General features: G+C 44.3%; 1 gene segment (V, D, J or C); it reads left to right on the forward strand.

The window, feature by feature from the left end:
* Positions 1–20,531: 20,531 nt before the first annotated feature.
* On the forward strand, positions 20,532–36,739 carry LOC122940086. The segment is given in 5 exon segments: positions 20,532–21,340; positions 32,350–32,676; positions 33,814–33,831; positions 34,459–34,564; positions 36,509–36,739. Coding segments are annotated over 5 exon segments (528 nt in total).
* Positions 36,740–72,089: the final 35,350 nt, after the last annotated feature.

Below are 72,089 nucleotides of genomic sequence, written 5' to 3' on the forward strand. Positions count from 1 at the left end.
GGTTTTCAGGCGCCATCTGTGCGCTTTCTGCAGAAGACTGGGTGGGAGATAATGTGAACGTGCTGGATCCACTGTCGGCCACCCAATTGACTAATGCCTGTACCTGCTCAGGCCTTACCATCCTTAGAATAGCATTGGGCCCCACCAAATATCGCTGTAAATTCTGGCGTCTACTGGGACCTGAGGTAGTTGGTACACTAGGATGTGTGGCTGTGGCAAAACGGCCATGTCCTCTCCCAGAACCAGAGGGTCCACTAACACCACCACGACCATGTCCGCGTCCCTTACTAGATGTTTTCCTCATTGTTACCGTTCACAACAATAAGAAAAAAATTATTTGGCCCAATGTATTGAATTCAAATTCAGGCCTTTTTTTACAGGCACCTAACACTATCTGACTATCTATTTAGGTACCGTATTACACTAATACAGGCACAGCAGTAACCACAGATTTAGCTGAATATAAATTGTAGGCCTAGTATTTAGGCTCTTGGAGATGCACGGTAGCGTGTGAAGTTATTGAGGATGACCCTATCTGCACCTTCAATCTAATATACCCTTTTATAAATAGATTTAAACTTGGCCTGATACAGCAGAAACCACTGATTTAGGGAATTGCTAAGTTGGGAATTGTATTTCAACCCAGAACAAAAACTGTGCTTTGGCGGACACTAAATAAATTGACCAGCCACAGCAGTAACCACAGATTTAGCTGAATATAAATTTTAGGCCTATTATTTAGGCGCTGGATGACAGGTATACGTTTACAGACAGAATTAGACTTGGAAATGCACGGTATCGTGTGAAGTTATTGAGGATGACACTATCCGCACCTTCAATCTAATATACACTTATATGGATAGATTTAAACTTGGCCTGATACAGCAGAAAACAATGATTTAGGGAATTGCTAAATTGGGAATTGTATTTCAACCCAGAAAAAAATATATCCTTTGCCAGACAGCAGACAGTATTACAATTGGCTGGCCACAGCTGAAACACCAGATTTAGGGTACTGCTATTTTGGCAATTGTATTTCACCCCTCAATAAAATAGTAAGCACAGCCAAGACCCTGATATAGGATATAGCAAAAAAAAAAACCACTATTGGTTAAATGGACTTGGTGGCAGCTTTTGCTGGCGCACCACAAGACACAAAATGGCCACCGATCACCCCAGAAAAAAGTGACAGAAAAACGCTCTGGGCAGCCTAAAAACAGTGAGCATTTAAATAGCAGAGGTTGAATGATTCACAGCTGTAGATCGATCACTTCATTAAGTGTTTTGGAAGAGCAAATCCCTGCCTAATCTCGCCCTAACAGTTGCAGCTGCAACCTCTCCCTACACTGATCAGAGCAGAGTGACGGGCGGCGCTATGTGACTCCAGCTTAAATAGAGGCTGGGTCACATGCTGCACTGGCCAATCACTGCCATGCCAATAGTAGGCATGACTTTGATGGCCTCTTGGGGCAAGTAGTATGACGCTTGTTGATTGGCTGCTTTGCAGCCTTTCAAAAAGCGCCAAGAAAGCGCCGAACACCGAACCCGAACCCGGACTTTTACGAAAATGTTCGGGTTCGGGTCCGTGTCACGAACACCCCAAAATTCTGTACGAACCCGAACTATACAGTTCGGGTTCGCTCATCCCTAGTATAAGGTTGTGTGAAGAGGCCAAAAATAGAATTGGGGGGGGGGGGAGTTTCTACTAATAGTGATGAGTTGCAGGGGCAAAATTAGAATTTGCGATATTTCGCAAATATTTTGTAGAATATTTGTCATATATTCGAGAATTCGAGATTATATTCTTTATTGCGAAAATCGTCAATGTATTATTTGCGTAATGAACATGAAATACAAGGCGTGGGTCACTGTTGCTACATTTTTCAAGCTGGAATAAGTTTCCTGAGACTGGAGAAAATGGTTGGCGCGGCAGAACAGTAGAATAGCTTTATATGCAGTAGTGATGAGCGGCAGGGGTCATATTCGAATTTGCAATATTTCGCGAATATTTTTAGAATATTCGGCGAATATTCGCAAATTCGAATATTCACGATTTTTTTCTCAAAAAGTCGGCAAAGTAATGATTGTTTCATATGCAAATTTTCGTAATTCGAATTTTTGGATTCGAATTTTTTATTGCAAATTTTTCAACTTACAACTATTAGACAAAGTAGATTATAGCACTATATTAGCTAAATTGCTCTATATTCGATTTTTTTCGAATATTCACTATATTGCTATAGCTTTGTTTTTTCGAATATTCGTAATATTCTAAAACAAGGATATATAGCAATACAGTGAATATTCAAAAAATAACGAATATAGAGCAATTTAGCTAATATAGTGCTATAATCTACTTTGTCTAATAGTTGTAATTTTTTTCTCATCTGAAGTTCAGATTGGAAAAAAATTACAACTATAAAAAAAAAGATTATAGCACTATATTAGCTAAATTGCTCTATATTAGTTTTTTTTTTTCGAATATTCGCTATGTTGCTATAACTTCGTTTTTTCGAATATTCGTAATATTCTAAAACAAGAATATATAGCAATATAGCGAATATTCGAAAAAAACGAATATAGAGCAAAATTCGCAAACACTACTACTCCTAAAGTTAAGTATATTGCAGCCTTCTTATTGGCCCACAAGCTAGAAGCAGGGAGGGATCATGTGTAGGGATGAGCGAACTCGAACTGTATAGTTCGGGTTCGTACCGAATTTTGGGGTGTCCGTGACACGGACCCGAACCCGGACATTTTCGTAAAAGTCCGGGTTCGGGTTCGGTGTTCGTCGCTTTCTTCGCGCTTTTGTGACGCTTTCTTGGCGCTTTTTGAAAGGCTGCAAAGCAGCCAATCAACAAGCGTCATACTACTTGCCCCAAGAGGCCATCACAGCCATGCCTACTATTGGCATGGCTGTGATTGGCCAGAGCACCATGTGACCCAGCCTCTATTTAAGCTGGAGTCACATAGCGCCGCCCGTCACTCTGCTCTGATTAGCGTAGGGAGAGGTTGCGGCTGCGACAGTAGGGCGAGATTAGGCAGATTAACTCCTCCAAAGGACTTGATTAACTGATCGATCTGCAGCTGTGGATCATTGAGCTGCTGATCCTCAATTGCTCACTGTTTTTAGGCTGCCCAGACCGTTTGTCAGTCACATTTTTCTGGGGTGATCGGCGGCCATTTTGTGTCTTGTGGTGCGCCAGCACAAGCTGCGACCAAGTGCATTTAACCCTCAATGGTGTGGTTGTTTTTTGGCTAAAGCCTACATCAGGGTGAAGCTGTCACACCAAGTGCATTTAACCAGCAATAGTCTGTTCATTTTTTGGCCATATACAAAATCAGGGGCAAGCTGCGCCTGTCACCAAGTGCATTTAACCCTCAATGGTGTGGTTGTTTTTTGGCTAAAGCCTACATCAGGGTGAAGCTGTCACACCAAGTGCATTTAACCAGCAATAGTCTGTTCATTTTTTGGCCATATACTAAATCAGGGGCAAGCTGCGCCTGTCACCAAGTGCATTTAACCCTCAATGGTGTGGTTGTTTTTTGGCTAAAGCCTACATCAGGGTGAAGCTGTCACACCAAGTGCATTTAACCAGCAATAGTCTGTTTATTTTTTGGCCATATCCCAGTCTAATTCTGTCACTAAATCCATACCGGTCACCCAGCGCCTAAATACTAGGCCTCAAATTTATATCCCGCTAAATCTGTCCTTAGTGCTGTAGCTGGGCGAGTTATTTAGTGTCCGTTCAAGCACATTTCTTGTTCTGGGTTGAAATACAATTCCCAATTTAGCAATTTCATAATTTAGTGGTTTCTGCTATATCAGAGCTATTTGAAATCTATCCCTAAAAGGGTATATAATATTCAAGGTGCACATTGGGTCATTCAGAATAACTTCACACACACCCGCTACTGTGTATTTCCAAGTCTAATTCTGGCACTAAACCCATACCTGTCACCCAGCGCCTAAATACTAGGCCTCAAATTTATATCCAGCTAAATCTGTCCCTAGTGCTGTAGCTGGGCGAATTATTTAGTGTCCGTTCAAGCACATTTCTTGTTCTGGGTTGAAATACAATTCCCAATTTAGCAATTTCATAATTTAGTGGTTTCTGCTATATCAGAGCTATTTGAAATCTATCCCTAAAAGGGTATATAATATTCAAGGTGCACATTGGGTCATTCAGAATAACTTCACACACACCCGCTACTGTGTATTTCCAAGTCTAATTCTGGCACTAAACCCATACCTGTCACCCAGCGCCTAAATACTAGGCCTCAAATTTATATCCCGCTAAATCTGTCCCTAGTGCTGTAGCTGGGCGAGTTATTTAGTGTCCGTTCAAGCACATTTCTTGTTCTGGGTTGAAATACAATTCCCAATTTAGCAATTTCATAATTTAGTGGTTTCTGCTATATCAGAGCTATTTGAAATCTATCCCTAAAAGGGTATATAATATTCAAGGTGCACATTGGGTCATTCAGAATAACTTCACACACACCCGCTACTGTGTATTTCCAAGTCTAATTCTGGCACTAAACCCATACCTGTCACCCAGCGCCTAAATACTAGGCCTCAAATTTATATCCCGCTAAATCTGTCCTTAGTGCTGTAGCTGGGTGAGTTATTTAGTGTCCGTTCAAGCACATTTCTTGTTCTGGGTTGAAATACAATTCCCAATTTAGCAATTTCATAATTTAGTGGTTTCTGCTATATCAGAGCTATTTGAAATCTATCCCTAAAAGGGTATATAATATTCAAGGTGCACATTGGGTCATTCAGAATAACTTCACACACACCCGCTACTGTGTATTTCCAAGTCTAATTCTGGCACTAAACCCATACCTGTCACCCAGCGCCTAAATACTAGGCCTCAAATTTATATCCCGCTAAATCTGTCCTTAGTGCTGTAGCTGGGCGAGTTATTTAGTGTCCGTTCAAGCACATTTCTTGTTCTGGGTTGAAATACAATTCCCAATTTAGCAATTTCATAATTTAGTGGTTTCTGCTATATCAGAGCTATTTGAAATCTATCCCTAAAAGGGTATATAATATTCAAGGTGCACATTGGGTCATTCAGAATAACTTCACACACACCCGCTACTGTGTATTTCCAAGTCTAATTCTGGCACTAAACCCATACCTGTCACCCAGCGCCTAAATACTAGGCCTCAAATTTATATCCCGCTAAATCTGTCCCTAGTGCTGTAGCTGGGCGAGTTATTTAGTGTCCGTTCAAGCACATTTCTTGTTCTGGGTTGAAATACAATTCCCAATTTAGCAATTTCATAATTTAGTGGTTTCTGCTATATCAGAGCTATTTGAAATCTATCCCTAAAAGGGTATATAATATTCAAGGTGCACATTGGGTCATTCAGAATAACTTCACACACACCCGCTACTGTGTATTTCCAAGTCTAATTCTGGCACTAAACCCATACCTGTCACCCAGCGCCTAAATACTAGGCCTCAAATTTATATCCCGCTAAATCTGTCCTTAGTGCTGTAGCTGGGCGAGTTATTTAGTGTCCGTTCAAGCACATTTCTTGTTCTGGGTTGAAATACAATTCCCAATTTAGCAATTTCATAATTTAGTGGTTTCTGCTATATCAGAGCTATTTGAAATCTATCCCTAAAAGGGTATATAATATTCAAGGTGCACATTGGGTCATTCAGAATAACTTCACACACACCCGCTACTGTGTATTTCCAAGTCTAATTCTGGCACTAAACCCATACCTGTCACCCAGCGCCTAAATACTAGGCCTCAAATTTATATCCCGCTAAATCTGTCCCTAGTGCTGTAGCTGGGCGAGTTATTTAGTGTCCGTTCAAGCACATTTCTTGTTCTGGGTTGAAATACAATTCCCAATTTAGCAATTTCATAATTTAGTGGTTTCTGCTATATCAGAGCTATTTGAAATCTATCCCTAAAAGGGTATATAATATTCAAGGTGCACATTGGGTCATTCAGAATAACTTCACACACACCCGCTACTGTGTATTTCCAAGTCTAATTCTGGCACTAAACCCATACCTGTCACCCAGCGCCTAAATACTAGGCCTCAAATTTATATCCCGCTAAATCTGTCCTTAGTGCTGTAGCTGGGCGAGTTATTTAGTGTCCGTTCAAGCACATTTCTTGTTCTGGGTTGAAATACAATTCCCAATTTAGCAATTTCATAATTTAGTGGTTTCTGCTATATCAGAGCTATTTGAAATCTATCCCTAAAAGGGTATATAATATTCAAGGTGCACATTGGGTCATTCAGAATAACTTCACACACACCCGCTACTGTGTATTTCCAAGTCTAATTCTGGCACTAAACCCATACCTGTCACCCAGCGCCTAAATACTAGGCCTCAAATTTATATCCCGCTAAATCTGTCCCTAGTGCTGTAGCTGGGCGAGTTATTTAGTGTCCGTTCAAGCACATTTCTTGTTCTGGGTTGAAATACAATTCCCAATTTAGCAATTTCATAATTTAGTGGTTTCTGCTATATCAGAGCTATTTGAAATCTATCCCTAAAAGGGTATATAATATTCAAGGTGCACATAGGGTCATTCAGAATAACTTCACACACCCGCTACTGTGCATTTCCAAATCTAATTCTGTCACTAAACCCATACCTGTCACCCAGCGCCTAAATACTAGGCCTCAAATTTATATCCCGCTAAATCTCTCGTTACCGCTGTCCTGTTGTGGCTGGGAAAGTTATTTAGTGTCCGTCAAAGCACATTTTTTGTTCTGGGTTGAAATACAATTCCCAATTTAGCAATTTCATAATTTAGTCGTTTCTGCTATATCAGAGCTATTTGAAATCTATCCCTAAAAGGGTAGATCATATTGAAGGTGCACATAGGGTCATTCAGAATAACTTCACACACACGCTTCTGTGCATTTCCAAGTCTAATTCTGTCACTAAATCCATACCGGTCACCCAGCGCCTAAATACTAGGCCTCAAATTTATATCCCGCTGAATTTGAATACAATACATTGGGCCAAATAATATATTTGTTGTTGTGGTGAACCATAACAATGAGAAAAACATCTAGTAAGGGACGCGGACGTGGACATGGTCGTGGTGGTGTTAGTGGACCCTCTGGTGCTGGGAGAGGACGTGGCCGTTCTGCCACATCCACACGTCCTAGTGTACCAACTACCTCAGGTCCCAGTAGCCGCCAGAATTTACAGCGATATATGGTGGGGCCCAATGCCGTTCTAAGGATGGTAAGGCCTGAGCAGGTACAGGCATTAGTCAATTGGGTGGCCGACAGTGGATCCAGCACGTTCACATTATCTCCCACCCAGTCTTCTGCAGAAAGCGCACAGATGGCGCCTGAAAACCAACCCCATCAGTCTGTCACATCACCCCCATGCATACCAGGGAAACTGTCTCAGCCTCAAGTTATGCAGCAGTCTCTTATGCTGTTTGAAGACTCCGCTGGCAGGGTTTCCCAAGGGCATCCACCTAGCCCTTCCCCAGCGGTGAAAGACATAGAATGCACTGACGCACAACCACTTATGTTTCCTGATGATGAGGACATGGGAATACCACCTCAGCATGTCTCTGATGATGACGAAACACAGGTGCCAACTGCTGCGTCTTTCTGCAGTGTGCAGACTGAACAGGAGGTCAGGGATCAAGACTGGGTGGAAGACGATGCAGGGGACGATGAGGTCCTAGACCCCACATGGAATGAAGGTCGTGCCACTGACTTTCACAGTTCGGAGGAAGAGGCAGTGGTGAGACCGAGCCAACAGCGTAGCAAAAGAGGGAGCAGTGGGCAAAAGCAGAACACCCGCCGCCAAGAGACTCCGCCTGCTACTGACCGCCGCCATCTGGGACCGAGCACCCCAAAGGCAGCTTCAAGGAGTTCCCTGGCATGGCACTTCTTCAAACAATGTGCTGACGACAAGACCCGAGTGGTTTGCACGCTGTGCCATCAGAGCCTGAAGCGAGGCATTAACGTTCTGAACCTGAGCACAACCTGCATGACCAGGCACCTGCATGCAAAGCATGAACTGCAGTGGAGTAAACACCTTAAAACCAAGGAAGTCACTCAGGCTCCCCCTGCTACCTCTTCTGCTGCTGCCGCCTCGGCCTATTCTGCTGCTGCCGCCTCGGCCTCTTCCTCCGCCTCTGGAGGAACGTTGGCACCTGCCGCCCAGCAAACAGGGGATGTACCACCAACACCACCACCACCACCTCCGTCACCAAGCGTCTCAACCATGTCACACGCCAGCGTTCAGCTCTCCATCTCACAAACATTTGATAGAAAGCGTAAATTCCCACCTAGCCACCCTCGATCCCTGGCCCTGAATGCCAGCATTTCTAAACTACTGGCCTATGAAATGCTGTCATTTAGGCTGGTGGACACAGACAGCTTCAAACAGCTCATGTCGCTTGCTGTCCCACAGTATGTTGTTCCCAGCCGCCACTACTTCTCCAAGAGAGCCGTGCCTTCCCTGCACAACCAAGTATCCCATAAAATCAAGTGTGCACTGCGCAACGCCATCTGTGGCAAGGTCCACCTAACCACAGATACGTGGACCAGTAAGCACGGCCAGGGACGCTATATCTCCCTAACTGCACACTGGGTAAATGTAGTGGCAGCTGGGCCCCAGGCGGAGAGCTGTTTGGCGCACGTCCTTCCGCCGCCAAGGATCGCAGGGCAACATTCTTTGCCTCCTGTTGCCACCTCCTCCTTCTCGGCTTCCTCCTCCTCTTCTTCCACCTGCTCATCCAGTCAGCCACACACCTTCACCACCAACTTCAGCACAGCCCGGGGTAAACGTCAGCAGGCCATTCTGAAACTCATATGTTTGGGGGACAGGCCCCACACCGCACAGGAGTTGTGGCGGGGTATAGAACAACAGACCGACGAGTGGTTGCTGCCGGTGAGCCTCAAGCCCGGCCTGGTGGTGTGTGATAATGGGCGAAATCTCGTTGCAGCTCTGGGACTAGCCAATTTGACGCACATCCCTTGCTTGGCGCATGTGCTGAATTTGGTGGTGCAGAAGTTCATTCACAACTACCCCGACATGTCAGAGCTGCTGCATAAAGTGCGGGCCGTCTGTTCGCGCTTCCGGCGTTCACATCCTGCTGCTGCTCGCCTGTCTGCGCTACAGCGTAACTTCGGCCTTCCCGCTCACCGCCTCATATGCGACGTGCCCACCAGGTGGAACTCCACCTTGCACATGCTGGACAGACTGTGCGAGCAGCAGCAGGCCATAGTGGAGTTTCAGCTGCAGCACGCACGGGTCAGTCGCACTACAGAACAGCACCACTTCACCACCAATGACTGGGCCTCCATGCGAGACCTGTGTGCCCTGTTGCGCTGTTTCGAGTACTCCACCAACATGGCCAGTGGCGATGACACCGTTATCAGCGTTACAATACCACTTCTATGTCTCCTTGAGAAAACACTTAGGGCGATGATGGAAGAGGAGGTGGCCCAGGAGGAGGAGGAGGAGGAGGAGGAAGAGGGGTCATTTTTAGCACTTTCAGGCCAGTCTCTTCGAAGTGACTCAGAGGGAGGTTTTTGGCAACAGCAGAGGCCAGGTACAAATGTGGCCAGCCAGGGCCCACTACTGGAGGACGAGGAGGACGAGGATGAGGAGGAGGTGGAGGAGGATGAGGATGAAGCATGGTCACAGCGGGGTGGCACCCAACGCAGCTCGGGTCCATCACTGGTGCGTGGCTGGGGGGAAAGGCAGGACGATGACGATACGCCTCCCACAGAGGACAGCTTGTCCTTACCCCTGGGCAGCCTGGCACACATGAGCGACTACATGCTGCAGTGCCTGCGCAACGACAGCAGAGTTGCCCACATTTTAACCTGTGCGGACTACTGGGTTGCCACCCTGCTGGATCCACGCTACAAAGACAATGTGCCCACCTTACTTCCTGCACTGGAGCGTGATAGGAAGATGCGCGAGTACAAGCGCACGTTGGTAGACGCGCTACTGAGAGCATTCCCAAATGTCACAGGGGAACAAGTGGAAGCCCAAGGCCAAGGCAGAGGAGGAGCAAGAGGTCGCCAAGGCAGCTGTGTCACGGCCAGCTCCTCTGAGGGCAGGGTTAGCATGGCAGAGATGTGGAAAACTTTTGTCAACACGCCACAGCTAACTGCACCACCACCTGATACGCAACGTGTTAGCAGGAGGCAACATTTCACTAACATGGTGGAACAGTACGTGTGCACACCCCTCCACGTACTGACTGATGGTTCGGCCCCATTCAACTTCTGGGTCTCTAAATTGTCCACGTGGCCAGAGCTAGCCTTTTATGCCTTGGAGGTGCTGGCCTGCCCGGCAGCCAGCGTTTTGTCTGAACGTGTATTCAGCACGGCAGGGGGCGTCATTACAGACAAACGCAGCCGCCTGTCTACAGCCAATGTGGACAAGCTGACGTTCATAAAAATGAACCAGGCATGGATCCCACAGGACCTGTCCGTCCCTTGTCCAGATTAGACATTAACTACCTCCCCATAACCATATATTATTGGACTCCAGGGCACTTCCTCATTCAATCCTATTTTTATTTTCATTTTACCATTATATTGCGAGGCTACCCAAAGTTGAATGAACCTCTCCTCTGCCTGTGTGCTAGGCCTAAATATATGCCAATGGACTGTTGCAGTGGTGGCTGACATGAAGCCTGATTCTCTGCTATGACATGCAGACTAATTCTCTGCTGACATGAAGCCAGATTGTCTGTTACGGGACCTCTCTCCTCTGCCTGGGTGCTGGGCCTAAATTTATGACAATGGACTGTTGCAGTGGTGGCTGACGTGAAGCCTGATTCTCTGCTATGACATGCAGACTGATTCTCTGCTGACATGAAGCCAGATTGTCTGTTACGGGACCTCTCTGCTCTGCCTGTGTGCTAGGCCTAAATATATGCCAATGGACTGTTGCAGTGGTGGGTGACGTGAAGCCTCATTCTCTGCTATGACATGCAGACTGATTCTCTGCTGACATGAAGCCAGATTGTCTGTTACGGGACCTCTCTCCTCTGCCTGTGTGCTAGGCCTAAATATATGCCAATGGACTGTTGCAGTGGTGGGTGACGTGAAGCCTCATTCTCTGCTATGACATGCAGACTGATTCTCTGCTGTCATGAAGCCAGATTGTCTGTTACGGGACCTCTCTGCTCTGCCTGTGTGCTAGGCCTAAATATATGCCAATGGACTGTTGCAGTGGTGGGTGACGTGAAGCCTCATTCTCTGCTATGACATGCAGACTGATTCTCTGCTGACATGAAGCCAGATTGTCTGTTACGGGACCTCTCTGCTCTGCCTGTGTGCTAGGCCTAAATATATGGCAATGGACTGTTGCAGTGGTGGGTGACGTGAAGCCTCATTCTCTGCTATGACATGCAGACTGATTCTCTGCTGTCATGAAGCCAGATTGTCTGTTACGGGACCTCTCTGCTCTGCCTGTGTGCTAGGCCTAAATATATGCCAATGGACTGTTGCAGTGGTGGGTGACGTGAAGCCTCATTCTCTGCTATGACATGCAGACTAATTCTCTGCTGACATGAAGACAGATTCTCTGTTACGGGACCTCTCTCCTCTGCCTGTGTGTGTGCTGGGCCTAAATATATGCCAATGGACTGTTGCAGTGGTGGGTGACGTGAAGCCTCATTCTCTGCTATGACATGCAGTCTGATTCTCTGCTGTCATGAAGCCAGATTCTCTGTTACGGGACCTCTCTGCTCTGCCTGTGTGCTAGGCCTAAATATATGCCAATGGACTGTTGCAGTGGTGGCTGACGTGAAGCCTCATTCTCTGCTATGACATGCAGACTGATTCTCTGCTGTCATGAAGCCAGATTGTCTGTTACGGGACCTCTCTGCTCTGCCTGTGTGCTAGGCCTAAATATATGCCAATGGACTGTTGCAGTGGTGGGTGACGTGAAGCCTCATTCTCTGCTATGACATGCAGACTAATTCTCTGCTGACATGAAGACAGATTCTCTGTTACGGGACCTCTCTCCTCTGCCTGTGTGTGTGCTGGGCCTAAATATATGCCAATGGACTGTTGCAGTGGTGGCTGACGTAAAGCCTCATTCTCTGCTATGACATGCAGACTGATTCTCTGCTGACATGAAGCCAGATTCTCTGTTACGGGACCTCTCTCCTCTGCCTGTGTGTGTGCTGGGCCTAAATATATGCCAATGGACTGTTGCAGTGGTGGGTGACGTGAAGCCTCATTCTCTGCTATGACATGCAGTCTGATTCTCTGCTGTCATGAAGCCAGATTCTCTGTTACGGGACCTCTCTGCTCTGCCTGTGTGCTAGGCCTAAATATATGCCAATGGACTGTTGCAGTGGTGGCTGACGTGAAGCCTCATTCTCTGCTATGACATGCAGACTGATTCTCTGCTGTCATGAAGCCAGATTGTCTGTTACGGGACCTCTCTGCTCTGCCTGTGTGCTAGGCCTAAATATATGCCAATGGACTGTTGCAGTGGTGGGTGACGTGAAGCCTCATTCTCTGCTATGACATGCAGACTAATTCTCTGCTGACATGAAGACAGATTCTCTGTTACGGGACCTCTCTCCTCTGCCTGTGTGTGTGCTGGGCCTAAATATATGCCAATGGACTGTTGCAGTGGTGGCTGACGTAAAGCCTCATTCTCTGCTATGACATGCAGACTGATTCTCTGCTGACATGAAGCCAGATTCTCTGTTACGGGACCTCTCTCCTCTGCCTGTGTGTGTGCTGGGCCTAAATATATGCCAATGGACTGTTGCAGTGGTGGGTGACGTGAAGCCTCATTCTCTGCTATGACATGCAGACTAATTCTCTGCTGACATGAAGACAGATTCTCTGTTACGGGACCTCTCTCCTCTGCCTGTGTGTGTGCTGGGCCTAAATATATGCCAATGGACTGTTGCAGTGGTGGGTGACGTGAAGCCTCATTCTCTGCTATGACATGCAGTCTGATTCTCTGCTGTCATGAAGCCAGATTGTCTGTTACGGGACCTCTCTGCTCTGCCTGTGTGCTAGGCCTAAATATATGCCAATGGACTGTTGCAGTGGTGGGTGACGTGAAGCCTCATTCTCTGCTATGACATGCAGACTAATTCTCTGCTGACATGAAGACAGATTCTCTGTTACGGGACCTCTCTCCTCTGCCTGTGTGTGTGCTGGGCCTAAATATATGCCAATGGACTGTTGCAGTGGTGGGTGACGTGAAGCCTCATTCTCTGCTATGACATGCAGACTGATTCTCTGCTGTCATGAAGCCAGATTGTCTGTTACGGGACCTCTCTGCTCTGCCTGTGTGCTAGGCCTAAATATATGCCAATGGACTGTTGCAGTGGTGGGTGACGTGAAGCCTCATTCTCTGCTATGACATGCAGACTAATTCTCTGCTGACATGAAGCCAGATTCTCTGTTACGGGACCTCTCTCCTCTGCCTGTGTGTGTGCTGGGCCTAAATATATGCCAATGGACTGTTGCAGTGGTGGCTGACGTGAAGCCTCATTCTCTGCTATGACATGCAGACTGATTCTCTGCTGTCATGAAGCCAGATTGTCTGTTACGGGACCTCTCTGCTCTGCCTGTGTGCTAGGCCTAAATATATGCCAATGGACTGTTGCAGTGGTGGGTGACGTGAAGCCTCATTCTCTGCTATGACATGCAGACTAATTCTCTGCTGACATGAAGACAGATTCTCTGTTACGGGACCTCTCTCCTCTGCCTGTGTGTGTGCTGGGCCTAAATATATGCCAATGGACTGTTGCAGTGGTGGGTGACGTGAAGCCTCATTCTCTGCTATGACATGCAGACTGATTCTCTGCTGACATGAAGCCAGATTGTCTGTTACGGGACCTCTCTCCTCTGCCTGTGTGCTAGGCCTAAATATATGCCAATGGACTGTTGCAGTGGTGGGTGACGTGAAGCCTCATTCTCTGCTATGACATGCAGACTGATTCTCTGCTGTCATGAAGCCAGATTGTCTGTTACGGGACCTCTCTGCTCTGCCTGTGTGCTAGGCCTAAATATATGCCAATGGACTGTTGCAGTGGTGGGTGACGTGAAGCCTCATTCTCTGCTATGACATGCAGACTGATTCTCTGCTGACATGAAGCCAGATTGTCTGTTACGGGACCTCTCTGCTCTGCCTGTGTGCTAGGCCTAAATATATGGCAATGGACTGTTGCAGTGGTGGGTGACGTGAAGCCTCATTCTCTGCTATGACATGCAGACTGATTCTCTGCTGTCATGAAGCCAGATTGTCTGTTACGGGACCTCTCTGCTCTGCCTGTGTGCTAGGCCTAAATATATGCCAATGGACTGTTGCAGTGGTGGGTGACGTGAAGCCTCATTCTCTGCTATGACATGCAGACTAATTCTCTGCTGACATGAAGACAGATTCTCTGTTACGGGACCTCTCTCCTCTGCCTGTGTGTGTGCTGGGCCTAAATATATGCCAATGGACTGTTGCAGTGGTGGGTGACGTGAAGCCTCATTCTCTGCTATGACATGCAGACTGATTCTCTGCTGTCATGAAGCCAGATTGTCTGTTACGGGACCTCTCTGCTCTGCCTGTGTGCTAGGCCTAAATATATGCCAATGGACTGTTGCAGTGGTGGGTGACGTGAAGCCTCATTCTCTGCTATGACATGCAGACTAATTCTCTGCTGACATGAAGACAGATTCTCTGTTACGGGACCTCTCTCCTCTGCCTGTGTGTGTGCTGGGCCTAAATATATGCCAATGGACTGTTGCAGTGGTGGCTGACGTGAAGCCTCATTCTCTGCTATGACATGCAGACTGATTCTCTGCTGACATGAAGCCAGATTCTCTGTTACGGGACCTCTCTCCTCTGCCTGTGTGTGTGCTGGGCCTAAATATATGCCAATGGACTGTTGCAGTGGTGGCTGACGTGAAGCCTCATTCTCTGCTATGACATGCAGACTGATTCTCTGCTGTCATGAAGCCAGATTGTCTGTTACGGGACCTCTCTGCTCTGCCTGTGTGCTAGGCCTAAATATATGCCAATGGACTGTTGCAGTGGTGGGTGACGTGAAGCCTCATTCTCTGCTATGACATGCAGACTAATTCTCTGCTGACATGAAGACAGATTCTCTGTTACGGGACCTCTCTCCTCTGCCTGTGTGTGTGCTGGGCCTAAATATATGCCAATGGACTGTTGCAGTGGTGGGTGACGTGAAGCCTCATTCTCTGCTATGACATGCAGACTGATTCTCTGCTGTCATGAAGCCAGATTGTCTGTTACGGGACCTCTCTGCTCTGCCTGTGTGCTAGGCCTAAATATATGCCAATGGACTGTTGCAGTGGTGGGTGACGTGAAGCCTCATTCTCTGCTATGACATGCAGACTAATTCTCTGCTGACATGAAGCCAGATTCTCTGTTACGGGACCTCTCTCCTCTGCCTGTGTGTGTGCTGGGCCTAAATATATGCCAATGGACTGTTGCAGTGGTGGCTGACGTGAAGCCTCATTCTCTGCTATGACATGCAGACTGATTCTCTGCTGTCATGAAGCCAGATTGTCTGTTACGGGACCTCTCTGCTCTGCCTGTGTGCTAGGCCTAAATATATGCCAATGGACTGTTGCAGTGGTGGGTGACGTGAAGCCTCATTCTCTGCTATGACATGCAGACTAATTCTCTGCTGACATGAAGACAGATTCTCTGTTACGGGACCTCTCTCCTCTGCCTGTGTGTGTGCTGGGCCTAAATATATGCCAATGGACTGTTGCAGTGGTGGGTGACGTGAAGCCTCATTCTCTGCTATGACATGCAGACTGATTCTCTGCTGTCATGAAGCCAGATTGTCTGTTACGGGACCTCTCTGCTCTGCCTGTGTGCTAGGCCTAAATATATGCCAATGGACTGTTGCAGTGGTGGGTGACGTGAAGCCTCATTCTCTGCTATGACATGCAGACTAATTCTCTGCTGACATGAAGACAGATTCTCTGTTACGGGACCTCTCTCCTCTGCCTGTGTGTGTGCTGGGCCTAAATATATGCCAATGGACTGTTGCAGTGGTGGCTGACGTGAAGCCTCATTCTCTGCTATGACATGCAGACTGATTCTCTGCTGACATGAAGCCAGATTCTCTGTTACGGGACCTCTCTCCTCTGCCTGTGTGTGTGCTGGGCCTAAATATATGCCAATGGACTGTTGCAGTGGTGGCTGACGTGAAGCCTCATTCTCTGCTATGACATGCAGACTGATTCTCTGCTGACATGAAGCCAGATTCTCTGTTACGGGACCTCTCTCCTCTGCCTGTGTGTGTGCTGGGCCTAAATATATGCCAATGGACTGTTGCAGTGGTGGCTGACGTGAAGCCTCATTCTCTGCTATGACATGCAGACTGATTCTCTGCTGACATGAAGCCAGATTCTCTGTTACGGGACCTCTCTCCTCTGCCTGTGTGTGTGCTGGGCCTAAATATATGCCAATGGACTGTTGCAGTGGTGGCTGACGTGAAGCCTCATTCTCTGCTATGACATGCAGACTGATTCTCTGCTGACATGAAGCCAGATTCTCTGTTACGGGACCTCTCTCCTCTGCCTGTGTGTGTGCTGGGCCTAAATATATGCCAATGGACTGTTGCAGTGGTGGCTGACGTGAAGCCTCATTCTCTGCTATGACATGCAGACTGATTCTCTGCTGACATGAAGACAGATTCTCTGTTACGGGACCTCTCTCCTCTGCCTGTGTGTGTGCTGGGCCTAAATATATGCCAATGGACTGTTGCAGTGGTGGCTGACGTGAAGCCTCATTCTCTGCTATGACATGCAGACTGATTCTCTGCTGACATGAAGACAGATTCTCTGTTACGGGACCTCCCTCCTCTGCCTGGGTGCTGGGCCTAAATATATGCCAATGGACTGTTGCAGTGGTGGCTGACGTGAAGCCTCATTCTCTGCTATGACATGCAGACTAATTCTCTGCTGACATGAAGACAGATTCTCTGTTACGGGACCTCTCTCCTCTGCCTGGGTGTCGGGGCCTAAATATCTGAGAATGGACTGTTCCAGTGGTGGGTGACGGGAAGCCAGATTCTCTGCTATGGAACCTCTCTCCAATTGATTTTGGTTAATTTTTATTTATTTAATTTTTATTTTAATTCATTTCCCTATCCACATTTGTTTGCAGGGGATTTACCTACATGTTGCTGCCTTTTGCAGCCCTCTAGCTCTTTCCTGGGCTGTTTTACAGCCTTTTTAGTGCCGAAAAGTTCGGGTCCCCATTGACTTCAATGGGGTTCGGGTTCGGGACGAAGTTCGGATCGGGTTCGGATCCCGAACCCGAACATTTCCGGGATGTTCGGCCGAACTTCTCGAACCCGAACATCCAGGTGTTCGCTCAACTCTAATCATGTGTACTGATAAAAAAAATAAAAATCGAATAAAAAAAAAGGAAAAAAAAATTTGAATATTAAAAATTTCGAATATATATAACTGGATTCGAAATATTAGCGAATTTTCAAAGTACCTATATTCGCGAGAAAAATTCGAAATTCGAATATTCGTGATCAACACTAATATGCAGGTAGAGTGCTCCAATATATTTGCACTTGCGAGTTTTCAACAATTAATGATGCACATATTTTTTCTCAATACGTACAACTTGTATAGTAAGGGGTAGGCAACTTTTCTATTGGTTGCTAGGGATGTTGCTAAGCTCAGACAAAGCCTTCTTATTGTCCCACAAGCTAGAAGAAGGGAGGGATGATCACCTCATGTGTACTGTGTTAAAAAAAAATATATATATAAAAATGAATATTTGTCATTACGAATATATAGCACTATATTCTAAATATTTGCAAATTCTCAAAGTGCCGATATTCACGATAAAAATTAGCTTTTCGAATATTCGCGCTCAACACTAGTTACTAACCGTGTCTAATACTTAGTGTAAATTTATCAACGTGGCTCATGGTGGATGATAACTTTGGTGCATGTTTTCTACTTTTTTTTATAACTTATTAAAATGTTTGGTGCCAATATGGTGCGTCTTAAGTCCTGCCTCTTCCTCACTAAGCCATGCCTATTTATCACTAAGCCACAACCCCTTGTCAAGCAAATGCAAAAAGTATCTAAAATATATAATAAATGTGGCACAACACATGTAAGGTTTTTCATGCAAATTAATTTGGCTTAGTGAGTCTCCTCCAATACATCTTCATAGAGGAGAAGACATGAGTAACATCAGATGAAAATTATTAGAGACAAGAAAACAATGAAAATCCTGAGCATACAAGAAATAACAAAGAGATAATAAAGTGTGCGAACACTGGTAAGATATATGAAGAAGCCTGAAGGTGCAGGAAGTGAAAAAGTCAGATACAGTAGAATAAGGGAGGCAGAAAGATGTCTAAGATCAAAGGAGATGTTCAGAGGCAATGAGAGATAGAGAAGGAGGTGCTATACCGAGAGCAGAAGTGGAAGGAAACACCTGAAATGTGCAACCTCAAGGATTAAAAGAGCATATTTCTTTGAATTTATCTTTTACATTATCAGACAACACATTCAGATGGAGTTCCATGGTACAAATGGTTCCTTATATGAGTAGATAGACATTGGATTAACAAACATTCTACTTAGTGATGCTTTTGCTCATGGAAATGTCTTTGTGGTCTCATATGGAGCTGCTTTTCTTTTTGGAAAAGGGACATCACTCATTGTCTTGGGTAAGTCTCACCCCAACTTGAATTTTATGGACTATTTGTACAACTATATTGTAAAGTTTAGGCTTCATTTCGATGGTTAAAACTTGTTAGTGCATATGGAAGTCAGAGGGGATAACTTCTATGCCCTGTTGACTATTGAGTTCTTGAATTAGCCATAAATCCTGTGTAACTATCAAGCGTATTTCGGAGAAGGGACGGTCCTCTCAGTTTTAGGTCAGTATTTTTGTGTTTTGCATTATACTCCCAAATGTACACTATTTTAAATCATGAAATGAAAATTTGTTGGTTGTGAATCTTTGTGATATTTAAGAGACATTGGTCGACCTTCATCTAGCAGAATATACTGTTGTATATGTTTATGGAGATGGTAACATAGATACAGCAGTTTTGATATTCCTATGGAACCTAGTGATTCATATTTTGGAAGGCCAAGGAGAATGGAACTTTCTCTAAAGATTATCAATATTTATTATGAGATATCAGGGAAATTTTAAAAGACATAAAAATAGAGGATTTCCACAATGTCCTGATTTATTATTTTTTGAGATACTGACCATCTAACTTGTGGCTGGTGCCCCAAATAGGCATTCTCATAATATATTCAGAAAAAGATAACCCTTCAGACCAGTCATTAGAATACTTCCCCAACTGTCCATTGTGTTTTCAAGCCAACAACTACATCAATGGCATAAATACTTTTCTATGTTGAAGATTGATATCCTTAAAGATCCCCAACGCTATTGATTTAAATGGATTGATATTCATGTAGACCTATATATATGTAGTTAAAAACGTTCACTTGGAGGACTATGTCAAATCAGGGCCACCAAACCTTAGGCAGAGCAGGTTTAAGCAGGGGGCTTTGCCTATGTGACAAACACTGTTGCCTACTTCGGGGCAGGAACAGTTCTTAGTATTTTGGGTAAGTTTTGATGGTCTCCAAAACATATTAGTTCCATCTACAGTCAGATGTAGTTTTTATACAGCCATGATGGGCTGTGAATGCCCAGAAGCTGGAATTTGGAGCTGGAACAGCCCTTTCTGTGCTAGGTAAGGACCATGTTGTAGCTCTTATGGTAAGTTTTTAAAGAGGGTCGAGTCTCTGTGACAACCTCTGCTGCTTACTTTGGAGAAGGAACCATAGTCAGTGTTTTAGGTGAGTTTTGACTGCCTCAAAAAGGTTGTTTATTAATCTATATCCGGGTATACTTTTCATAAAGCCATTCTGGGCTGTGAATACCGAGAAGCCAGAATTTGGAGCAGGAACTGTAGTCAGTGTTTTAGGTAAGTTTTGATGGTTTGAAAATGTTTTTGCACAACCTAGAACATTCTGACATTCATAATGGTCTCTGAAAATCTAGAAGTTGGGATAGGAGCAGACTTAGAGTACCAGGTATGTCACTCTTAAGGTAGGTTTTCAGAGAGGGTCATGCCTCTGTGACAAACTCTGCTGCTTACTTTGGAGCAGGAACTGCAATCAGCGTCTTGGGTAAGTTTTAATGGTCCATGTGATCTCAATATAATCTACTTTGGAGTAAATGTTGATGGTATCTAAAATGGAAGTTTTTAGACAGACCTAATGAGCTGTGAGCAATCAAAGGCAAGAATTTGGACCTGGGACTGTCCTTTCTGTGTTAGGTAAGTGTTGGTCACATATGCAGGTCTCTGATTGTATCATAAAGCTATGATAGTTTGATGTATAGTGTGATTTGTCAAAATTTTGCTAACTGCAAAGGCAATGGTCAAGGTTTTTAAGCAATGAGGTTGTGCCAAAGCAACATGCAATATTTTGGAGCCAGGAGCCATCTAATTCCCCCAGGTAAGTGTAATTGAGTGATTTACTGTGAATTACACCTATAAAATTCTCACTTTTTTTATTCAAATTTTGTAGGTCATTTGTCGTAAATATAGAAAGATACAATGGCATTGTCTTCGTTGTTGAAATTATTGAGACTTTTTTTCATATAAACACCAGTTTAAAGTCTGCACTGTGAATTAAAGAGGAATTCTATATAAGTCATAGAATTTTATATTTTGTAGCATAAATGGGGTAAGATTTAGTAAAGACAGTCATGAATGTAGATAGAGAATTTTGGCTTTGGCAGGGTATAAGTAACCAAAATCTTTTGTAATACGTATATAGCTGTAATGAGTTGGATCTTGGTATGGTGATAGTGATAACCATAGCAAAGAACTATTCACTAAGTCTATATAAAGTGTCAACCTAACATGTATGGCAAGGCGCATTAGGTCCAATGTCCAGTAGATGAGTTATAGTACAGTAGTAAGATCCCGATCCCATTTGTTAATTTTAATTATCACTAATCCCTTCCCAATTTTAAGGAAAAATGGCATGCATAACAGTGAAAAACTTCTTTCACTGATAAAAAGCTATATATTGAACGACCATGGCATTATTTTCCTCTGTACTGTTATCTGTGTTGAATTTTCCCCAAAAAATGGATATCTATGGAACAAATGTGTCCACAGAGCCTAGAATTAGTAGTTTATATTCACTGTTAAGAAAATAGAAATACAATACTTCTTTACTGGACCAACAAGCCTAATCCAGATTTGGTGATAGCTTTTCTCAACGTGTTCCTATGATGCTCAATATTTTGGTGGAGGAACCTTGCTGCATGTAATGGGTAAGTCACTGCATAGCTTCTAAATTTTGACTCGAAGGATTCTGCTTATCTAGGTTTTAACAGTTTTGAGGTGGCCTGATTGAAAAATTGTCTTTTGAGTCAAAATTAGTCATCAGTTCGAAGTAGTTAGGTGATTTTTGTGGTTCACAATTGTCAATATCATCATAATGCAGTTTAATATATATCTGACAAAACTTACATTTTTGCCAGGCATCACTGTTGAATAAGTTTGTTGGATAGCATTAGAAAAATGGCATTAAGGTGATGCAGATTCGTAGTGGTGCTGATTTCTGGGTTAGTTCAAATGAATGAAGATAAATATTCAGCTATAATCCAGCCATATTCTAATTTCCAGTCACTGCTCTACTGAACTGAATTTTCATGACTCTATGGCTGTATAGCTAATCTAAGTTCAGATGAGTAGAATCTATTGAGGATGGTCCAATTTTTTATACCAAAACCTCCTAAACGGTGTTGACATATCATTTTAACTTTGTTTAGTGTAGCCCCCAGAAAACTGTAAAGAAAATGTGCTTCAAAATATGTGCTGTTGTATTTAGGTCTGCAAAAACCAAGAGAATCATAATTCCAACGTCTTGTCTACAAATGATGAATGCTGGATGTGAGGTTGAAAATATATATATATACAAGGAGTAGAATGTGGCCAGTATTAGCATTTCAAAGCCTTCCAGTCTGTGCACCTGGAAGGAAGCTGATTGGATTTATAAAGTGTTAGGTGGCTGTGAATGCAGCTGACAGACAGTATTTTGGCCATGGGACCACTTTATTTGTTTCATTCAATCTCTTCTTATATTTGAATCAGGTCTATGAATGGAGTTTTTTCTTAGCGTTGCATTAGCTGTTATGTGTTTCATGGCATCTTGTATGAATAGATTTTAAGCCCATTTATGAAAGAAAGGACTTGGACTTAAGTTGGAAATTTGCATCAGCATAGTAAATATTCAGTAAGGTTCCTCAAACTTCTTAATCTTAAAATCAATTAAATTTGACCGTCATAGATGGCTGGAATAGTCCATGTCCATACAGCATACTCTCTGCATGTCTTAGAGTTCAATAGACTTAGCTTATCTATGGTGGGACAGGTCCAAAAGAGAGCCAATATTCTATAAAATGTCCATATCTAACACTAGCTGTGTCTCCAAGGTTCCACAAAGGACTTTTTCTGAGATTAGTTGAAGATGGGCATTCACAATAATTTTCCTTTGATGGGTCTATTCTGCTCCAGATAGATACTTCTCATATGGCTTCTATTCACAATCATTTTTCTTTGGTGGATACTCTCTTATGGCTTCTACCATGAATATTCATGTGTAAACCATTAAAGCATGTCCATACAGCCATCACCACAGGGACTCATTTTGAAATTTATTATCCACATAGAATTGGCATAAGATAAATTTTTGTGTGTAGTTTGGTTGAAGTATCAGAAGTACGAGGACTGTGAAATATGGGGTCTACAATTGATTTCTATCTAGTAATAATAATTAGCGTAGAGGGGGTAGAGCATTCTCAAAGTATCCTCATTAAGAATTGTTTGTGAGAACAGTTGGCGGCTACTAAAGGGGTATGATTTAGTATTAACATTTCTGGCTGTGAGCGGAAATGAACGGCAATATTTTGGAAGTGGGACAATCCTGACGATCTTGGGTAAGTTATCCAATTTTGCAAATTTATATCCCGTCAATAGGAATTAATCTTAATTTTGGGAAAGAATAGCCTATTACTATGATTGGAAACTTGCAATAATGAACCAAGGAGTAGGACTGAGATCACTACTACTACAATAGCAAAATGGGTCCAATATCTAAAGTGACAAAGAGAAATAAAAAAATAAAAAGGAAAAACAAAAAATAGAAATCAATAGTAATCCTTATAACTACTGATTCCTTATTCAATATATGATGTTCATTGCTCATTATGCACTAAATAGCTTCAAAATCAGTTTATCCGAGCACTGAACTCTGCAATGTCATTGATACTACCAGTTACAATGCGGTAGACACTACAAGTTCAAAAAGTTTGTTACAAGTATCAGGGCTTAATCTGACGCAATAAATTATGATCTATTGTCCAACACTGCAGATAAACTTAACTTATTTAGTTCAGTTTGCTATGATCATTGCATGCTCAAATTTTAAGGTCCATATCACAACAACTGAACCTTTCCAAATTCTACTGAACAGAACTTAGAAGAGCATAGGGTTCTATAGTGATCTAAACTCAATTCAGTAGAACCATCCATGTGGAGGCAGGAGGGCAGTTGGGGTGTAATAGCCATAGAGCAGACATAGAAATTGGGCCATATCCCTGCTGTGTGAAACTGATCCAGCTCATAGAACTAATAATTTCACCGACAGCTATATGACAATCTTATCTCTGCTACACCTGTATCAGACCCAGTTAATCTAAATGATCAAAACATGTTCATACAAGTGGAAATATACTCTGAGAGTTCCAAAAATCTGCAAATAAAATTTACTGAAACTTAGGTTGAATCTGCTCATACAGAAACTCAGGGATAGGGTTTTTTGTAGCAGAATATAACATTGTGAGTACTGGAGCACCATGATTCAAATCAATAGGAACACTTTACAAAATCCCTCTACCTGGGGTATGGCCAAATTCTTATAGATAGGATATACTCATGATTCAAATATATCAATGAGCTGCCAATATGGCTTATTTCCAAGGTCACAGTGACAAAGTAATGCAACTTTTCCATATTGTCGGGGTCTTTAGCTCAAATAAAGGTCTCAAGTTATTCTCATGAATCAACCCTTTTGATTATCCTAGAGAGTTGGTGAGAAAGAGCCTGTGAAAACTGGATGGAACTTGGTCTTGATATGGGTAATGCCAAAAAAAATATACAGAAAAAATTTAGTAGGGCCCTGGGAACCTCCATTTGCATTTGAAGATGTTTTATTAGTATGATTACCTACTGTGCAGGAACTTCTGTTCTTTACTTTGGCAGTGGAACAGTTGTCAGTGTTTTAGGTAAGTTTAGTGACTTTAGTAAGTTTTTATATAATCTTGTGTGGCTGTGACCTCTGCTGCGAAGCTTGAGTTTGGAGGGGGCACAGTATTATCAGTGCTTGGTAAGTGATATTGAGTTATATCTCACATTTTATCATATGTGGTATAGAATTGTTGTCCTCTATCAACAGATTTGCTTTAAATCATATCAATCCCCAAGAGAGTCTTGATTTCCTGAATTTTGTCTATAACTTTTAGAATGTGTCAATATTTTACTTGATTAAAGATTCTGGATGGAACCAGGGGAGATTTAGGATAGTGGTTTGTGACTGTGAATGCTGAGAGACAGTATTTTGGAAGTGGTACAATTCTGAAAGTTTTAGGTAAGTGTAAAAAACCTGAAACCAAAAACATTGAAATCTTGTAACTGCTCATTTTTTAAATATTTCTTATTATCATTCTTAAATTTCACTTTATTCTTACTTTAAGTGTGTCCATATAATTAAGGCAGATTTTATCCGAAATAATTAGTCAAAATCTAAAAACAAGAGAAAAAAATTAATGTGAAAGAGTATTTTATCAGTTCATGATTTTAATATTATTATTAATGCAAATAAAAATTAGTGAGTTCTCACTTTCAGATTAAATAAAAAAATTTATTGGTAATATTATTGCATAAAAATTTAGGGGGTCATTTATCAAATCAACTACTCCAGTTTTGTGGCATAAAAAAAGTTGCTAATTATGCCAGCATGCGACAAGTATATATTTCTTGCTACATTTGGTCAAATTTTGCTACATTTGATGAGCTTTGCCCCTTTTATATGTGGAGTAAAAATTCCGTCAGGATTAGAACACCTTTAAGTCTCATTTATGATGTGCGACATTTTAAAAAGTCGCAAAAAAAGTCAATTCCCCAAGCCAGGCAACTACCTAGTGTACTTCTACAGACAAAACCCGTACACCTCATTGCACTTGCACCAAATATATTATTATTTTGTGCCATTTCATAAATTTGGCACAACCTCAGAAAGCAAAGAAAGGCTAAAAACTGACACTAAAACCACTAATTATAAATTCCCCCTTGGACGTTAATGTTTAAGTGGTATATTTAAACGTTTGTACAAAGGCAAATGCAAACTTTTGCATTCAAATGTTATGTAAATTTGTCAGCATTTTGTAAAATTCACACGTGGACATACTGCACATATTAAAAAAAAGAAACAAAAAAATATATAAAAAATCTGCCCAAACAAACTAGTTCTAGATATACATGATATACAGTAGCCAAATATTTGTCCATATTAAGACCACAGGACCTGGACCCATGTGTAAGTTATTATGTAAGTTTACTTCTGCTGAAACAACTTGAGCAAGGTTCATGGTCATTAAAATCTGGCAGCAGATAAATATTTTTAAATAGTTTGGTTGCATACACATAAAATAATAACTCTCCGATACCTGCTTATTGTAGCAAGCTACTCTACCTTGTCCACCTAGTCTTTGATTCAATAAATTGTGATAACTTACGGTATTGATCTAAGATAAGCTTTACAATAAACAGAGCTCTGCTACATCTGTAAAAAGTGAAACTTCTAACAAGAAAATTCATAAATCGCATGTCTGAGAAATGCTGTTATTGTAGCACAATGTATTATAGTGGGGATGGGGGGAGCACCGTAGTAGAAATAATAGTCGTCCCTTTACAAAAATCTGAACATATGATTGTATGATAATTCTTAATATAAGGGCATGGTAGGAATCGAGAGTTACCTCATGGTGAGCATAAAAACTGTTCCATGAACATAATACCATTCCTGTCTATACCATGCAGTCCAGGAGTTGTTCTCTTTTGAGCCCCAAGTGTCATGCGGTCCTAGGGCACCCCTGAGGTTTCCTGTTTACCGTGTCCCACCGTGACCACCTCCACTGTCTACTTTGGAAGTGGAACCTATATAAGTGTACTAGGTAAGTCTACGACAGTTCAGCCTTAGAAAAAAAATAAAAAAATTAAATGCAAAAAAGCATAAAACAAAATTGGTGAGACTTTTTATACGTATGTGTATGGCTGTGAATGCTGGAAACAAGCAAGAGTTTGGACAAGGGACAGTCGTTTCAGTGATTGGTGAGTAAGTACAAAAAATATATACTTTTATAACTGGACACATTTACACATTCATTTATCAATATAGTTATTTTTAAGGTTTTATTATATTCCATATGTCACATTTGTAAATTATATATTCAGCCTAAGTGATTAATTTCTGTTATGAAAATGTAGATGGAAATGGTAGAAAAATGTGGAAAATGTATTTTTATGAAGGAAAGACATCCAATAATTGGGCAAGCCAGAATTTTATATGTCTATAGAGCTCTAGTCCATATTTTCTGGTAATGGCAATGAGTTTAATGACGGCAAACGCTTTTTGACTATCTGCTTCGCTGCTTTGTCATGGATTTTTACTAAAAAACCAAGTAACAGCCTGAAGTAGAATACAAATTAGAAGGATTCCTAAATTGTGGTGGTAGATGAACCCCAAGACTTAGGCAAGTTGTATGAACATTTTCAATGTTGTAATGAGTGATAGTTTCGACATCCATGATCAAATACAGACTAAAGGTACATTAGATATGTAAAGCTGGTCATAGGCATTAGGTCAAAGCTGACTGAGCCAGTTGACTTGGAAATATTCACAGACAATCTTGTATATTTATGGGTAGCTTAAAAGTCCCCAAATAGCAGGAAAAAGTAGGATTGGTCATGTTAGATCTCAACATCCCCAATCCTTTGCTTCAGTTATAAAGAGTTCTGGGTCTGATGTAGCAGAGTTGATATAATTTTGTTGGAGCTTATAGACAAATGTGTTATTATTGCGCTTGAGCTGCGTGTAAAACTGCTGCTTTCTCTTAACATATAGAGCTGTAATGTGTGAAAATGAATGCAATTCAGCTCTTTTGATACTATGGGTTTCATGGCCTCGGGAGGGTCTGCATTGTGTTGTTAAGTAATATATGTGAAAATGTGTCCTGCTTTACGTTAGACATATTTAAAAAAAATAAAATAATCTATACTATTTCTGACCCAGTAATTGTAGTGAACAAGCCATGTTGGCAATTCAATAAAGCCCTATTGGTCAAATGCAGGACAAAAGGGACTTAAATCTGGATCCATACAGATGTAATAGTTCTAAACTTGAGTGTTGTATCATATGTCACTGCGATATTACAGAACAAAAACCATTGAAATAGTCAAATAAAAGTTTCCCACCATTGTTTACTTAAAGGGAATGTGTCGTCAGAAAATGACCTATTGTGTAAATCCCATTTTTTTAGTTTTAAGTTTAACACAGCTTCAAAAAAGTTTTATTGATGATATTTATAATTTTTAACATCAATATCTATATTTAGATACAAATAAAAATGAAAATGACCTGAGGGGCACACCTGCACCTGGAAATCACATGGAAGGCCAGCCAAAACGTATGTGTAACAATAATTTTATTAACACACACTATATGTACAGAATGTATATAAATATAAAATGAGGATCCTCAACTTTCACATAAATCAATACGTAGACATATGATTAAAATATCTGTGCAACAATTTAAAATTGACTAAGTGGTGCAGACTTGTTATATTTCGAATGCACAAAGATGGAGGCGCACTGACTCTATTTAAAGTTCTGACTATGGTCAGTGGTGGTATCCAATCCTGATTGAAAATGTTTTCACAGCTTATATGGCTTGCTTTGCTGAAAAACCGCTCTATAGTAGCTGGTATACAGTCTAATAATGCCGCACCTGTGTGGCCGGTAAAGGTGTTTGTATGAACAGTCTTTATAGTGAGGTTTTTTCACAGCCCATATCTCTGAAACTGCTGTTAAACCGTACTTAATGTACCCACATTACTCACTGTTCTGATGTGGTACAATACCCGATCCTCCGTGCTTAGCGTAGCGTCCCACGTGTTACAGCATCGGTGGTCTGGGTTCCGGTCTGTTCTTTTTAACTGGCGAGCGGATTGTTGGGACAGGGTAAGCAGTGATTGAGACGCCGGGGTCAAACTTATTTGGGACCCGATGTAGATTTCGGCGTTGTTTAGTGTCTGTTTCCTCAGTGGAAGGAGTCACTGCCAACTCCGAAACGCGTCTGGTAACAAGTCTCAACTAAAAAGGAAAAAAGCCGCAGCGGATTTACCTGCGCACCACTACAGAACTTCCGGAAGCGCTTATCCACACATTGGACAGAAAGGAACACAAGCGGTGAAGTGGCAAAGTGCCTTGAATTTAAAGACACTAAACAACGCCGAAATCTACATCGGGTCCCAAATAAGTTTGACCCCGGCGTCTCAATCACTGCTTACCCTGTCCCAACAATCCGCTCGCCAGTTAAAAAGAACAGACCGGAACCCAGACCACCGATGCTGTAACACGTGGGACGCTACGCTAAGCACGGAGGATCGGGTATTGTACCACATCAGAACAGTGAGTAATGTGGGTACATTAAGTACGGTTTAACAGCAGTTTCAGAGATATGGGCTGTGAAAAAACCTCACTATAAAGACTGTTCATACAAACACCTTTACCGGCCACACAGGTGCGGCATTATTAGACTGTATACCAGCTACATAGAGCGGTTTTTCAGCAAAGCAAGCCATATAAGCTGTGAAAACATTTTCAATCAGGATTGGATACCACCACTGACCATAGTCAGAACTTTAAATAGAGTCAGTGTGCCTCCATCTTTGTGCATTCGAAATATAACAAGTCTGCACCATTTAGTCAATTTTAAATTGTTGCACAGATATTTTAATCATATGTCTACGTATTGATTTATGTGAAAGTTGAGGATCCTCATTTTATATTTATATACATTCTGTACATATAGTGTGTGTTAATAAAATTATTGTTACACATACGTTTTGGCTGGCCTTCCATGTGATTTCCAGGTGCAGGTGTGCCCCTCAGGTCATTTTCATTTTTATTTGTATCTAATTATTCTGAAAGATTGGGGATATCTTTTTTTGGGGGAGCACCCTCGCGTTGTGATTGATAGAGTGAGCCAATCCATCTATTTCAACTTTGAATATCTATATTTAAACAAAAAATAAAAATAAAATCATGCAGTTAACACAATGGCCACTAAGCCTAATAATCGGTATCACTTCTTGGTCTGTACAGATCACTTTACTGCAGTTACCTGCTTATCAGTCATTTCAATCCTGCCTGTAATGATATCACCTCTGCATATAGATAAGACAGGATCCACCATTCACAATAGGTGATTGTCAGAGCTTATCTATTCTTTCCATGTACAATGTCCTCTGCACAGGTGACAGAGCATGTCCAGAAAACTCCCCCATAGAAGTCAATGAGGTTCCCACTTGACCATTGTGTCTATGGCCCATGTAGCAATTTTCTTAATGCTTTCTAAATGCTGTTAAGAACGGCTCAGGCAAGATGACCGCCCTCATAATCATGTTCAGAAATGGAATTTATAAATCTTTAACCAGAAAATAAAAAAGATTCAAAAAAGGAGATGTGTTATTGTCCGGTTTTAACTGGTAGATAAGATTTTTGGTGATACATTTCCTTTAACGCGTCAAGAACCAAGATGAGGTTTGCTACATTTGTATTTCTCCGCTGACTTGTATGTAGCAAATATGGCGCATGTAACTGTATTGTCTTGGACTGCACCAAGAAGTCTAGTGATTTCTTGAAACAGAACTTCATCAAAATGCATTCCCAAATTGAAGTGGTCGGTGGTCTCATAAAACCCATGACTTAGACCATTCACATGGGCATTTTAAGGGCTTAGTACAACCTCATAATACAGCAACCATGGACATCCATGAGGCTCACCGTGTACATCTCTATGCAAATGATCTCCTATGGATGCTCAGAGAGGTTGTCTAATGTTTGAATGCCATCTCAATACGGTACCATACAGACATATTACATGGTGGCACACAAAGTGACAGAGACTCTGGCTCCAAGCACATAGCTCTTGCCTTGTGTATGAGGCTTGCATTAAATATGATCAAAGGGGTTTTCAGAGTGTTTAGTATTGATGACCTATCAATACCAACAATCATCAGTATCAATAGGTCATCAATACCTAATCAGTGTGGATCCAACACCTGGAACTCCAATTGAACAGCTGTTTGAACAGAACGTGGCACTGTGAGAGCAGCTGCATCTTTCTAGATGTCACGTTCATCGGCCACGTGGCTTAGGCACAGCTCAGTGCCATTAGATTGAGTGGGGCTGAGCTGCGATACAAAGCACAGCCATATCCAATAGATGTTTCTGTGCTTGTTAAGCTGCAAGGTGGCTGCAGCGCTCACAAGAATGCCAGCTGAACGTCAGGGGTGCTGGGTTTTGGACCCCCAATAATTAGGTATTCATCAGTTATCCTGAGGATAGGTAATCTAGAGGGTTGAGCAAATTGAAGTATACGAAGTGGACTTCGATCTGAATTTCAGGTAATATTCAATTCGCTGCAAAGCTGAATTTCCTCTCGCTTTGTGGTAACAAAGCAATTTTCCGGAAATGGGTTAAAAAAAAACATACACACCTCATCCACTTGATGGCGTAGAGGCCGCTGCAGCCAACTTGGTTGAAGATCCTGTGCAAAATCTTGCGCATGGTGATGTATGACGTCACCACACAAGCCGGCGTCATGATGTCATTACTTCCCCATGCGAGATTTTGTGTGGTGTCTTCAATCAAGTTGGTTGCGGCGGTGATCAAGTGGATAAGGTGAATATTCTTTCTTTTTTTTTTCTTTTCACCGGATTAACCCTTAAAGGGAACCGTTGTCAACTTTATGCTGACCTCGCTGAGGATAGCATAAAATAGTGACAGAAATGCTGATTTCAGCGGTGTGTCACTCATGAGCTAAAAGTAAGTGGTTGCTGAGAACCAGCATCATAAACATTGCAGCCCAGACCTTGAAATTAGTCAAATCTACCTGAGAAGAGTCCTGGTTATTCATAATCTCCTGCTCTCCCCGACCATCTGCTGATGATTGGCAGTTCTTTCCTAGAAAGAAAGGGAGAAAACTAGATAGAAGACGGTCAGCCATCAGCAGGTGGGCAGGAGAGCAGGAATTCATGAATAACCATGACTCTTCTCAGGTGGCCGGGACTCTTTTCCAGGCCCAGTCAGCAATGATTGTGATGTTGGTTCTCGTCAACCACTTACTTTTAACTTATAAATGACAGACCGCTGAAATCAACTCACCTGTGTCTACTTTGTTCTGCTGTTAGTATAGGCAGCATAAAGTTGATGACAGGTTCCCTTTAAAAGTCCTCCATTTTCATCTCAGATGCCGCGATCAGCGATGAACGCGGCATCTGAGGGGTTCAATAACAGGGGGCGGCGCAATGGCCGTTCCCTCTCATAGTGCCCGCTGATTACAAAGAAATGTGCTTTGTGATGAAGTAATTCATCACATAATTTAATTCTTTGAGAAATTCGGCGAATCAGCCGAATCAAAGTTTTGATAACTTCACTCATCACAAGTCATCTGTATTAAATACCCAGGCATACTAGACTTCTAGGTCCAGAATCAGAAGATTTACATACTATGACATTTTCTTTGCTTACTGCCTACTATCAAGGATATTGTTGTGTTCATGAAAGATTAGGGAATCCTAGTTCACTTCATTTGACCCCTTCACCCAACTGATTGATGAGGGTGTAAAGAGTCAGACCTATCCTAAGAATAATCCTAACATTACAGATTAAACAAACCATTAAAACCAACTCTCTTGTTAGCCAACACTGCTAAGTGATAAACAACATTTGCCAAACCTACTATCAGCTCATCCATAGGTCATATCTACAGTAAACTCCCCAGTATGTACAATGTATAAAGTGACTGCTAAGTAATAAATGTTAATGCATTTGGTGATACTGTATCTGACTCTGGAAACTTCGTCAGCAGGACCTCAATGCTATAAAACGTGTGGACACTTCTAATTTCTAACCTATAAACATATTTTTACAGAAGAAGGTAAAGAACCTAAAAAACCCAATGTCTCAATCTACCGGCCAAACAAACAAGAACTTAAAGATCGCAACTTCATCTCCTTGGTGTGCGTGGCGAGCGATTTCTTCCCAGAACACGTGAAGATCAAATGGTTTGTGAATTCTGTAGAGAGAAACAATGTATATGAACCTACACCTCAGAAAAACGGAAATAACTTCTACTCCACTAGTAAACGGCTCACCCTGACCAGAGAGGAATATTTCAATCCAGATTCCACATTTCGATGTGTTGCTGCATTTCTGGATGGATCACTTGAAGCTTCTGAAGAGATTAAAGGAGAAACAGGTAACTGAAAGGACAACAAAGTATGACTTGAAATTAATATGGTAAATAAGAGGTTCTCTGTAAAGTTGGGGTCCATTGGCGAGCACAGAACAAGAAGAACCATGGATCTTGTGATAGTATTTGGAAAGGAGAGACAGAGAAACAGAGATGAGGTTGACCAGAATCAAATTTCAAGTCAACAGTATGAAAGATTGTAGTCAATCGAAGAGTGAAATGGTAACGTACATGCTTGATTTGGTCACCAAATGTTTTGGACATTGAAACGTCTGACTAATTTGAATGTGTCTTCTAATGTGTATATTAGTGCTACGTGCATTGAATATACTTTTTCTTCTTAAAGGGTCCGACCCACAAACAATATTTATCACCTATTTGCAAAGTAGGTGATAAACATATAATCCCTGTGGATCTGACTGTTACAAGCAAAGGACTCCTATTTTGATATGAGCTATTGGCACATATAGGTTCTGTTACAGATTAATCTCTAATCCCAGATTTCTGAATGCCTCAAAAAATATTTGGGGGTAATGACTATGGAAGCACCTTTCCATTGAGGGTAGGACTTTGGCTGGAACGTTGTCAATGGTTATGCCATGTCTTTGTAGGATAATGGACAAGATCAGGTTCACTCAGATAGTCCAGCCAAGAAGACTGTAGATTACATATTTAAATTGCATGGATCTGGTTCCTCGGAATCCGGTCACTTGACATCCTTCTCCGAAAATCCTGCTTCAACTGATGTTATGTTCTTTACCAGGAACCTGGCCTGAACTATGAATGGGATGTCATTTCCGCTCTGGACAGACCAGAACTATTCCTCTTTCTGGTGCATGGGCAAACTCCTGAGTCCACCGCATTCGCCTAGGAGAGGAATAGTTCTGGTCCTGTCCGAAGTAGATGTGACGTTCTGTCCATGGCCCAGGCCAAAAAACTGGTAAAGAATGGGATGTCAGCAGTAGGTGGGTTTTCAGAAAAGGAGTGTCACGTTACAAACTATCTCCTACAGGTGTGTTATGTGTGAGTAAAGCAGGTCTGTGAGAAATGCTGGGACCCGGAAGATCCCTTCAAGACAGTGTACAACATGAGACAGAGCAATGCAATTCTGAATACTAACTCAGTCATCTGTTTTATTCACAGATTGTGGCGTCTCCAAAGGTGAGTGAAATCTATGGCCAATACTCGACTACTATTTTCCCACCCTCCGACAGGACATTTACAATCCAAAGTTTGCAATTTTCACCCCTTCCTGTAAATGACAAATCATTACATTGTACGTGAAGCTTTTTTAAGACATAATCCATTGCAGGTAAAGTAAATATGGACATGTGATGGCCACGGATGCAAGTTTACTGTATAATTAGCAGCCAGAATTCTGCTTTAATGGGCAGAATCAGAGAAATCTCCAACCCTGACCGTTCAATGTCTTACATACCAGGGCTAATACTGCCCCATTGCAGCTACCTAAAATAAAATAAAACTATGAATGTAGGAATTTATTGAGATGAAAAGTATAAATTCTTCTTAATTTAGGGTCAAAATGGATCTTCTACTCAAGGGATTCATAGTTTGATTCACTCTTTCTTATCAGAGGAATACTTAACACCTCCACAACCCTTGGACTCCAGGTTTTTTATAGCAGGACATATGTCTGTATAAAACTCCCCCAGATAGTAATGGTTTAATGAATTAGTTTAATGGTTTAATGGAATAAGTTTAAATTACAATTAAAAAGTTCATAACTTAAAAGCTGAAGGCATCTAATACACCTATCTCTTTATACAGAGTTCTACACCATGTACATTAACCAGGGAAAGATTTCCTACATCATGATTCTCTGTAAAAGTGGCTTGTATGCTCTGGTTGTCCTTGTCCTGGTGTGGAGAAAAAAGGTAAGACAAATACAATTGCAAAAAAATAAATAAATAAGTCAACCTTTAGGAATTATCTGGATTTCTGCATTGATCTCAAATAATAAACCGGTCTGATTGTTAAAACACATGTATTTTATTGGGCACATCGAGTAAACACCCACAGTGCAGGGAGAAAAAGTATGTGGTAGTCCCGCATTTTTTTTAATTCTCTGACCTGGTACATTATATACATTGTAGTGAAGGTATCTTCTTACTAGTAACTGAATTTGTAAGTTATAACCTCCCTTCTGATCCCCAGCTGTGTCATGTGACCAGCACTCTGATCTCCAACTGACACAGGACAGGAAGTCAGTTACTTCTCTATTTATTCCTAAGAGACTGACACTGAGGCTCCCTTAGGAACACATATTGAAACTGGCTTCCCGTCCACACGTAAGATGCTGTATTCAATTGCTGGTGACATGACACAGCTGAGAAGCAGAAGGGAGGGGATAACTCACAATCACTAGTAAGAAAAATACATTCACTACAGTTTACATCATGCACCTTTATTACGGTCAGAGAATAATATTTTTTACAGGAGTGCTTCTTTAACAACCCCTTTACCAACAATCACCTTCATCAAACACTCACTGAAGCTAAAAGTAAGATTTGCACAACACTGAGAGGGAATTTCAGAGCATTCATCCCTGCAGATGTATTTCAGTTCCTCACTGTGTTTGGGATTCCTTGTGCGCACAGCATTCTTCAGGTAATGTCACCACCGCATTTACATAAGCAGGGACGGACTGGAAATTTAAAGTGGCCCTGAAAAAACTAAACTAAAAGTAGCCCCATATTGTAGGGGGGGTACAAATTGACAGAAGGCGGGGCAACATAAGTAGGCGTGGTCAAAAATACCATAGCACAAAATAGCGTCCTAGCAGAACCACAGAGTGTATGATATATTTCTCAAAAAGATATTCCTCTGTTGCGGCCATAAGTAGCACCATTTTCTGTCCTCCTTAGTAGGTGAGATGTGGGCCACAGCAGTTGAATTCAGGAGGGCATCTGAGGTCACTGTCCGGGTACACGAGTACCTGATTCTCACAGTGTTAATTATCGCTGACAGTTTATTATGTACCTGGCCAGCGACAAAGATGGGGAACTTGGCGATTCCCTTTAAGGTCAGGACCTTCTTCAACCATTGATTTACTTGCGAGCTTTGGGTCACTGTCTTCTTGTTGTCTCCATCTCTTCAGCTTGAGGTCATGGACGCCACTCTTACATTCTGTTAGAAAATGTTTTCATACACCTTAGATTTCATTGTTACCTCAATGACTGCAAGATCTTCAAGTTTGAGCCCCAAATCATGTTTGCTTCCTCCACAGTTGGGTTAAGGTTTGATGTGTGTGTGTGCAGCGTTCTTTTTTTTTCAAGAGACCCGAGTGCTGGACCCACCACTTTATATCTTCAGTGCTCTGCGTCCTCTGAACACAATGCTGCCTGAGGCCTCATGCACACGACTGTATGAATTTTGCAGTCCTCAAAAAACGGATCCGCAAAAAATACAGATGATGTCCTTGTGCATTCCATATTTTGCGGAACGGAACAGCTGGCCCCTGATAGAACAGTACTATGCTTGTCCGTAATGCGGACAATAATAGGACATAGTCTATTTTGTTGCGGAACGGAAATACGGACATACGGAAATGGAATGCACACGGAGTGACTTCCTTTTTTTTGCGGACCTATTGAAATGAATGGTTCCGTATATGGTCTGCAAGAATAATGGAACGGACACGGAAAGAAAATACGTTTGTGTGCATGAGCCCTGAGACCGATGACCTGGTTCTCCATAATGCTACTGTGAACAGATGAGACAAAGGTGCAACGTTGCAGCTCAGAGGCATTCTTCGTACATTCTTTATTTACTTGCTGTAAGAGAATTTCTATCGGTGGGTTAATTGTTACTTAATTTTAGGTTATTGCGCACTCCTACTGAAGGGCATTGCTGATGCTTCAAACCTATACAAGCCTGAGCTTCATGGATGAAAGCTGCTAGAGTATAATTATAGAGAGGAAAACTGAAGGAAATCAATAGCAGCTGATTTCTAGTACAAAGCAGCGGGGATCGTCTGTTCTGTATATATGTGCCATGTGCTGCCTGTGTGCAATATGTACCTCTTTGCTAATAAACTATTGTATTAATATTCAGTATCATACCCTTCTGTGTCTCCTGTCTGCATAGTTCAATTCACAGGGATACAAGTAAGGCCGGGTTCACAGAATTCCGTTATAGGTTCCATTATAACAGAGTTAAATGGAATATAACGGAATTCTAGGATGGAATGCAATACGCAAACCTTTAAGAGGCATTCTGTCATAACTCTGTAATAACGGAACCCATAACGGAATTATATAACCCGATGTGAACCCGGCCTTAGAGAGGACAAGGAAATAACAGCACACGGCTCTTCTAATTCTTGGGGATCCAAAGGACTTTGATCTCCATTTACAATCTAACAGTCAAAAAAATAAAGTTACATCCTGTATTATACCCCAGAGCTGCACTCACTATTCTGATGGTGCAGTCACTGTGTACATACATTACATTACTTATCCTGTACTGATCCTGAGTTACATCCTGTATTATACTCCAGAGCTGCACTCACTATTCTGATGGTGCAGTCACTGTGTAATTCATTACATTACTTATCCTGTACTGATCCTGAGTTACATTCTGTATTATACTCCAGAGCTGCACTCACTATTCTGCTGGTGCAGTCACTGTGTACATACATTACATTACTTATCCTGTACTGATCCTGAGTTACATCCTGTATTACACTCCAGAGCTGCACTCACTATTCTGCTGGTGCAGTCACTGTCTGTGTACATACATTAGTTATCCTGTACTGATCCTGAGTTGCATCCTGTATTATACTCCAGAGCTGCACTCACTATTCTGATGGTGCAGTCACTGTGTACATACATTACATTACTTATCCTGTACTGATCCTGATTTACATCCTGCATTATACTCCAGAGCTGCACTCACTATTCTGCTGGTGGTGTCATTGTGTACATACATTACATTACTTATCCTGCACTGATCCTGAGTTACATCCTGTATTATACTCCAGAGCTGCACTCACTATTCTTCTGGTGCAGTCACTGTCTGTGTACATACATTACTTATCCTGTACTGATCCTGAGTTACATTCTGTATTATACTCCAGAGCTGCACTCACAATTCTGCTGGTGCAGTCACTGTGTACATACATTACTTATCCTGTACTGATCCTGAGTTACATCCTGTATTATACTCCAGAGCTGCGCTCACTATTCTGCTGGTGCAGTCACTGTGTACATACATTACATTACTTATCCTGTACTGATCCTGAGTTACATCCTGTATTACACTCCAGAGCTGCACTCACTATTCTGCTGGTGAAGTCACTGTCTGTGTACATACATTACTTATCCTGTACTGATCCTGAGTTACATCCTGAATTACACTCCAGAGCTGCACTCACTATTCTGCTGGTGGAGTCACTGTGTACATGCATTAAATTACTTTTCCTGTAATGACTCTGAGTTATATCCTGAATTACACTCCAGAGCTGCACTCTCTATTCTGCTGGTGGAGTCACTGTGTACATGCATTACATTACTTTTCCTGTAATGACTCTGAGTTACATCCTGTATTATACTCCAGAGCTGCACTCACTATTCTGCTGGTGCAGTCACTGTTGTACATACATTACATTATTTAGAGTTCATTCAGACAACCTTATATTTGTGTCTACATCCATTATGCAATTTTGCGTAATGGATGGAGACTCATTCATTTCAATGGGGCCACAAAAGATGCAGACAGCACACCATATGCTGTCTGCATCCGTACTTCAGTTTCGTGGCCCCGCAAAAAAGATGGAACATGTCCTATTCTTGTCTGTTTTTGCAGACAAGAATAGGCATTTCTATCATAGGGCTTGCCGTTCTGTTATGAAAATGCAGAACACACACAGCTGCTATCCATGTTTTGCGGATCTGCGATTTGCAGACCGCAAAACGGACATGGTCACCTGAATGAACCCTTATCCTGTAATGATCCTGAGTTACATCCTGTATTATACTCCAGAGCTGCACTCACTATTCTGCTGGTGCAGTCACTGTGTACATACATTATATTACTTATCATGAACTGATCCTGAGTTACATCCTGTATTATACTCCAGAGCTGCACTCACTATTCTGCTGGTGCAGTCACTGTGTACATACATTACATTACTTATCCTGTACTGATCCTGAGATACATCCTGTATTATACTCCAGAGCTGCACTCACTATTCTGCTGGTGGAGTCACTGTGTACATACATTATATTACTTATCATGTACTGATCCTGAGTTACATCTTGTATTACACTCCAGAGCTGAATTCACTATTCTTCCTCATGTAGTCACTATGTGCTCATTTAAAAATGCCGGATGCTGTAGAAGTGGGCATGCATTTGTGTCTGAGGCAAATATGTAAATTATTATAGATATGGTATTTCTTGACACTGGGTCCTGCCTCAAGATGGCCAACTTTGATACCCTATAAAAAAAGTCTCTCAGAGGCTACTTTTAGGTAGTGTACCTCTTGGTAGGACATTGTGTACTGCTAAACATGCCTCTATGAAGCACTTGAAGACATTTTTCTCAGTTGACAGACTTTGAGAGGCATGCATCAATGGACTGAGAGAAGCAGGGTAGTCATTTTGACAAATTACTCTCCATCTGGGCCATTCTGACCTCACTGTTAGGCCTCTTTTACACGGGCGTCATATTTTTGGCCTAGATAAGAGGCGGGTGCATTGCGGGAACACGCACGATTTTTCCGCGCGAGTGCAAAACATTGTAATGCGTTTTACACTCGCGTGAGAAGTTCGGGCTTGGGATTGATGTTCTGAAGATTGTATTATTTTCCCTTATAACATGGTTATAAGGGAAAATAATAGCATTCTGAATACAGAATGCATAGTATAATAGTGCTGGAGGGGTTAAAAATAAATAAATAATTAACTCACCTTCTTCTCTTGATCGCGTAGTTCCCGGTCTCTTTACTTCTTTAATGATGAGCTGTGGGCTAAAGGACCTGTGGTGACGTCAGATCACATGCTCCATCACCACGGTGATGGACCATGTGATTGGAGCATGTGATCTGACGTCACCACAGGTCCTTTAGCCCACAGCTCATCATTAAAGAAGTAAAGAGACCGGGAACTACGCGATCAAGAGGAGAAGGTGAGTTAACTTTTTTATTTATTTTTAACCCTTCCAGCCCTATTATACTATGCATTCTGTATTCAGAATGCTATTATTTTCCCTTATAACCATGTTATAAGGGAAAATAATACAGTGAATAGACTGTCACCTAGCAACCATGCGTGAAAATTGCACCGCATCCGCACTTGGGGCCTGCGTTACGTGAAAAACGCAGAATATAGAACATGCTGCGATTTTCACGCAATGCATAAGTGATGCGTGAAAATCACCGCTCGTGTGCACAGCCCCATGGAAATGAATGGGTCCGGATTTAGTGCGGGTGCAATGCGTTCACCTCACGCATCGCACCCGCGCGGAATACTCGCCCGTGTGAAAGGGGCCTTAGGAGATGTTGGGAGTAGTCGTTATGTGAAGGCACACACAGTGAACAGGCTCCAGATAGACCACCAGAAGAGAGGATCATTTCATCCACTGACAAGCACGAGCAGCTCCCACAGTTTCATTGTCCACCATCCAGACACGGTTGGTACCTGCATCACACACCATGGTCCCTGCACGGGCCATTTCCAGCGGCAGTGTCATGTGCCTATTACATATCCTGCCATTGACAGACAGCCACCATCACTTTCATTTACAGTGGTGTTGTGAATGAGGAACCTGGACTGATATGGACTGGAACCATATTGTATTTAGTAGTGATGAGCAAAATTATCAAAAATGTAATTCGCCTAATTTGCCAAATTTCACAAAGAAATTAGATTTGTTACAAATTACTCTGTCACAAAGCACATTCCTATATAGTGGGTGCAATGACAGGGAATAGCCATCGCGCTGCACCCCATAATTGAACCCCTCGGATGCTGCGTGCATTGCTCATCGCAGAATCTAAGGCTGTAATTTTGACTAGAGATGAGCGAATTTCCCAAAAATTTGATGACGCCGGTTTGCCGAATTTTCCAAAAAGATTGGATTCGATCCAAATTTCTTTGCAGCGAATTGCATTAAAAAACTGCTATTTCCTGGCTGCCGAGAGCCTGTATAGAAAATTATTATCGCACACTTCACTTATTTGGGCAGTAACGGGGCCAAAACTGACCAAATAAGGCCTCTTTCACACGACTGTATGGCTTTTTCAGTATTATGCGGGCCGTTTTTCCCGGATCTGTTTTGCCTTTTTTTTTCTTTGTAGTGTTTACTGGTTCCGTTCTGTTTTTCTGTTCCGTTTTTCTGTTTGGTTTCCATTATTTGTGGATCGCAAACGGCAACGGAAGCATTGCATATACAGTATACAGTAATTTGAAAAATTGGCTGGGCATAACATTTTTAATAGATGGTTCTGCAAAAACGGAATGGATACGGAAGACATACGGATGCATTCCGTATGTGTTCTGTTTTTTTTGTGGACCCATTGACTTGAATGGAGCCACAGAACGTGATTTGCAGGCAATAATAGGACATGTTCTATCTTTCAACAGAACGGAAAACCGGAAATACAGAAACGGAATGCATACAGAGTAAATTCTGTTTTTTTTTTTGTGGAATCATTGAAATAAATGGTTCCGTATACAGGCTATATACTGAACCCAAAAAACGGCCTGCAATTGAAAAAAAATAAAGTTTGTTTGCAACAGGCCTAACTCAAGTGTGAACTCAGCCTTAAAGTTCGATGTTAGCGCCAGGTATAAAGAACCGTGCAGAGGCCCAAGATCCTACTGTAGCGTGAAAGAGAGCACTCCTGTAACAGCGTTGTCAGCTGATTCCACATAGATGTCTACAGAACCTGTTCTATAAAACGCTTATACAAGTAGAGCCCCCGACAGAGTGGAGAGGGTGTCAGCAGTAAGTTTGTGTTGACGTCACTGATTATTTTGCCCTTCCTCTGATTCGTCAGAACAATAACCCCCAAAAAAACGGATTCTCCCAGGCCCTGACGGTCTTCCCACCCCCTATTACTCGACGTTCCAGGAGATTCTGATCCCCCACCTTCTTCCTGTGTATAACGCCACCTTAGCAGGTAGACCCCTCTCTCCTGATATGACTAGAGCCCACATCACTTTAATTCCTAAAGAAGGTAAAGACCATACGTTATGCCCCAATTTTAGACCTATTTCCCTTCTCAACATAGACTTAAAACTTTTAGCCAAAATGCTCGCAAATAGACTGGCGGAAGTCCTCCCGTCTTTAATACACAGAGATCAAGTGGGGTTTGTAAAACAAAGAGAGGGGAAAGATAATACGGCCCGAATCCTCAATATTATCCACTATGTAAAAAAATATATATTCCTCTTGTCCTTCTCAGAACAGATGCTGAGAAGGCCTTCGATAGGGTCAATTGGTCTTTTATGTACTCAGCGTTACGATCTCGTAATGTTCCTCCTCCCTTTATTCTTGCAATAGAAGCTATGTACCGTCATGCTTCGGCTTCAATTCGGGTAAATGACACCCTATCTGAACCCTTCAAAATTCGTAATGGCACCCGCCAAGGTTGCCCCCTTTCCCCGCTCCTATTCGTCCTCCCCTTGGAGCCTCTTTTACAGACCATTAGGCTAGATGGGGACATCCACGGAATAACGTTAGGAGACCAACAGCATAAAATAGCCGCATTTGCGGACGATTTGCTTTTAATAATTAGTAATCCTGAGACGGCTCTCCCTATTATTTATAGGCACTTGGAAACATATGGATCATTTTCCAATTTTAAGGTTAACCACAATAAATCGCTTATAATCTCCACAGGCCTTAAAAAATCCTTAAAGGACCATCTTGAAGCGAACTCCCCTTTCAATTGGTCTGCCCCCTTTTTAACGTTTCTGGGGATTAAAATGTCCATGGACCCAAACCAGCTCTTCAACTCTCCAAAACAAATTGTCCGAAGACCTGAATTCTCTGGATGTCCCCATACTTTCATGGTTTGGGAGGAAAAACATTTTACTTTCCCTCGTTATACCTAAGCTTACTTACCTCCAACAGACTTTACCAATTCCAGTTCCTTCCACATATTACACTAAACTTAGGTCCATGTTTCGAGCCTTTATATGGAACAAGAAAAAAGCCAGGTTGTCTTACAAGTTATTGTCATTTCCGAGGGAGAGAGGAGGGGTTTCACTACCAGATACCGAACTTTATGGCAAAGCAGTTTTACTCACTAGAGTGGTGGATTGGATGATAGCCCCCAAGCATAAATCTTGGGTCCCCATGGAAGAAGCCTTACTAGGGCTTCCTTTTAGAGCCGCGTTATTAGGTCGAATGTCAATTCCGCCTCTCCATCCAAATATCTCTCCAGTGATGAAGGCCACCCTGCATGCATGGAAGGCCCTGCAGTCCTCTCCCCTTGGTTCCCCTTTTCCATCCCCTATTCTTTATACAACAGACATTCTTCAACTGGCTCCCCAGGCCCTGCAAAAAAGTCTACCTACTGAGTTAATCAAGGCTAAAGTGAGATTAATTGACCTTTACGTTGATGGACAACTGCTTTCTGTTAAAGCAATGAATGATCTCTTGAAGATCCCTTGGTCTAGCTTCAACGGTATCTTTTTCTTAAGGGCTTACATGTCTCAACACATTCAATTGCAAAATGTAATACGCCCTGTAACATGGTTTGAACATTTGATTTCCTTAAACTCTCCCCCACATAAACCAATATCACAATGGTACAATAGGTTAAGGACTCCCCCTGTCGCGCTGACGCTAGCGTTTATCAGATTATGGGAAAAAGACCTAGATAAATGCTTTTCCCCTGAAGACGTCTTTACTATATATAACTCCCCACATAAAGCTTCAAGGTGTGTCAAAATTCTGGAAAATAACTACAAAATTATCACTCGTTGGTATAAAACCCCTGACAAGGCATGCTTGTATTCAGTCTCGGCCTCGGACACATGCTGGAGATGCTCTGAGAACAAAGGTACTTTTCTCCACATATGGTGGTCGTGCCCGGATTTGGCGACCTGTTGGGTTAAGATTTTCCATACTTGCAACAAAATTTGTAAATCTAACATTGTCCCATCACCAGAGATTGCCTTCTGAATCTCTTTCCTACAGATCCCTCTCCACCTAACCTGGCACTATTTAAACAATTAATATATGCTGCTAAACTACTAATCCCCCTTTTATGGCTGTCAGTCGAGGTCCCAACCACAGAACAATGGCCCCAAAAAATTGACCAGCTGTACCGTCTAGAGGAACTGTCCTCTTGGGAATTGAGATCTCACCTCAAGTTCTTGAAGATTTGGAGCAACTGGATCTCTTACAGAGGCTATTAAAGGGTCCATAGGGTAAGGCCGGATTTTCCATAACCTAAGGGTTATTTGAGGTTCAGTCGTTTCTTCCCCCTCCTTAGATTTCCTCCCTTGACCTGTCTTGGATGTGTCTCGCGGACTTGTCTCTAAGCTATGCCTCTAGTTCACACTATTTAGATGTGACCTACAAACAGAATTAGCAGGCGTGAATTTGAGACTCTTTATTTGCTTTATCTATGTAATTAGAGGTGTGAACATGATTAGTTATATGTAATCAAGAATGTTAACTTTCACACATTTTCTCTGATAAGTTGTTTTCATGCTGTACAACATCTATGAGAATAATATGATCCGTAAACTGTATTTGTCAGACCTGGAATAAGTTCAGTAATGTTCAAGAGTAGTAGGGATTTGTCATCCTCCCACTATTCTAGTTTTTCCTGTATGAATCTGAATCACTCAATAAAGATTATTGAAAAAAAAAAACAAAAAAAAAACGTATTCTGTCTGTGGAGCATACGCCTTCACTCGGTCAACATTTGGTTAGAAATCCATCAGTATCGCTAAAGCCCAAAAAAATAACATGAGTGGATCCAAAAGAGTGATGACATGTCTTCTGTGCAGGGGCGTAGCTAGAAATGCATGGGCCCCATAGTAAAAATAATTTTATGGGCCCCCCCCAGTGCCATCCACAGATCCCCCTCCCCCCCTCCCCTAAACAGTGCCATCCACGGACCCCCTCCCCTAAACAGTGCCATCCACAGATCCCCCTCCCTTGAATAGTGCCATCCACAGATCCCCCTCCCCTAAATAGTGCCATCTACAGATGGATCCCCCTCCCCTAAACAGTGCCATCCACAGATCCCCTCCCCTAAATAATGCCATCCACAGATCCCCCTCCCCTAAATAGTGCCATCCACAGATCCCTCTCCCCTAAACAGTGACATCCACAGATCCCCCTCCCCTAAACAGTGCCATCCACAGATCCCCCTCCCCTAAATAGTGCCATCCACAGAGCCCTCTCCCCTAAACAGTGCCATCAACAGATCCCCCTCCCCTAAATAGTGCCATCAACAGATCCCCCTCCCCTAAATAGTGCCACCCACAGATCCCTTTCCCCTAAACAGTGCCATCCACAGATCCCCCTCCCCTAAACAGTGCCATCCACAGATCCCCCTCCCCTAAACAGTGCCATCCACAGATCCCCCTCCCCTAAACAGTGCCATCCACAGATCCCCCTCCCCTAAACAGTGCCATTCACAGATCCCCCTCACCTAAATAGTGCCATCCACAGAGCCCTCTCCCCTAAACAGTGCCATCAACAGATCCCCCTCCCCTAAACAGTGCCATCCACAGATCCCCCTCCCCTAAATAGTGCCATCCACAGATCCCCCTCCCCTAAACAGTGCCATCCACAGATCCCCCTCCCCTAAATAGTGCCATCCACAGATCCCCCTCCCCAAATAGTGCCATTCACAGATCCCGGTCCCCTAAATAGTGCCATCCACAGATGGATCCCCCTCCCCTAAACAGTGCCATCCACAGATCCCCCTCCCCTAAATAGTGGCATCCACAGATCCCCTTCCCCCAAATAGTGCCATCCACAGATCCCCCTCCCCTAAATAGTGCCATCCACAGATCCCCCTCCCCTAAATAGTGCCATCCACAGATCCCCCTCCCCTAAATAGTGCCATCCACAGATCCCCCTCCCATAAATAGTGCCATCCACAGATCCTCCTCCCTGACGCTCACAGGAGTAAATTTATAAACTAATCAGTAACTTGAACTTTAATCATTGACATTGCTGAATGCTGATCTCTTTACTTGCATTGGATACCTTACTCTGTATTAGCTCTGGTAACTAGGGATGAGCAAACCCGAACTGTATAGTTCGGGTTCGTACCGAATTTTGGGGTGTCCGTGACACGAACCCGGACATTTTCGTAAAAGTTCGAGTTCGGTGTTCATCGCTTTCTTGGCGCTTTTTGAAAGGCTGCAAAGCAGCCAATCAACAAGCGTCATACTACTTGCCCCAAGAGGCCATCACAGCCATGCCTACTATTGGCATGGCTGTGATTGGCCAGAGCACCATGTGACCCAGCCTCTATTTAAGCTGGAGTCACATAGCGCCGCCCGTCACTCTGCTCTGATCAGCATAGGGAGAGGTTGCGGCTGCGACAGTAGGGCGAGATTAGGCAGATTAACTCCTCCAAAGGACTTGATTAATTGATCGATCTGCAGCTGTGGATCATTGAGCTGCTGATACTCAATTGCTCACTGTTTTTAGGCTGCCCAGACCGTTTGTCAGTCACTTTTTTCTGGGGTGATCGGCGGCCATTTTGTGTTTTGTGGTGTGCCAGCACAAGCTGCGACCAAGTGCATTTAACCCTCAATGGTGTGGTTGTTTTTTGGCTAATTCCTACATCAGTGTGAAGCTGTCACACCAAGTGCATTTAACCAACAATAGTCTGGTTATTTTTTGGCCATATACTACATCAGGGGCAAGCTGTGCCTGTCACCAAGTGCATTTAACCCTTAATGGTGTGGTTGTTTTTTGGCTAAATCCTACATCAGGGTGAAGCTGTCACACCAAGTGCATTTAACCAGCAATAGTCTGTTTATTTTTTGGCCATATACTACATCAGGGGCAAGCTGTCACCAAGTGCATTTAACCCTCAATGATGTGGTTGTTTTTTGGCTAAATCCTACATCAGGGTGAAGCTGTCACACCAAGTGCATTTAACCAGCACTAGTCTGTTTATTTTTTGGCCATATACTACATCAGGGGCAAGCTGCGCCTGTCACCAAGTGCATTTAACCCTCAGTAGTGTGGTTGGTCAAGCTGTCACACCAAGTGCATTTAACCATCAATAGTGTGGTTATTTTTTGGCCATATCCCAGTCTAATTCTGTCAGTAAACCTATACCTGTCACCCAGCGCCTAAATACTAGGCCTCAAATTTATATCCAGCTAAATCTGTCGTTACTGCTGTACTGTTGTGGCTGGTCAAGTTATTTAGTGTCCGTCAAAGCACATTTTTTGTTCTGGGTTGATATACAATTCCCAATTTAGAAATTTCATAATTTAGTGGTTTCTGCTGTATCAGAGCTATTTGAAATCTATCCCTAAAAGGGTATATCATATTCAAGGTGCACATAGGGTCATTCAGAATAACTTCACACACCCGCTACTGTGCATTTCCAAGTCTAATTCTGTCAGTAAACCTATACCTGTCACCCAGCGCCTAAATACTAGGCCTCAAATTTATATCCAGCTAAATCTGTCGTTACTGCTGTAGCTGGTCAAGTTATTTAGTGTCCGTCAAAGCACAGTTTTTGTTCTGGGTTGAAATACAATTCCCAATTTAGCAATTTCATAATTTGTGGTTTCTGCTGTATCAGAGCTATTTGAAATCTATCCCTAAAAGGGTATATAATATTCAAGGTGCACATAGGGTCATTCAGAATAACTTCACACACACCGCTACTGTGCATTTCCAAGTCTAATTCTGTCAGTAAACCTATACCTGTCACCCAGCGCCTAAATACTAGGCCTCAAATTTATATCCAGCTAAATCTGTGGTTACTGCTGTACTGTTGGCTGGGCAAGTTATTTAGTGTCCGTCCAAGCACAGTTTTTGTTCTGGGTTGAAATACAATTCCCAATTTAGCAATTTCCTAATTTAGTGGTTTCTGCTGTATCAGGCCTACTTTAAATACATCCCTAAAAGGGTATATCAGAATCAAGGTGCTGATAGGGTCATTCTCAATAACTTCACACACACGCTACTGTGCATATCCCAGTCTAATTCTGTCCGTAAAACGTATACCTGTCACCCAGCGCCTAAATACTAGGCCTTTAAATTTATATCCTGCTAAATCTGTCGTTACTGCTGTACTGTTGTGGCTGGGCAAGTTATTTAGTGTCCGTCAAAGCACAGTTTTTGTTCTGGGTTGAAATACAATTCCCAATTTAGCAATTTCCTAATTTAGTGGTTTCTGCTGTATCAGAGCTATTTGAAATCTATCCCTAAAAGGGTATATAATATTCAAGGTGCACATAGGATCATTCTGAATAACTTCACACACACGCTACTGTGCATTTCCAAGTCTAATTCTGTCAGTAAACCTATACCTGTCACCCAGCGCCTAAATACTAGGCCTCAAATTCATAGTCAGCTAAATCGGTGGTTACTGCTGTGCCTGTATTAGTGTAATATGGTACCTAAATAGATAGCCAGATAGTGTTAGGTGTCTGTAAAAAAAAGGCCTGAATTTGAATTAAATACATTAGGCCAAATAATATTTTTGTTGTTGTGGTGAACGATAAAAATGAGGAAAACATCTAGTAAGGGACTCGGATGTGGACATGGTCGTGGTGGTGTTAGTGGACCCTCTGGTGCTGGGAGAGGACGTGGCCATTCTGCCACATCCACACGTCCTAGTGTACCAACTACCTCAGGTCCCAGTAGCCGCCAGAATTTACAGCGATATATGGTGAAGCCCAATGCCTTTCTAAGGATGGTAAGGCCTGAGCAGGTACAGGCATTAGTCAATTGGGTGGCCGACAGTGGATCCAGCACGTTCACATTATCTCCCACCCAGTCTTCTGCAGAAAGCGCACAGATGGCGCCTGAAAACCAACCCCATCAGTCTGTCACATCACCCCCATGCATATCAGGGAAACTGTCTGAGCCTCAAGTTATGCAGCACTCTCTTATGCTGTTTGAAGACTCTGCTGGCAGGGTTTCCCAAGGGCATCCACCTAGCCCTTCCCCAGCGGTGGAAGACATAGAATGCACTGACGCACAACCACTTATGTTTCCTGATGATGAGGACATGGGAATACCACCTCAGCAAGTCTCTGATGATGACGAAACACAGGATGCCAACTGCTGCGTCTTTCTGCAGTGTGCAGACTGAACAGGAGGTCAGGGATCAAGACTGGGTGGAAGACGATGCAGGGGACGATGAGGTCCTAGACCCCACATGGAATGAAGGTCGTGCCACTGACTTTCACAGTTCGGAGGAAGAGGCAGTGGTGAGACCGAGCCAACAGCGTAGCAAAAGAGGGAGCAGTGGGCAAAAGCAGAACACCCGCCGCCAAGAGACTCCGCCTGCTACTGACCGCCGCCATCTGGGACCGAGCACCCCAAAGGCAGCTTCAAGGAGTTCCCTGGCATGGCACTTCTTCAAACAATGTGCTGACGACAAGACCCGAGTGCTTTGCACGCTGTGCCATCAGAGCCTGAAGCGAGGCATTAACGTTCTGAACCTTAGCACAACCTGCATGACCAGGCACCTTCATGCAAAGCATGAACTGCAGTGGAGTAAACACCTTAAAAACTAGGAAGTCACTCAGGCTCCCCCTGCTACCTCTTCTGCTGCTGCCGCCTCGGCCTCTTCTGCTGCTGCCGCCTCGGCCTCTTCCTCCGCCTCTGGAGGAACGTTGGCACCTGCCGCCCAGCAAACAGGGGATGTACCACCAACACCACCACCACCTCCGTCACCAAGCATCTCAACCATGTCACATGGCAGCGTTCAGCTCTCCATCTCACAAACATTTGAGAGAAAGCGTAAATTCCCACCTAGCCACCCTCGATTCCTGGCCCTGAATGCCAGCATTTCTAAACTACTGGCCTATGAAATGCTGTCATTTAGGCTGGTGGACACAGACAGCTTCAAACAGCTCATGTCGCTTGCTGTCCCACAGTATGTTGTTCCCAGCCGGCACTACTTCTCCAAGAGAGCCGTGCCTTCCCTGCACAACCAAGTATCCGATAAAATCAAGTGTGCACTGCGCAACGCCATCTGTAGCAAGGTCCACCTAACCACAGATACGTGGACCAGTAAGCACGGCCAGGGACGCTATATCTCCCTAACTGCACACTGGGTAAATGTAGTGGCAGCTGGGCCCCAGGCGGAGAGCTGTTTGGTGCACGTCCTTCCTGCAGCCAAGGATCGCAGGGCAACATTCTTTGCTCCTGTTGCCACCTCCTCCTTCTCGGCTTCCTCCTCCTCCTCTTCCACCTACTCATCCAGTCAGCCACACACCTTCACCAACAACTTCAGCACAGCCCGGGGTAAACGTCAGCAGGCCATTCTGAAACTCATATGTTTGGGGGACAGGCCCCACACCGCACAGGAGTTGTGGCGTGGTATAGAACAACAGACCGACGAGTGGTTGCTGCCGGTGAGCCTCAAACCCGGCCTGGTGGTGTGCGATAATGGGCGAAATCTCGTTGCAGCTCTGGGACTAGCCGGTTTGAGGCACATCCCTTGCCTGGCGCATGTGCTGAATTTGGTGGTGCAGAAGTTCATTCACAACTACCCCGACATGTCAGAGCTGCTGCATAAAGTGCGGGCCGTCTGTTCGCGCTTCCGGCGTGCACATCCTGCCGCTGCTCGCCTGTCTGCGCTACAGCGTAACTTCGGCCTTCCCGCTCACCGCCTCATATGCGACGTGCCCACCAGGTGGAACTCCACCTTGCACATGCTGGACAGACTGTGCGAGCAGCAGCAGGCCATAGTGGAGTTTCAGCTGCAGCACGCACGGGTCAGTCGCACTACAGAACAGCACCACTTCACCACCAATGACTGGGCCTCCATGTGAGACCTGTGTGCCCTGTTGCGCTGTTTCGAGTACTCCACCAACATGGCCAGTGGCGATGATGCCGTTATCAGCGTTACAATACCACTTCTATGTCTCCTTGAGAAAACACTTAGGGCGATGATGGAAGAGGAGGTGGCCCAGGAGGAGGAGGAGGAGGAGGAAGAGGGGTCATTTTTAGCAGTTTCAGGCCAGTCTTTTCGAAGTGACTCAGAGGGAGGTTTTTTGCAACAGCAGAGGCCAGGTACAAGTGTGGCCAGCCAGGGCCCACTACTGGAGGACGAGGAGGACGAGGAGGAGGTGGAGGAGGATGAGGATGAAGCATGGTCACAGCGGGGTGGCACCCAACGCAGCTCGGGCCAATCACTGGTGCGTGGCTGGGGGGAAAGGCAGGACGATGACGATACGCCTCCCACAGAGGACAGCTTGTCCTTACCCCTGGGCAGCCTGGCACACATGAGCGACTACATGCTGCAGTGCCTGCGCAATGACAGCAGAGTTGCCCACATTTTAACGTGTGCGGACTACTGGGTTGCCACCCTGCTGGATCCACGGTACAAAGACAATGTGCCCACCTTACTTCCTGCACTGGAGCGTGATAGGAAGATGCGCGAGTACAAGCGCACGTTGGTAGACGCGCTACTGAGAGCATTCCCAAATGTCACAGGGGAACAAGTGGAAGCCCAAGGCCAAGGCAGAGGAGGAGCAAGAGGTCGCCAAGGCAGCTGTGTCACGGCCAGCTCCTCTGAGGGCAGGGTTAGCATGGCAGAGATGTGGAAAACTTTTGTCAACACGCCACAGCTAACTGCACCACCACCTGATACGCAACGTGTTAGCAGGAGGCAACATTTCACTAACATGGTGGAACAGTACGTGTGCACACCCCTCCACGTACTGACTGATGGTTCGGCCCCATTCAACTTCTGGGTCTCTAAATTGTCCACGTGGCCAGAGCTAGCCTTTTATGCCTTGGAGGTGCTGGCCTGCCCGGCGGCCAGCGTTTTGTCTGAACGTGTATTCAGCACGGCAGGGGGCGTCATTACAGACAAACGCAGCCGCCTGTCTACAGCCAATGTGGACAAGCTGACGTTCATAAAAATTAACCAGGCATGGATCCCACAGGACCTGTCCATCCCATTAACTACCTCCCCTTAACCATATATTATTGTACTCCAGGGCACTTCCTCATTCAATCCTATTTTTATTTTCATTTTACCATTATATTGCGAGGCTACCCAAAGTTGAATGAACCTCTCCTCTGTCTGGGTGCCGGGGCCTAAATATATGCCAATGGACTGTTCCAATGTTGGGTGACGTGAAGCCTGATTCTCTGCTATGACATGCAGTCTGATTCTCTGCTGACATGAAGCCAGATCCTCTGTTACGGAACCTCTCTCCTCTGCCTGTGTGCTGGGCCTAAATATATGCCAATAGACTGTTGCAGTGGTGGCTGACGTGAAGCCTGATTCTCTGCTATGACATGCAGACTGATTCTCTGCTGACATGAAGCCAGATCCTCTGTTACGGGACCTCTCTCCTCTGCCTGGGTGCTGGGCCTAAATATCTGACAATGGACTGTTGCAGTGGTGGCTGACGTGAAGCCTGATTCTCTGCTTTGACATGCAGACTGATTCTCTGGTGACATGAAGCCAGATTCTGTGTTATGGGACCTCTCTCCTCTGCCTGGGTGCCGGGGCCTAAATTTATGATAATGGACTGTTACAGTGGTGGGTGACGTGAAGCCTGATTCTCTGCTATGATATGAAGACTGATTATCTGCTGACATGAAGCCAGATTCTGTGTTATGGGACCTCTCTCCTCTGCCTGGGTGCCGGGGCCTAAATTTATGATAATGGACTGTTACAGTGGTGGGTGACGTGAAGCCTGATTCTATGCTATGACATGAAGACTGATTCTCTGGTGACATGAAGCCAGATTCTGTGTTATGGGACCTCTCTCCTCTGCCTGGGTGCTGGGCCTAAATATCTGACAATGGACTGTTGCAGTGGTGGCTGACGTGAAGCCTGATTCTCTGCTATGATATGAAGACTGATTATCTGCTGACATGAAGCCAGATTCTGTGTTATGGGACCTCTCTCCTCTGCCTGGGTGCCAGGGCCTAAATTTATGACAATGGACTGTTACAGTGGTGGCTGACGTGAAGACTGATTCTCTGCTGACATGAAGACAGATTCTCTGTTACGAGACCTCTCTCTCCTCTGCCTGGGTGCCGGGGCCTAAATATCTGAGAATGGACTGTTCCAGTGGTGGGTGACGTGAAGCCAGATTCTCTGATTTGGGACCTCTCTCCAATTGATATTGGTTAATTTTTATTTATTTTATTTTTATTTTTATTCATTTCCCTATCCACATTTGTTTGCAGGGGATTTACCTACATGTTGCTGCCTTTTTCAGCCCTCTAGCCCTTTCCTGGGCTGTTTTACAGCCTTTTTAGTGCCGAAAAGTTCGGGTCCCCATTGACTTCAATGGGGTTCGGGTTCGGGACGAAGTTCGGATCGGGTTCGGATCCCGAACCCGAACATTTCCGGGAAATTCGGCCGAACTTCTCGAACCCGAACATCCAGGTGTCCGCTCAACTCTACTGGTAACGGTACAGCAGGCAGTGTGGGCGGCCGGCGCTCACTCACTGATGTCACGTGCCTGCGCCGCCTAGTGGGAGGAGCAGACGCGTGACGTCAGTGAGTGAGTGCCGCCCGCCTGCAAGCTAAGACAGAGTAAGGTATCCAATCCAAGTAAAGAGATCAGCATTCAGCAATGTCAATGATTAAAGTTCAAGTTACTAATTAGTTTATAAATGTGCTCCTGTGAGCGGCGTGGCCCTGTATATTATAACCCCCAGGCAAGTGTCCCTGGCACAATGGGAACGCCTGGGGGTTAGAATATACCATCGGATTCGAGTTTTTACGCTCTCACTGAAAGCGTGAAAACTCTGATCCGATGGTATATTCTAACGCCCAGGCAAGCGTCCCTGTCACTATGGGAACGCCTGGGGGTTAGAATATGATCGGATCTTCCTTACTCAGTGGCCCTGCATGCGCCCTGCTCCAGTCCAGTCCTGATTCCTCCCCAGCCAGGCTCGAGCCGCGGACCGCCCACGCCTCGCCCCACCCACTACACTAGTCCGCGGCTCGTCGGGTCTGGCTGCCTGTTTGTAGTGTGTGTGTGTGTTTTGTACCCACTCCTGCATGCACCCATTCTTGCACCCACTCCTGGCTACCAAATCATATGCCAATTCTGATAGGACCATACAGGCCTTACAGCTGCTAAACAGACAGGATCCATTGAGCTTCTAATTTTTTTCTTCCTTCTGAAAGATCAGAAGAAGGGTCAAATAAATGATGATGTCAACCAGGCCAAAAAAATTTGGCTGTCACTACCCAAGCAAGTGAGCATGCAGTGGGCCATTTGTGAAAGTGACTCAGAAGGACTCCCTGTCTCCATCTCCACTGCATACTGCCACAGTGTGCCTAGGTCATCTGCCTCGTCTTACTCATCTCCCTCTTGCTCCTCCGGCTGCTCCTGCTTCTTCTCTCATCACCTGTGTATAAAAAACACCCATTTCGCTACACATTGCTTGTGCTACAATGTCCTCCTCCTCTAGTTCAGCCCCCACAGGCCTCATGTGGCCGTGAGATGTAGGTGCCATGCCTCCAGTCCCTTGACCAGCCAGATTTACCAGCATCTGTTCCAGGATATGAAGCAGTGGATTGACGTTGTTCATCCCGTAGTCCTGGTGACTGAAAAATAACGTGGCATCCTCAAAGGACCTGAGAAAACGGCAGGTGTCACGCATGAGCTGACACTGGCTGCCATCGAAGTTACACAGGGGAGTACCCCTGTCCGCTTGGATCATCAAGAAATCGTTGATGGCCTTTATCTGTTCGTATAGTCAGTCCAACATATTGAGGGTGTAATTCCAATGGGTGGAAACATCGCATATCAACCTATGTTGGGGGACGCCATTCTGCCGCTGCAGCTCAAGGAGGGTGTGCTTTGCGGTGGCTGAAGTGCATGCAAAGTTTCCTGGCCATTTTTAGTATGTCTTGCAGATGGGTGGAAGACTTCAGGAACTGCTTGACAACCAGATTGAACATGTGTACCATGCAGGGCACATGGCTCAGCCTTCCTTGACGGAGGGCTGACACCATGTTCTTCCCATTGTCAACCACTATGATTCTGATTTTGAGTTGTTGCGGAGAAAGCCAGGATTCGATTTCTTGATGAAGGACATGGAGCAATTCCTGCCCTCTGTGACTCCGTTCGCTCAGGAAACGAGATGTAGAATAGCGTGACACCGTCGTGCCCTGCACATGTGGTATGCTGGAGAAGCACTGTGAATTGTCCCTGCAGTGGAGGCTGAGGACACAGTGGTGGATGAGGAGGCAGAGGCGGACATTGTCGCAGGACCAACAGTGTGAGAACGTAGAGGCGGAAGCATCGTCACCTGGCCAAGTTGCTGGTTTGGCTGGGCATGAACCACAATTACTCAGTGGCCCGTAAAGGACATATATTGTCCTTGACCATAGTTACAGCTCCACACGTCGGCACTACCTTGCACTTTGGCAGACACCGATGGGCTCAAGGACTGGTCCACCTTCTGTTCTACATATTTGTGCTGGGCTGGTAATGCCTTTTTGGCTTGGGACTCTCCACCCCTTATCGGCACAAACCACCAGTTCCAGAGTCCACCACTTGGAAAGTGAGGGGCTGCAGCACCAGCAACTTGGCCAGGAGCACGTTCAGCTTCTGCGCCGTTGGATGAGTGCAAGAAAAATGTTGTCTTTTGACAATGGCTTCAGTGATCGATTGCTGATGCTGATGGAATAACTGAAGAGAAGTAGGAGGGCGAGGAGCAAGAGCATCAGGACCGGTAGATGATGGGAAGGACAGACAGCTCCCTTCGGCTGAGGTGGTGGAGCCTTGAGTGCCTGAAATCGGGTGCGTGCCACTGGGTGACACATCAGTTGCTGCGGCAGGCCAGACCACCACATCGGAGCCACGGGTCTCCTAGGCTACTTTATGGTGACGCTGCATATATTGACGCAGGGCCATGGTGCCAACATTCGCACCCTGGCCATGCTTCACCTTCTGCCCACAGATACTACAAATGGCCATGTTTACCTCCTCTGGCGGCTTAACAAAAAACTGCCACACTGCCGAGTAGGTGAGTTTACCCCCAACACTCCGCACTAACTGACTGCTACCACCGTTGCCTCAGTGAACCCTTGCACCACTTCTTTCCTGGTAGGTAGGCTCCTGCGAAGCGGGAGGTCTACCCCAGGCACGTTTGGCTCCTGACCTCCCACTGCTGCCACCCTGCTGACTCCCGGCCACGCTACCGACTTGCTGGCTCTGCCGCTTCCACAAGCGCAAGCTGCCACCCTCTTTTCTTGAAGATGATGAAGCCCCCTCGTCACCTGGCTTCCAATTGCGATTGGCTAGATCATCATTGAGTTGTGTCTGCACGTCACTGATGTTCTCCTCAATGGTCTCTGAGCCAGGAGCTTGACTGCTTTCAACACCAGCTTCCACGCCACTCTCCTCATCACTACTTGCCCGCCTACCGGAGGAAGCAATGGATTTCTCCTCACAACTTGGCTGGGCAGTAGCTGCTGACTGTCCTCTAGTAGCTTAGCCTCGCTGTATAGTGGAGCTGAGCCAACATCATATAATACTTCTCTGGCTGAGGGAACAGAAATGGACAGAGGCAGGTTGAGGACAGGTGAGGGCACTGGGGCTGTTCCCGACCAACTAAGGGTTGTGTCTGGCGAACCCACCGACTCTTGGCTGGGGGTGTCTGATGTCACTTGGGACGAAGTGAATGACACGCTAAAAAAGGCTGCAATTTTGTGACTTCACCACACAACGGCAAATAATACTTTTTTTTTGCCACTAATACACACCAAAAACGGCTTTAGAACATATAACTGCACTGCTGAATGGCAAATAATATATATTTTTTTGCCACTAATACACGCCAAAAAGGGCTGTAATGTTCTCACTTCACAACACAACGTCTAATAAGCCCCTCCCCCCCCCCACACTAATACACGCCAAAAAGGGCTTCAGAACATATATATAACTGCACCGCACAAAAGCTAATAAGACCCCAATAAAGAGAAGGTTTGCTGGAATTACAGAGCTGTATAATGGCAATTTGGATCCCCAGTCAGTACAGCAAGGTGTAATAGGATTGTTCCTATTACCCAGGCTGTACACTCCCCTATTGGACCGTGTTCAGCCTCAATACGGTGTAACAATTCCTCCCTGTACTTCTAATGATCTTTCCCTGAACTTCTATTTAGAAAAATACAAGTTTTCAAGTCTTTCCTAGCACTGTCCCTAGCGCCTGCTGACGTCTCTCCCTGCACTAAGTACACTGGAAAATGGCAGATCCAAGATGGCTGAGGCTATTTATAGGGCTGTGACATCACAGGGCTGGCTGGCTGCTGATTGGCTGCATGCATGGCATTGTGGGTGATCCCTCGTTCCCAGAGTTCTTTGCACCATGTCCTAACATGTGTAGCAGCCATTTTAGGAATAAATGCAATTCGTTAACTCGAAGCATGAGGAAATTCAATCCAATTCATCTGATTCAGTGCAAATCAAATTTTTCTTGAATGCCACTTTGTCAACTTCGATTCGCTCATCTCTAATTTTGACATCTAGTGCGCATGCGCCAGCCGGCGAAGCAGTGCGCAGGTGCGGGATCTCGGCCGGACCTACAAGGGAATAGGAGGGCGGGCAAAGGAAAAGGCTAGGGGAGTAGTAACGGTTAAAAAGGCAGAGCAGCCAGGCCACCTACACACAGAACGCCGCCCATAGGCGGCGTTGTTTTTCCTGCTTCTGGATGTCTAAAGAAAATAACAAAGGTACCATTAGAATCCTGTATAGGTGTGCTACAGCGCCATGTAAGTGCTGTATATGGTCATATAGTGGTGACAGACTCCCTTTAACACCCCATCCTGCCCCCCCCCCCAATACTATACTGCAGAAACAGTCCCCCTGAAAATACTGGTGCCATACAGATAGTGTGCCAGTACAAAAAAATACCCCCTTACCTTTCAGATCAGACCCCCATATCAAACCCCAGATGAGACCCCCCATCTCAGACCAGACCTCCTTTAGATCTCTGTCAGACCCCATATTAGACCTCCAGACCCCCATTAGACCTCAGACCAGACCTCCAGACCCCCATTAGACCTCCAGACCCCCAATCAGACCCTCATTAGACCTCCAGACCCCCAATCAGACCCTCATTAGACCTCTAGACCCCCAATCAGACCCCCATTAGACCTCCAGTCCCGCAATCAGACCCCCATTAGACCTCCAGACCCCCAATCAGACCCCATTAGACCTCCAGACCCCCAATCAGACCCCCATTAGGCCTCCAGACCCCCAATCAAACCCCCAATTGGACCCCCATTAGACCTCCAGACCCCCATTAGACCTCTCTAGACCTCCAGTCAGACGTTTCAGACCCCCAATCAGAACCTTAAGACCCCTAATCAGACGTTTCTGACCCCTTAGACCCCCAATAAGACCCTTCAGACCCTGAATCAGACCCTTCAGATCCCCAATCGGGACTTTCAGATCCCCAATCAGACTCTTCTGGCCGCTAATCAGACCCCCATTAGACCCTTCAGATCCCATATCAGACCGCCAGTCCCCCCATTAGACCCTTCAGACCCCCATGTCAGACTTCAGATCAGACAAAAAAAATAAAATAACTTACCTCTTCTGCCGCCACTCTCTCTGTCCTGGCTCTCTTCTCAGGGCCAGTGCTGCAGTCACCTGACTGTTTGCATCTTCAGGTCAGAGTGTGCTCTGTACGTCCTGACTCTGCAGGCAGCCAGGACAGAGTAGCTTGGGACCTGAGAAGAGTGAGCAGGAGGAGGGGGTAAGTACGGCGCACACAGCACTTCTCTCCCCGCCTCCTGCATACTAGTGAGCGCTTCAATAAGATTCATACAGTGCCTCTGGGCCCCCCTGGCTTAGGGGCCCAGTTGCAACTGCGACCGCTGCGACCCCTATAGCTACACCAGTGGCCGCATGTGTTCCTCTAATGGCAGGGCTTTTCAACAGGATAATTCTCCCCCACACACATTAAGGGTTTCCCAGGAATGTCTCCTCCAGATTACAGCACTTCCTTGGCTGCCCGGGCACCAGATTTATCACCACTACAGCATTTATGAGACCAGCTGGGGCGCCAGCTTCTCCAGCCTACAAGTGTGCTGGATCTTTAGGCCCAACTGCAACATCTGTGGGCAAATGTGCCACACGATACCTCACAGAACCTGTATGACTCCATGCCCAACTGTATCTCATCTTGTATCCAGGCTAGAGGTTGTATCTCATCTTATATCCATTATAGAGGCTGCATCTCATATTGTATCAAGGCTAGAGGCCGTATCTCATTTTATATCCATGATAGAGGCTGCATCTCATCTTGTATCCAGGCTAGAGACTTTATCTTATCTTGTATCCAGGCTAGAGGTTGTATCTCATCTTGTATCCATCATTGAGGTTGTATCTCATCTTGTATCCAGGCTACAGGCCATATCTCATCTTGTATCTAGGCTATAGGCCATATCTCATCATTTATCCAGGCTAGAGGTTACCCAAAGGGTCCTAGAGCCTCCTTTTCATTGTACAGTTTTCCCCCAATAAACTTATTTCACTCTGATATTGGAATCTCTTACATTTATCATCATTACAGTCACACAGACAGGGCTTCATCCCAGCAACTGCTTCTTGGTGCAGTGTTTTATTTTTTTTGTCAATTACATTATACACTGCTCATTTCCAGGGGTTACGACCACCCTGTAATCCAGCAGCGGTGGTCATGCGTGCACACTGTAGGAAAAAGTGCTGGTCTCTCTGGTGGCCGGGACCATGGAGGCATGCATAGTCACACATGTGTAGTACCTCCATCCTAGCCACATCATATCTGTGCAGCAGTGACGGTCGTAAATACACTACATGCAGAATTATTAGGCAAATTAGTATTTTGACCACATCATCCTCTTTATGCATGTTGTCTTACTCCAAGCTGTATAGGCTCGAAAGCCTACTACCAATTAAGCATATTAGGTGATGTGCATCTCTGTAATGAGAAGGGGTGTGTATATCAGGTGTGCATAAAAAATAGTGAGATATCTTGCAGAGGGATGCAGCACTCTTAAAATTGCAAAGCTTCTGAAGCGTGATCATCGAACAATCAAGCGTTTCATTCAAAATGGTCAACAGGGTCGCAAGAAGCGTGTGGAAAAACCAAGGCGCAAAATAACTGCCCATGAACTGAGAAAAGTCAAGCGTGCAGCTGCCAAGATGCCACTTGCCACCAGTTTGGCCATATTTCAGAGCTGCAACATCACTGGAGTGCCCAAAAGCACAAGGTGTGCAATACTCAGAGACATGGCCAAGGTAAGAAAGGCTGAAAGACGACCACCACTGAACAAGACACACAAGCTGAAACGTCAAGACTGGGCCAAGAAATATCTCAAGACTGATTTTTCTAAGGTTTTATGGACTGATGAAATGAGAGTGAGTCTTGATGGGCCAGATGGCTGGATTGGTAAAGGGCAGAGAGCTCCAGTCCGACTCAGACACCAGCAAGGTGGAGGTGGAGTACTGGTTTGGGCTGGTATCATCAAAGATGAGCTTGTGGGGCCTTTTTGGGTTGAGGATGGAGTCAAGCTCAACTCCCAGTCCTACTGCCAGTTTCTGGAAGACACCTTCTTCAAGCAGTGGTACAGGAAGAAGTCTGCAAGTGTCACGGACGGTGTACAGGAAACAAGGCAAAGCAACATGTATAAACGACTCGCTGGATCCAAAAACTAAGGAACCAAGGGAGACCCCTGCAGAAGACCTGGCACTTTCCCTGGCTGCTCAGCCTATGCAAAGATCCGAATGGTGGGGGTTTGCATATCCACGAACCTTGACTATAAAGCCCTGAGCACCCTACAATAGTGAGGGGACACGACCACCGGCTCCCTACACAAGATACGGAGGGAGTCAGGGTCACCTGGGATCCAGCAAACAGATAATAACAGATAAAGGTACAACACTTAGCTTTGAAGCAAACAGGAGGACAGAGTCAGCGTGCACACACACTCCAGGAACTAGTATAAGCCGCCCAGAAAAGCCTTCTGGGGAAGAATTTAAAGGGAAGCAATTAGTCCAACACATGACAGCTGAGAGAGGCTGACGAGAGGAGGAGCTGAATACCACAACACAGAAACTCAAGGAGGAGGTTCTGAAAGGCCTCTGTCAGAGCTTCTCAGCTGTCTGGTTGTGACAGTACCCCTCCCTCTACGAGTGGACTCCGGACACTCAGAACCCACCTTCTCAGGATGGGACCTATGGAAAGCCCTGATGAGACGAGAGGCCTTAATGTCCGTCACTGGGACCCACATCCTCTCCTCAGGACCATACCCCTCCCACTGAACAAGGTACTGAAGAGAACCGCGGACAAGACGAGAATCCACAATCCTAGAGACCTGAAATTCAAGAGTCCCATCAACCATAATCGGAGGAGGCGGCAAAGGCGAGGGTACAATGTGTTGAACATAAGGTTTCAATAAGGACTTATGAAAAACATTATGGATCTTCCAAGTCTGAGGAAGATCAAGACGGTATGCAACAGGATTGATGACAGACAGGATTTTGTAAGGCCCAATAAACCTAGGACCCAACTTCCAGGAGGGAACCTTCAATTTGATATTCTTGGTAGACAACCACACCAGATCACCAACATTCAGGTCCGGACCAGGCACACGTCTCTTATCAGCCACACGCTTATATCTCTCACTCATGCTCTTTAGATTATCTTGAGTCTTTTGCCAAATAGATGACAAAGACGAGGAGAATCTGTCCTCATCAGGTAAACCAGAAGACCCCTCTCCCGAGAAAGTCCCAAACTGTGGATGAAACCCATATGCACCAAAAAATGGTGACTTATCAGAGGACTCCTGACGACGGTTATTTAAAGCAAACTCAGCAAGGGACAAAAAAGAACACCAATCCTCTTGATTCTCCGCCACAAAACAACGCAGATATGTCTCCAGATTCTGATTGACGCGCTCTGTCTGGCCATTCGACTGCGGGTGGAAAGCAGAAGAGAATGACAACCGAACCCCCAAGCGAGAACAGAAAGCCTTCCAGAATCTGGAAACAAACTGCGTGCCCCTATCAGAGACTATGTCTGAAGGAATACCGTGCAATTTGACAATGTGATCAACAAATGCCTGCGCCAGCGTCTTAGCATTGGGCAAACCAGGAAAAGGGATGAAATGCACCATTTTGCTAAAACGGTCCACCACCACAAGAATCACAGTCTTCCCCGAGGAACGAGGCAGGTCCGTTATGAAGTCCATGGACAGATGTGTCCAAGGACGGGAAGGAATGGGTAAGGGAAGGAGAGGACCTGATGGCCGTGAATGAGGGACTTTGGCACGAGCGCAGGTCTCGCAGGCTGCCACAAAACCCTCAACCGACTTACGAAGCGCAGGCCACCAGAATCTCCGAGCGATGAGATCCAGTGTGGCTCTTACCCCCGGGTGCCCAGCAAGGACCGTATCGTGGTGTTCTTTAAAAATCTTGTGTCTTAAAGCGAGAGGCACAAACAACCTCCCAGGAGGACAAAGATCAGGAGCCTCTGACTGGGCTGCCTGCACCTCTGCCTCCAATTCAGGAAAAAGAGCAGAGACCACCACACCTTCAGCCAAAATGGGACCCGGGTCTTCAAAATTCCCGCCTCCCGGAAAGCAACGTGACAGGGCATCTGCCTTCACATTCTTAACTCCAGGGCGGAACGTGACAACAAAATTAAACCTAGAAAAGAACAACGACCATCTGGCCTGTCTCGGGTTCAGACGCTTGGCTGACTCCAAGTAGGCCAGATTTTTATGGTCAGTAAATACGGTAATAGGGTGTCTGGCTCCCTCTAGCCAATGGCGCCATTCCTCAAAAGCCAACTTGATGGCCAACAATTCCCTATCTCCCACATCGTAATTTCTCTCTGCGGAGGAGAGTTTTCTTGAGAAAAAGGCACACGGTCGCCATTTGGCAGGAGAGGAACCCTGAGACAAGACCGCCCCCACACCCACCTCAGAAGCATCAACCTCAACTATGAAGGGTAACGAAACATCAGGTTGCACCAAGATGGGAGCGGAAGCAAAACTCTCCTTGATATCAGAAAAAGCCTTACGCGCCTCTACTGACCAAGAAGAAAAATCTACCCCCTTTCTGGTCATATCAGTGAGTGGTTTAACAATAGAAGAATAATTCAAAATGAACTTCCTGTAATAATTGGCAAAGCCCAAAAAACGCATCAGTGCCTTTTGATTCTCAGGAAGCTCCCACTCAAGCACAGCGCGGACCTTCTCGGGGTCCATGCGAAAACCAGAAGCGGAGAGAAGAAACCCCAGAAATTGAATTTCTGGAACCGCAAACACACATTTTTCCAGTTTCGCATATAATTTATTCTCCCGCAGGATGAGCAAGACCTGACGTAAATGTTCCTTATGAGTTTTGAAATCGGGAGAAAAAATCAAAATGTCATCCAAATGCACCAATACAAATTTTCCCATCAAATGATAAAAAATGCTGTTCACGAAATGCTGAAAAACGGCTGGGGCATTCATCAAACCAAAAGGCATAACCAAATTTTCAAAATGGCCCTCAGGGGTATTGAAGGCCGTCTTCCATTCGTCCCCTTCTCTGACCCTGACCAGGTTGTATGCCCCTCTTAGATCTAATTTGGAAAAGACTTTAGCCTCAACAACCTGGATAAATAGGTCCGGGATTAGAGGACGCGGATAAGGGTCACGAATTGTGATATTGTTCAGCTCCCTGAAATCCAGACAAGGTCTTAAAGAACCATCTTTTTTCTTAACAAAGAAAAAACCAGCGGCAACAGGTGACTTCGAGGGTCGTATGTGTCCTTTTCTCAGACTCTCAGAGATATAAGCACGCATAGCGATCCTCTCAGGTTGGGAAAGATTGTATAAACGAGATTTAGGCAGCTTGGCGTCTGGGATGAGATTAATAGGGCAATCGTACTCCCTGTGCGGGGGCAAATCCTGAACTCCACTCTCAGAGAAGACATCCGAAAATTCAGAGAGAAAAGATGGTACAGTCTTAGTAGCAACCTCGGAAACAGATGTCATGAGGCAATTCTCTCTGCAAAAGTCACTCCAACCATTTATTTGCCTCGCTTGCCAATCAATGGTGGGGTTATGCTTAGTGAGCCAGGGCAGCCCCAACACCAGAGGGGTGGGTAAACTGCTAAGGACGAAACATGACACATCCTCAACATGAGCATCACTCACAATTAAACGGATATTGTGAACTATGCCCTTTAATGAATTTTGAGAAAGTGGAGCGGAATCGATAGCAAAAACAGGAATATCCTTTCCCAAAGTGCGCACCTGGAAACCATGAGTTATCGCAAATTGATTATCAATGAGATAAACCGCTGCTCCACTATCCACAAAAATCTCACAAAAAATGTTCTTGCTCTCTAGCGCCACCCTAGCCGGCAGGACAAAACGGGAACTACAAGCAAATGGAAAACCTTCAATTTCCGCCTCAACCCTGCCAATAGTAACAGACGGAACATTTTTAAAAGATTTTTTCCTGTTTGTTTCTTTATTACTCCCAGAAAACTGCCTGAATCTCCTAGAGGGACAAATATTTGCCAAATGATTTATACCTCCACAACAAAAACAAACCCTCCCATGCGAGCTGAATCTTCTATTGTCAGAAGCAATCAACCCCAGCTGCATGGGCTCCTGCTCAGAAGGGGCTGACAGCGACTGAGACCCCTGCGCACAGAATGGGACCGCTGCACAGTCCTGGGACCGAGTATGACAGGAAGGAGAGATCTCTCCTCTCTCTCTAAGACGCCTGTCAATACGAACGGCCTGAGACATAGCAGAGTCCAAAGAAATAGGCCTTTCATGAAAGGCAAATGCATCTTTCAATCCCTCTGAAAGACCATGGCAAAATTGACTTCGGAGCGCAGCATCATTCCAACCAGTATCAACTGCCCTTCTCCGAAATTCTGAGCAGTATATTTCTGCGGATTGTTTACCCTGGCATAATAGACGTAGTTTAGACTCAGCCAGAGCAATACGATCCGTATCATCATATATCTGACCCAGGGCTAAAAAGAATTCATCCACTGAACGGAGAGGCCGGGCCCCCTCCGGCAGCGAAAAGGCCCAGGACTGAGCGTTACCTCTGAGCAGCGATATAATGATCCCCACCCTCCGTTCCTCATCACCAGAGGAGTGGGGAAGAAGGCGAAAATGGAGTTTGCAAGCCTCTCTAAAACGCACAAAATTCTCACTACCCCCGGAGAACGTATCCGGGAGCGAGATCTTAGGCTCAGAACAAACTCCATGAACGCAAGCTGAACCGGTCACTTGAAGCTGAGAAAAAGTCTTACGGAGATCAGCTACCTCCAATGAAAGACCCTGGAAGCGTTCAGCCAAAAGTGAAACCGGATCCATGCTTGAGACGGTTATGGCGGCTTATAATGTCACGGACGGTGTACAGGAAACAAGGCAAAGCAACATGCATAAATGACTCGCTGGATCCAAAAACTAAGGAACCAAGGGAGACCCCTGCAGAAGACCTGGCACTTTCCCTGGCTGCTCAGCCTATGCAAAGATCCGAATGGTGGAGGTTTGCATATCCACGAACCTTGACTATAAAGCCCTGAGCACCCTACAATAGTGAGGGGACACGACCACCGGCTCCCTACACAAGATACGGAGGGAGTCAGGGTCACCTGGGATCCTGCAAACAGATAATAACAGATAAAGGTACAACACTTAGCTTTGAAGCAAACAGGAGGACAGAGTCAGCGTGCACACACACTCCAGGAAGTAGTATAAGCCGCCCAGAAAAGCCTTCTGGGGAAGAATTTAAAGGGAAGCAATTAGTCCAACACATGACAGCTGAGAGAGGCTGACGAGAGGAGGAGGTGAATACCACAACACAGAAACTCAAGGAGGAGGTTCTGAAAGGCCTCTGTCAGAGCTTCTCAGCTGTCTGGTTGTGACAGCAAGGTAAGAAAAACATGATTTTATTGCAACAGGAGGCTCCCATTGTGCATTAACTTTCTTTACTACTCCCATTAGCAGCAAGAATAACTATTACAACAAGTTAAAAGAATTTTTTCAGGACAGGTGTTAGATATGTAAATTAGGTAGTCCAGGTAGCCAATCGGAGATCTCCCAAGTGTATAAAAGGTGTTGTAGTTGTAGGTTCTGCCTCTTTCTTGCTGCTCCCTCAGAGAAGATATGTATTTTTTTTTAATATTATCGTATTAAGATTGTAATTTATCGCCATTTCTATTTAAAGCAGTGACTATAAAAGTTTGCTTGTTATACCAAGGGCTGTGTACCGGTTTTAGGCAGAGGGGCGAGTAACCCCGGTCGGTGTGCGCGTTTCTCTGCCGCCATTCGTTATAATACTAATAGTGGTGTTCCCACGTCCCTTCTACTAACTCCTATCTAGGTCCTTTGAACTATCTATCAGCCCCAATACCTCATATTTTACCTCCGTCCCGTCTCCGGTCTCTGTGCTCTATTTCCTGCATTCAGCGCCGAAGTCCCGTCTATCGCGAGATTTCGAGCGCTCCGGTCTTCTGACTGTGAGGTGATTGCGCGCGCTTTTCAAATTACCTCAGAGCGGCCAGTCACCTCACAGAGAGTGTACACCTACAGTTTTTCTCCAGGTTATTTCTCCTCACACATTATTAAACAGATACTCTTCCCACATATCTCCTGCCCAATTGTGAGTATATCCACCACGTTTACATCACATTATTTTTTCAAACTTTTACATTTGCATACATTCAGTTACTTTGTTCTAGTCTGTATATATATGCGGATTGGGTACATTCCTGAATGCGTGCATTAATGTATATGTAATATATATATATACGATATATATACACATATATATACATATATATATATATATGAATAAAACATTCATTTAAAATTTTTCCCATTTCTCTTCTCTATCCCTATTCTTTATTTAGCGATATGAATCCCTGTGAAGAACAACCTAACCCCCAATCCACTCAACCCTTACCAGTTGATTATGAGCTGTTAATTTCGGATTCCATTCAACAAATGGTTGATCAATCCGTTTCAAAATCAATATCTGTGGCAATGCAGTCTGCCATGGTATCTATTCAGGATTCCATCTCCAAATCCCTCTCCTTGGTAGTAAACCAAAGACCTCTAAATTACCCTTCTACCCCAACTGACAACTTCCTCTCAGCGGAAGATTCGGTTACAGAACTTGCCAAAGGTTTTAAAAAATCCGGCAAATCAACCAAAAAGAGGAGATTTACTGATGACCCAAAACCCCATACCTTGAGAAAAGGTCAAAATCTCAAAGAATGCCCGCATAAACCTGGCGGCAACGATAACGGTGGCGAAAATTCCCACAAAAGACCCTCCACCCGGGAGGAGATAACTAATAGCCGGGTTATGACAGCCAGTAAGAGGGCTAAGTTTATCTCTTACGAAGAAATATCGTCCTCATCATTATCAGATGATTCTGATTCAGTGTTGAGGGACGAGTTACCTTTTTATTACGAGGATGATTATTCTGAGGGCCATGAGGAATCTACCAATCAAATCCCAGATTCTCTGATCCTAGACAGTCAGGGTATCCCCTTTTTCAACCCGGATCAAATAAAACACCCTAGGTCCGGAGAATGGGTTCCCCAACCTCAAATTTCTAAATTTCTAGCACAATGGGTCAACAAATCACTGGATAGATCCTCCAGGAATAAATTGAAGGCTGAATGTCCAAGACCTACTCTGCCAAATAAAAAATCTTTAACCCCAGAGTTAGATCCCATAATTTTTAAGTATTTGAACAAAACGGGAAAAAATCCCAAAAAAGGTCTGGACAGATCTTTCAAACTGTGCCAAGACAAACTGTTAGATTTATTAGGTCCCCTCACAAAAATTCTAGACTTGTCAGAACAAGCCGTTGTTACAGGCGAACCGGTAGACACATCAGTTCTACGTGGTTGGGCACAACGAGCCATCTGTTTCTTCGGAAACATCAATTCCGCCCTGAGCGCGGAAAGAAGACGAAACGTCCTAATGAAGTTAGACCCTCAACTCACCCATTTGGCCAATTCTGACCCCGATGAGTCCGCCAATGGTCTCCTTTTTGGGGATTCCCTCATTAAAGAAATAGGGAAATTCGTAGGAGTATTTGCCTCCCTAGATAAGGCCAAAACATCCTTGAAAAAAGTAGGTCAACCCAAAATTTTTGGCAGGGCTGGGAGAGGCAGGGGCCGCTTTCCCAGCCGAACAGTACAATTCAGACAAACCCAACAGGCTCCTTTCCAATCAGACAGAGCTACCACCTTCACACCGCACACCACACCTTTTTTCCCTACCAGAGGACGCCCATGGAGAACCCGAGGCCACCGAGGTTTCCCTAGGTCCAGACCCTCATCAGGTAAGCTTTTCTATCCCAAATTATCCCCACTTCCCTCTAGGGGGAAGACTGAAACATTTTTTCCAAATATGGTCCTCTCTAACCTCAGACTTATGGATCCTGAACACCATCTCAGGATACCTGATAGATTTTCAATCCCTCCCCTCACAGATTCACATCCCTCAACCAATACACTTCTCGACTTTAGACCAAGACCTTATAGAGTCGGAGATATGAGATTTGTTCCACAAGAAAGCTATCATTCCAGTACCACACCTAACCCCAGGTTACATCAGCAACATCTTTCTAGTAAAAAAGAAAGACGGCGGTCACAGACCAGTCATAAATTTGAAAACCCTCAACAATTTCGTGACTTACCATCATTTCAAAATGGAGGGAATTCACCTTCTCAGAGATCTCTTACTCCCTCAAGATTGGCTAGTAAAAATAGATCTGAAAGACGCTTATCTCACTGTACCCATACATCATTCCCATCAACCTTTTCTACAATTCTTCTGGAACAATCAGAAATGGCAATTCACTTGTCTCCCGTTTGGCCTTTCATCAGCCCCTTGGTGTTTCACCAAATTAATGAAACCAGTAATATCATCCCTAAGATCCAGAGGTGTACGTCTGATCATATATTTGGACGACATCCTAATTATGGCACAAACACTCTCACTAATCCTTACGCATGCACAATGGACCATTTCTCTTCTAACCAATCTTGGTTTTCTGATCAATTACAAAAAATCTATCCTATCCCCTTCCAAGGAACTAGAATTTCTAGGCTTCAACATCAATACAGACTCTGCTCTGTTGAGCCTTCCTTCCAAAAAACTCACATTGATTCGAAGAGAAATCCGTTCGGTATTAAACAGACAACTAATATCACTGAGAACCATTGCACGGATTGTAGGTCTCTTGTCGGCCTCCATACAAGCAATATTCCCCGCTCCACTACACTACAGAGCCCTTCAACGCTTAAAAGCGCAACATTTAAGAGAGGGATTGCAATATTCACACAAAGTCCCATTATCCCCGGAAGCCAAAGAAGAACTTCTTTGGTGGCTTCAACATATTCAGACCTGGAATGGGAAAATGATATTCAACTCCCTACCGGATCTGATATTAGAATCAGACGCCAGCCTATCGGGATGGGGCGCTCGTTGTGGCCCTTACTCCACAGGAGGAAAATGGTCAGACTCAGAGTCTCAACTACACATCAATTGTCTGGAATTACTAGCGGCCTTTTTCGCCATGAAAAGTTTCGCAAAAGACCAATCACACTGCTGCATCCTCTTACGTATGGACAATATTGCAGCAGTTCAATACATCAACCGTTTCGGGGGCACCGCCTCCAAGATGCTAACAGACATTGCCAAAGAATTTTGGCACTTCTGTCTAGACAGGGATATCACCTTAAAAGCGGAATATCTTCCAGGATTGATAAACTCAGTGGCCGATTGGAATTCCCGATACCTTTCGGATTCCAGCGACTGGCAATTACACCCGCTAGTCTTTCAACGGATAAACAAATTATGGGGTCCCCTCCTCATGGATCTGTTTGCATCTCGACTGAACACCCAACTCCCCACCTTCTTCAGCTGGCGTCCGGATCCAGAGGCCTTAGCCATAGACGCTCTCCGCCAATTTTGGCCACGGGAACGTCTCTACGCTTTTCCCCCATTTGCACTAATCTCCAGAGTCCTACTTCAGACAATCGCACAAAATTCCACACTAGTGATCATCACCCCATGGTGGCCGTCTCAGACATGGTTTCCCACACTACTCAGTCTGACGATAGATATCCCGAGGATCCTTCCTTCTCCCCAGGATCTTCTCCAAGACCCTTCGGGACACCTACACCCTCTGATCCTTTCGGGACAACTAACACTAATAGCTTGGTTGATTTCAGGCAACCAACAATCGATCTCGGATTTTCACAATCTACTATTGACATCCTCTCTGATGCATGGGCCCCGGGAACCAGAAAGGCTTATAGATCAGCCTGGAAAATTTGGTTTCATTGGTGCACTCAACGAGACTTGGATCCCATTCAAGCACCTATAACCCACATATTAAATTTTCTTTCAGAAGCTTTCAATATGGGGAAGGCCTATAGAACCATAAACCTCTACCGTTCCGCAATATCATCAGAGCATGCCCTTATTGACTCCATTCCAATCGGTAAACATCCAATGATTTGTAGACTCATGAAAGGCATTCGTTTTAGAAACCCTCCAAAACCTAGGTATCATTCCACGTGGGACGTTACTTCCCTTCTAAACCTTTTTTCTCACTGGGAGGATAATGAACATCTGTCACTAAAATTACTCTCCTTTAAAATCACGACCCTCTTATGCCTCATATCCATAAAAAGAGTCTCAGACGTTAGAGCCTTAGACATATCTCATAGATCCTTCACCCCTAACGGAATAACCTTCCAGATAACCAGAAGAACCAAAACCAACCTGCACACAGTATTCTACCCGGCTTTCCCTTCTAACGATAAATTATGCATTGTCCGTTGTCTAAAAACATACGAATCCATGACCCAACCCTTACGCTCTCCCCAATCTTCACAACTTCTTATTTCTTTTCGTAAACCACATCTTCCAGTATCCTCCCCTACGTTAGCAAGATGGATTAAGCTTACCATGCAAATGGCAGGGATTAATACAACAATGTTTGGCCCACACTCTATCCGAGGGGCGGTTTCTACTAAAGCATTTCAAAAAGGAGTTTCGCTCTCTGAAATTTTGAAGGCTGCGGACTGGTCTTCAGAATCTACTTTTAAAACATTTTATTTCAAACCTGACACTCACGTATCCATGTCTATCATTTAAATATGGTTATGTCATATAGCATAGAGTTAGCTTTAAACTTGCACAATGGGAGCCTCCTGTTGCAATAAAATTGGAGATTTTCCTAGCTATTGTAACGGAAAATATAGATTTTATTGAAGACAGGAGGCGAGCATTGTCCCCCCCTTTTTTCTAACCCAACCCTAATCATATTTCAAATATGTTTTCTATCTCCATAGCATACTAGGATATCTTCAATCCTTCATCCATCCTACAACGTTCCTGTTGCTCCGGTTTTACTTCATATAAATGTACTGTATACTCCTTTATGGTCAAGATCCGTTTAATTCCAAGTTACTTCATTACGAGTCATCACCAAGAAAGAGGCAGAACCTACAACTACAACACCTTTTATACACTTGGGAGATCTCCGATTGGCTACCTGGACTACCTAATTTACATATCTAACACCTGTCCTGAAAAAATTATTTTAACTTGTTGTAATAGTTATTCTTGCTGCTAATGGGAGTAGTAAAGAAAGTTAATGCACAATGCTCGCCTCCTGTCTTCAATAAAATCTATATTTTCCGTTACAATAGCTAGGAAAATCTCCAATTTTCATGCAGGACAATGCTCCATCACACGCGTCCAAGTACTCCACAACGTGGCTGGCAAGAAAGGGTATAAAAGAAGAAAATCTAATGACATGGCCTCCTTGTTCACCTGATCTGAACCCCATTGAGAACCTGTGGTCCATCATCAAATGTGAGATTTACAAGGAGGGAAAACAGTACACCTCTCTGAACAGTGTCTGGGAGGCTGTGGTTGCTGCACGCAATGTTGATGGTGAACAGATCAAAACACTGACAGAATCCATGGATGGCAGGCTTTTGAGTGTCCTTGCAAAGAAAGGTGGCTATATTGGTCACTGATTTGTTTTTGTTTTGTTTTTGAATGTCAGAAATGTATATTTGTGAATGTTGAGATGTTATATTGGTTTCACTGGTAAAAATAAATAATTGAAATGGGTATATATTTGTTTTTTGTTAAGTTGCCTAATAATTATGTACAGTAATAGTCACCTGCACACACAGATATCCCCCTAAAATAGCTAAAACTAAAAACA

The sequence above is a fragment of the Bufo gargarizans genome, chromosome 6 (assembly GCF_014858855.1).
Source record: "Bufo gargarizans isolate SCDJY-AF-19 chromosome 6, ASM1485885v1, whole genome shotgun sequence".
Classification (NCBI taxonomy): Eukaryota; Metazoa; Chordata; class Amphibia; order Anura; family Bufonidae; genus Bufo; species Bufo gargarizans.